Raw genomic sequence first — 71,426 nt, forward strand, 5'->3', positions numbered from 1 at the left:
CCCCACAGGAGGGGGAGGGTTAGGGTCTTCGATAACAACCACTAGATAGGAATCTTCATTCAACGACAATTATGACAACAACAGAAATTTATTGCAACAGAGGCCAGGGGCCACAAGTTGCCCCATCACCAGAATCAACCTGATCAGATGATCTTTCATCTCCTGAACGTTGATGATTCGTTTATCTACCAAGATGGGATCAGCCTTTAGCCATGGTAAATGATAATACTAGTAGGCAAGTTACTGAAAACCCTTATATATTGGGAGAAAAAGTTGGGCCTTGTTTGTTTATTTCGTTTGCAGTGCAATTCCATTTGCACTGATGTAAAAGAATAGGAGTGTAAATAATTTGAGTCCAATTTTGGGTTTTACTTTGTTTTGTTAGTAAAAGCCAAACCAGAAATAAATCAAAAGTTACAATTTCTTTTAATTATTTGCATTCACATACTTTAATTACATCTCGGGCACATCCTTGCCGTATATTAAGAACATCTACCGATGATGACGTTATGGGGGCGGAGATGTTAACTCGTTTTCGATTCCTCAATTCTAAACTGGCCTCATTTCGTCGTGGAAACATATTCCAAAGGATGGAGTTATTCAATGTTAGATGATTAGTTGCGGTTTAAGATATACCTTTAAATCATAATGGTTTCCATATAGAATATTAATGAATATTTTATTCAGTTAATGTGCTTTACCTTTGGATCTTTAGATTTCCTGTATATACTTTGTTCATTACTTATTTGTTTACTTTTGAGTGTGACTGTTTGAGTGGGTCGATTTGGAGTATCTAATTTTGTGTTAAAGAAATTGCCCATAGAAATGGGCTCCTCGTATGAAAAAAACAAGGAATGATGACAGCTCTAGTTATAGGGAAGCACACAGATCATATGAAAAATCCAAATCGATAAGGATCCACGAGATGTAAAGTCGATTGGATATGTAAAGCATAAATTTCAATTGATTAAATTATCTAGTTAATCAAATATATAAAACAAAAAATATTATAAATTGAAGAATAATCTTATATAGAGAGTTTAATTACGGTGTATTCACTGATATTGTTGTATAAGTTGTATGTAAATCAAAGTCATAACCAATTATGTTCGCGTTTTAGAATATGTACTTTCATGTGTAATAAGATGTACTAACCATCATATTCTATCAATCATATATTTTGTGGCACAGTGCAACGGATGCATCACAGATAATTTAAATCTCAAATCCAATTAAATTAAAATTAAATTAATAATTTTAACACTAAAAAACATTATTTTGTGTGTATGTATATATTCTAAAAATATAAGTCAATTTCTATCATACGTAGGGATGTTTTTTAAAATCCAAATCTTTACACACATGAAAATGCGACCTGAATGGGTTTTGAAATCCCAAAACCCATCCTCACACCCAACCATTTTTTAGGTATAAAAAATCCTTAAGGTAGGGTAGAAATTGCCATATTTAATCACACACATTGATGAATCAAGTGGTAAGAAATGATTTAAACATTCATCACTTAAGAATGAATATGTCATTGAACAAAAGATAGTGGAAAAAACATGGTTTATTTAGCCAATTCCAAATTCGGATTATTTGAACACTTTAGCTATTTAATGAGCTGTGGAACCAATAATGAGATTCCATGATAGTAAAATATGCAAGCCCCATATATTTAATACTGACATGAAACTTTATCATTGTTCCACAGCCCGCTAAATAGCTAAAGTGTTCAGCTAAATCTTGTTCGCCAACCCCCACATAATTGGAAAAAAGCTTATGTGGCCATGATCATAACACACATTAGTAAACAACCATACAATTCATGCATTTTTCTTTGTAAGAATGTAGTTCATGATTTCATTGCGCTTGGTTCCTTAACATTATATGTTGAAATACTAAATAATAACTTACCATTTAATAGGGGTACAAATGGATCGAACCATGATCCCATCTTTTATATATATATTACATTTTTGTATTTTTTATTTTTTATAAAAATTAATTCTATTTATGATGAAAATAGTCGAAAAAATTTTATTTTTGTTTTTCTTTATTTAGGTTGTTATATTTTCTTTTTCTTTTAATCATTTAACATTTTTTAAAATATCCAACATCCTTATCGGATTTGAATGATCGAACTTGAATATACACTGATCGGAATCCAATCCGATCCATTTTGCCGCTATTGAAAAAATAAACGAAGAAGTACGGACAGGCCCAATGCAGATCTCTGATTTTCACTATAAAGTTATAAACATTCAAAATCTCAAAAGCCCACATTCTATACACCCATACCCACCCATAAATTGGCATCAATTCCGAGTTGGTATCTACCTCAAATGTACTTTGAACCTACAAATTTGACCCTGAATTGAACCCTCATTCTCCCAAAATAATAAAGAGATAATAACGATTAAGCTCAATGTCATAATTTTTAGGCATAAAAAACAATTGAGGTAGGGCATTGGCATTTTAAATGTTTATAGCTACAGTGGAAATAAAAATTTGTATTGGACGTCTCGGTACTTCTCGGATGAAAAAAAAAAAAATGAATTTCTAACTGATTTACAAAAGTTTAGAAATTCTGTGAAATACTAGCTCATGCTAATTTACGGGCGGATATGTTGCTATAGGTGTAACTGCTTATAATTTGAATTATTGTAGATATGCAGTTCAAATCAGAGTTCTGAGTGGAGTTGGACTGTGACAAAGGGTTAAGACAACGAGAAATCATTAGAAAACTAAAGAATCAGTGTGGACAAAGGGTCTACGTGCAGACCTAGTCCCCAGGGGTTCTGGACCTATAGTCCTAAACCCTCTCGAACTTCAAGAAAACTTCTAGGAAACAAATCAATCAAAGGTTTTGTGCTCATTATTGGTGTTTCACACGATGATGTTGTGCGTGCATCACCCATCAACAGAAGATGTGTACAGCAGATATTAACTATTTAAAATTTATTTTTTTATTATAAAACGGCCGCTCGTCCGTAATTGTAATTATATTAAATAAATTAAATAAAGCGAAATTGGAGGGTCGGGATTATCTGATTTTTAGACTCTAAAGACACCCACAGATACAAACTACAAAGGCTCAAAACCACTGATATATAGGAGAAAATTCTACAGCTCATGAACTACACTTACTTTATTTAAATGGGATTTGAAGATATACTGTACCCTGAATTCCTGTCACTGTCGTGACCTCGTGGAAGGAATTAATGGAAGCCCACGTTAAAATCGTGATTGTAGATATTTTCCCATAAAGTTTGATTCTAGATTCACTGGTTTTGCCACAAGTGGGGCTATTTATTATGGTAACTCGTGATCCACCGGAATAGCTTTTGAACTTATCTCGGCACGTAGCTCACGATTTTCCCCTGAGTGGCTTTTGCCTATTGGGAATCTCGGCATTTGGCCTGCAAACGGATTGGATCATATATTGAATTCGGTAAAGGAAATATTAGATCCGATTCTATCTGACCGTCTGATCTAAGCCCCGTTTGGTTCGTGGAAATAGGAGTTTGGAATCGGATTTGAAATGAATTAATTTGATTATAACTGTTTGGACGAGCGGAATTGAAATCCTATTTCCATTTCTAATGGGAATGGTCATTCCCTCCCCTCGGGAATGAAATTCTGTTTAAATTTGAACAGAGGCATCACACATAGGGGTGATCATTTCAGCCTGGTTCGGCTAAGCTTGGCCTGGAAAAATCTGGGCTTGGGCCTAGGTTTTTTGTTAAGGCACGGCTTGGATTTGGGCCCACAAAATTTAGGGCCGGGCTTGGGCCTAATTTTTAGGCCTGATCCAGATATTTATAAATAATATATATCTTTATGTATATATGTTATTTAAAAATATTTGATAACTGATGTTTTATATATTAAATAGATATTACTAGAGGTTTTTAGGAGATTAAAGATTTTAATCCTACGGTCTTAGATCTTACCAAATTCTAATCTAGTATTTAATGAAATATATAAATTACTAAGCACTAATCTTTTTGGCTCTCTCTCTCTCACCAATTTCACAAAACCACCGCCACACCCAATCTCTCTCTCTCTCTCTCTCACTAAAAGATGAATCTTCTAGTGATGAAGACTCCATTGATGAAGATAAATTTGAATTTTAGAGTGGTTGCAAGTTTTGGTTAAAATTGAAACCATTTTCAATATTTTATTGCTTATTTATTTACATTAATTTGAACTGTTTTTCTTAGTTTGCTAGTATATTTTTTATTTCACTTTTTATTTGTAGGAATTGAATGGAAGATGGAGCCCTTTATAGAGATGTTTAAAGTTGTTTTGTGGATATTACATGACAATGGATGGTTATTTTTTTATAGATATTATAGGTTGTAGGTTGATTTTTTGTTGATAGAAGAATTGGTTTGTTAAAATTATCATTTTTAGCATACTAATGACCATTTGAAACTTATAAATTACAAGGTATAATTATTTAATTTCTTTTATGTTGGAAGATTTTATTTTGATATTAAGTTTAAAGTTTCTTACAGGTTAATATTAGACTTGTTCATGGCCTCGGGCCAAAATGCCCGACCTGCAATAAATTTGAGGCAATAGCCCGGTCCGGCCTATAAACTAAACCCAAAAATCCTAATATCTTAAGTAACCATTCTCATTCATCTATTTCCACTTTTCCAGCTAGCCGAACTGCCCTGCCTAGTGTCGAACCTCTCTTCTCTTCACATCCTCCTCACACTCTCAAGTAGTCGCAAAATTGACGAGCATTCATCGGCGCAACAACTTCGACAGACCGGTAGTGAGTTTTCTCTCTCTCTCTCTCGTTCCTCTTCTCACTTCTTCTCTTTCAAATCTCAAACACCGACGAGGTGGTGAACATAGGCATTGGTGGCGGCTATGAGTCCTCTCTCTCTCTTTCTCTTTCTCTCATATGCGAACTGGCTCCACTTTTCACTATCAAAATCGCATCTCACTACGAACTGAGCATCAGTGATAGAGGTGAATCCTCTCTCTCTCTCTCTCTCTCTCTCATAGACGGGAACTCAACACCAGCGAACACAATCACTGGCGGTGAGTTCTTTCCTCAGTTAGGTCGGGGTTCGGGCTTTTTATTAGGGCTAGGCTCGTGCCCATGTTATAGGCCCGTTGGTCAGGCCAAGCTTGAGCTCAAGCCTAACAAAATCATGTTTATGAAGAGTAAAAGTCCAACCCGGCCCGACCCATGAATAGATCTAGTTAATATAGTCTCTACGACAGTAAGTAAAAAAAGTACAATTATTAAATTTTAGAACTGAAATACAATAATTAGGCCTGAAATCTTGGCCCGGCCCGAGCTTATATTTTTAGGCCCTTAATACGGGCCAGGCCGGGCCGGGCCGAGCCTTATGAAGGGAAAGCCCGGCCCATCTCATGATCACCCCTAGACACTCACAACCCGTTCAGTCACATCTGGGTACGATTTGATTTATATGGGTATCTGATCCGTTTCACCCCTAGTAGTGGCCCGGGAATTAAAAGGTGCACGTGTGGGGTTCTACCTCACCCATGCTCCCCCATAGCGTGTTCTCCGGGCGCACGATTGCCCTAACATACGCATTAGCGCACGAGGCGTACTAAGCCCTTTCTTTCATGAAGGCAGAACCTGCTACCAATCTATACTATATAATATAAAGCATCCTCGTGGGCCCCACATGTTTTGAGGAGCTGTAGGTTCTCTAAACAGGAACAGACAGGCGTGCCAATCTCCACACGTGGGTATAACTTGGCCGTCCACGTGTATATTTTCTGGCGATTCCCTTTTTTTAATTATAAAAATCAATTAATATAAACAATAGAGAAAATCTATGATATGAAAAATATATGGTATAAAAAAAGTTTTTAACCAATCAAAATCCATCCATCAATTTTGATAAATCACATCATATTCATAACCACATTTATGATTCTGATTTATTGATAAGTTATTTTTCTTTTCCATATCATAAATAGTAAGATCGGGACATAAGATCTTTTGATTATATAATAAACCTTCTTTGATTCTTTTGTATTAACATAAAATTCCTTCTTGATTTGTAGCTGGCGAAGGTGGCATCCCGTAGGCCTTGCTTGCCTTTCAGCTCTTCTCTGTGTCTATTTTTTTTTTTACTTTTTAAAGTAATCAAAAGTCATCACTTTGTGAATTGTGAGTTTGTGCTGTTTAATTGTTGGCATCGATTTTGTACGACAGGTGTGTGGAGGAGAGCAAAACCGCGTCTAATGAGGACTTCATGTGTCAATGATCACGTTCTAGTTTCTACCTGACCTGACTGTTTTGTTGGAAATTAGAAAGTAGAATTAATAAACTAGAAACTTCATGGGATGGGAGAAGCCGGAAGCGTTCTAGAAACTGGGCCTTATGTGGATGGATGGATCGAAATTGGGCCTTCTGTCCATAGGCTATGTTTTGGGTCAGGAACTACAAAACCAAGACGAAGCCCATCCATTAATTCTAGCCCATCAAGGTCAGGAGAGATTAACAGAGTATTGGACATATAAGAATCAGGACAGGTGGACCTCTCTTGTCAACTCAATCCAGAATCAGATACTTAAAATTTGATGCACGACGAGTAATTTCTAATCTGTACTGTTGCAGCAGTCCCGCCCACAGCTTAAATGGAATGGAAAGGGAAATAGGTCACGTCGATTGAGTTGAATTGTCAATTGTGTGTGTGGTCTAACCAATAGGTTTGGTCATGCAGAAAATATAAATTGATTGAGTTTACGTAAGAAATTCCATTTTTTTATGTGGACCCAATCTCATTTTCTTAGACATTTTTCTTCTTAATAACCCAATAAATATATAGAGAAATCACACCACCCATATATTTAATTCCAAATATTTCTCCTTTTATTTTACCAACCCTTCTTTCCAATTTAATTAAATGGAAAAAATCAATACTAAAAAGTAGGTAATAAAAAGGTCAATTGACAAAAGACAATCAATTTTTTTTACAAGTTTTCGTTGGTTTTCTTTGATTTCCATCAAACACAGTCAAAAACTCCAGTCTTTTGATTAGATCCATCTTCTATAAACTATTTTAATTTGGTGACACTAAATAGACAAAAGACATTACAAACAGCTTTTATAGAGTCAATTGACATCACTTTTCTCCTGAAATGCAGTTATATAACTCCTATGCATTGGGTGAGCTTCCCTCTTATTAATGATTTTTTAGAAAAAATGTAGGGATGATTTGGTGCTGATCATATCAAGTCAAAGTTTAAAGCTATAAAACCATGTGCTTTGTTGTTTACTTGTACCATGTGCATAGTTATTATAGAAATACAACATGACATCGTCTTTTGACAATTTTGTTCCCAGCAAAGAAGAAGCTTATACTCTACTGGATGTATAAATTAGATAGAAGAAAAATTTGAGATTAGTTAGAGAGTTATTGTGTGTAGTATAAGTGTCCTTGTCAGACATGAGAAAGCAAATATATATAGTGAGACAAATAACCGCCCACAGAAGCAAAGATTCGAGGGCCCATTGTAGCTTGTCACAAGTCAATACTGTTTACAACAGTATTTGCCTATTTGGGATCGGTATATATCCCCCATCTCCCCTTAATAGGTCGAACATAGTAAAGCATGAGGATCTTTATAAGGGCGATGTGAGCTGAACTGAACTGAATGACTTAATGACTGAACCCAAGACCGGCCCATGAACAGGTCTAATTAAATGCCACAAAAGCCTTCAGGGACACTGCGTAAAAGCCCATCACCCAATAAGGTTATTCAGGTCTTGGGAGGGGTGAACTCGATATATGGTTCTTACCTTTAGACCGGAACTATGCTCCTACGCTTATTGACCTGAGATTTTACCTTTGCACCAAGCAATGATTTAGAGGCCATGGTAACGAGCATACACATAATGGTATTCCTCAACGATTTTCTTCAATCTCCAAGGTGGACCAACATTCTTAAGCAACTGATGATGAGCTTTGAGTCACCTTTGATGATGATATGGGAGTCTTGAAAGTTGATGAGGATGTTGACAGCTTTCCATGCAGCCCAACTTCATCAGCTAGATTGATAATAGAGAGACCAATATGTAGGTTTTAAGATAAAGAGCCATATCAAGATGGTCTCTAGCAATACAAGCAATGGAGCACCGATACTATCAGGTTAGGGTCAGGTCAACTTTATGAGCATTAGCAGCAATAAGGGGTGAGCATGGGCCGGTTCAGTTTGTTTACATGGTTTTTGGAACCGGAACCTACCTTGTGAAGGTCAGTTCTGGCCTTTGGTGGTTCTAGGGTCTACTCATGGAATTTGTACTTTCTTTACTTTCTCCCTTAATAAATATAACATATAGTTTAAAACTTATATTATCTTTATTGATTAAATTGGACAACTTAGGTAGTGTTTGAGAACACTTAAAAGAAATGGTTATTAAGTGGTTTTATGTGTTTGGTAAAAAAGTGGGGAAGAAGTACTTTTTAAAAAAAGCGACTTCAAGTTGGCTTTTTTAAGTACTTCTTGAAGAAGCACTTCTTCAAAAAATGGGACGAACCAGTCCCTAATAATTTTTTGTAATTCCTCAAATACCCCACGAGGGTTATACCTCCTCATTCTCCATTCATTTGAACATCAAACCCAGGTAGCGGTGAACTAGTTGCAGGTCCACCGACGACGATCGACAGTTAGGAAAAGTGCCCAGCAGACCTATCATTTGGCCACTTTCTTCTATTTTCTGATTTTTTTCTCATTTAATCATTTTTTTTTTGTTTTTTTTTTCTAACTTGAACTCCCTATTCTTTGTAGATCTACACTTGAACTGTCTGTTTTCTCACAGATGTACACTTGAACTAACCAGTGACAAGAGGTTAGTTTTTTCTGGGTTTTCGCAAATCTACACTTGAACCAGTCCCTAATAATTTCACAGATCTCATTGTTCCTGTTTTTTCTTCCTCAACCCTTAGTCTTGCCACAAAGATCAAACTCTGGGATCACAAATATGTTTTTTCTTCCTCAGTCATTGTTCCTATTCAACGCCGCCACTCACCATGGTTGCTGGTTTGAACCCGTCGATGCAACATCGATGATGAACAGGGAAAGGGAAAGAGTGAAGAATAAGGAGAAGAAGAAAAAAAAGAAGAAAGAGAGATGGTGTGGGAAAAAAAAAGAGAGATGAGAGATTGGAGGTGGAGATTGGAATGGATTCATTGCTGCCGTTGGTTCTGTGCCATGAGGAAGATGATGAACAATGGATTTTAAGGGGGTTTTGAAGAAAAGGAAGAAGTATGAGATGGCGAGGGAGGCCAGAGTATTTATTATTTATTAGGATTATTTATTATTATTATTGTTATTTATTTATTAGGATTATTTATAATTATTATTTAGTATTTATAATAATAATAATAATAATAATAATAATAATAATAATAATTATTATTATTATTATTATTATTATTTTTGGTTCACATGGCGATTCACATGTATGTCCACGTGGACTCTCAATTAAAATGTATAGCATAAGATGTGAAAAGCTTTGTGTCAATATAAGCACTTAGTGGTTGTTAAAATAATTACTTCTAAAAGGCAAAGTCGGTTCTACCAAGGCCGATCATTGGGTTGGTTCGGGTAGGGTAAACCCATAGGCCCTAAAATCATATTAGGTTTGGGTCAGTTCAAGGTTGATTCTAGGTAGAACCTACCCATTTGCTCACCCCTCATCATTAGGCTCCATTTGGAAGAATGAAAATAGAAATGCTGTCATTTTCATTAATAGTGAATATTTGTATTTACTTATAAGTGATTTATAGGGACCTCCTTGACGCTCACAGCTCTGCCATCAATTTGTCTATATTTCAAATAAGGGTGTCAATGGTATTCGATAATCCAATTGCGAATTTGATATTCAACATAATAAAATCGAATTCGGATAATTTGATTATCTAATCGGTCGAATTTGGATATCCTATTCTTACCAAATAGTTAATCAGATTCAAATTCGGTATGACTTGATTCAATTCAATAAATGCCTGAATTTGACCAATTATTTAATTCTTATGTATAATATATAAAATATTTTATATAATGTATATATAATAATTAAGTTATATAAATAATTTATATGTTTATATACTTTATATCAATAAAATATTTATTTTATATATTTATTAATTATCTAAAATAATTAATTAATCGAATTCAAATTCAGATATTAATTTTCAATATCCATCGAATATCGAACTTTTTAATCGGATTTGAATTTGGATATTACATGATCCAGTTCGAATTCGATCCGTTTACACTCTAATTTCAAATCCTCAATAATATCAACCTAATAACCCATAGATGGCCCGGCCCATCGTGGGCCTGGGCTATAAGCGCTTACTTTATAGGTGCTAAGCCCTACCCATTATCATTCCTAACTCTAATCCCATTTACTTGTAAAATGTTGGTGTGGTTGACATTTAATGAATAGGTTAATAATTTTTATTTATTCTATTTTGGTTGACATTTACCCATAACTCTAGTCTTAGGAACATCCAATTTTATCAAGATTATAAATGGTTCAGTAATTGAATCGATTAATTTGGTCTCGATCTGACAATTGACATCCAGCATAGATAGGTCCTTGTATTATGGGCAGAGCCAAATGCATGGTTACCTTTACCATAAGCTTGACCTGGAAACGAAACATCTAATTAATGGGGCCTTGGGATAAGAATTACATTCTTCTACCTTCACTCACAGAGAAGTAAAATCAATTGCATGACCATCTTACCATAGTTCATAAACTCGTATACTCTCATAAAGTTTTCATAGTAAGCAGTATTTCAATTGACCTATCTAATTCTGGCACCACTGATCCAATCCTCTCTCTCTCTCCTGATTCATATGTCCTTCAACGTTCAAATACAGTGACAAATGTCAAATAAAAAAATCCAAAAACAAAGGTTTTCCTTTGCTCTTCATCAGGCGTTGTTTCTTGTATCTAGCAATATCCTTCATCGCCATGTCCACATATACCTGTAAAAACAGATATTAATTAGTTCCAACATTTTCTTGTGTGTGTGTGTGAGAGAGAGATATACTTTCTTCTCTACAGCGGGGAGTTTGCTCCACATCTGGCTCAATATCTTGCTTGTTTCCTCAAAGGAAGACCTCCTGGCCGAACCCCATTTGGACATCACAAAGAAAGTATAAGACCTACAAGGCCTTACCGGAAGACTATGTCGTCTAAGCACCTTTCCTAACACTTGTCTTCTTTCTCTCCCTTCTCTCCTCAGTCTCGATCTCGTCGACATGCAAGACTTCTGACATTCACCATCTAAACCATGTTTCTTCACGCGTCGGAAATATGACACCGGAGATATCACACCGCTCCTAAGCCTGGTTACAATGTTTTGTTCTTTAGTAGTACTAGTACTATCACATTTTTCAGGGGCGGCTTCTTCACCCTGCAGATCCCGACCATCATTCACAAGATCAAACTCCATCCCATCCTGGTCTAAAACCTCATTGAAATCGGGAGTTCTCTCCAACTGGGTTGATGGGTTTGTCTCTGTATTGTGATCTTTCTCTTCATCATGACTTGTGTTAGGAGTTATGGATGAAAACAGACTCGAAATCGAAGATGTTCGGGTGTCACCCAGAATGTCAAATTTGCCTGAGAAGTGCAAGGAAAAGGCGTCGATGGCGGAGTGACTGGACTCTCTTCTGATTGCATGCTGGCCATTAATATTATTTAGAGAACACTGCGATAGTGGGATCTAATTTTCTTCAACAGAAAACAAGAACGAGCGAGTTTGAGCGAAACAGTAAGAGAGAGATCAGTATATATGCTTTGTACCAGGCAAGTTTAATGGTTGCGCCGTTTTGGCGTTGCAGTGTTAGCACCTTTTAGTGACAACAATGGCAGTTACGCTATTTAATTGAAATTGAAAATTGAAAATACAGTGAACCGGTTTGAGATTTTCCGGTCTTTTGGCTGGTTGCTAATTATTGCATCTAGATAGAGCGGGATTGCAACCGGATAGACCGGTCCATTTCCGGTTCGGTTTACCATGGGATAAGACTATAAGAGGCAGTGTCAACTGCCAGGTGCCAGCAAAGCAGCAAGCGCGCGTCTCTCTCTCTCTCTGCCATGGCTGCCAGCCGACTCTTCTTCTCTTCTTCTACTCTCCCCATCTCTTTATCTCCTCTTTCAACTTCACAGACTCAAAACAGGACCAACTTAACCTTCACCCACGCATTCTCAGAGCTTGCGCCCGCCACCGGGAAGCGAAGGAGACAGCTAGCACACGCCTCGGGAGGCGATCTCTTGGGAGATTTTGGCGCCAGAGACCCGTTCGCAGCGGAAATAGAGAGTAATTTTGCTGAGAAGGTTCTGGGGAACGTCGACACTGAGCATAAAATCCTTATTCCTAATGCTTCTTCTCTCTCTCTGGCTCAACAAGAATGCACCCCGGTCTCTCCTTACCAACCTCCGATTTCAGAGGACGACGCTCAGGCGTTTTTAAGAAAGGTCGTCTTCGAATACTCGTTTGATTTCTTCCTAAAACCTTTTTTAAAACTGTATATATTGGTTGCGAAATTTGGGTTCTCGCCAAATAAGCTGTTGGAGGAGCCAAATTTTTACTACCCATTTCGATTTTTTGATTTTATTAATAGATGGAGTATTGGTCTAATGCTTAGCTATGAATCTGCGATTTCTTTGTACTGCTCTTAGAGCTGTTTTTGCTTCTCTAGCTACTCGGAAGTCTCCAGTGTCTGTTCTAAAATCTTGTTGTCTTATTGCGCACACGACTATTTGGGTTTTAGGTTCATTAGGGATTCAACTTAGAATGGCATGTCTAGGCCTGAACCACATTTAATACGGAGCTATTTGAACTGGAAATACCTTAATACCGATTTTAAGTTTCATATCAGAAGCTACTAGAAGGAGCGAAATGCCCAAAGTTGTTATTCCTTTGAGAAAACTGCAACATCCCATTTTATTCCTTCTCTTCACAGGTATACAAATAACATAATGTCTTATTTAAATTTCTGATATTCATCTCACAAGCTATTAGTTAAGAACTGCTAACTCCCAATTCTGGTCTTCTCTCTCAAGGCTTTCAACCGAGTGCAAAATTCACATATCTCAGCTCCAATTTATTACCTCAAAATGTCCCAGTGCAAGTGTACAACATTGTGTCTCAGTGTCACCATCTTATTTAGTCTTTCTTCTTGTTTTTTAGGTAGTTGGTTGGAGATTGGTAGTTGATGAAGAAGGCCTTAAACTTCAGTGCTTATGGAAGTTGAGAGATTTCAAATGTGGGGTTGAACTCATCAATAGGATTTATAGGGTTGCGGAGACTACTGGGCATTATCCAAATCTTCACTTGGAACAGCCCAACCAAGTTAGGGCTAAGCTATGGACTGCTTCCATTGGTAAGCAAATATATCAATTGCAACCTCTGTTTTTTGTTTGCTATTTTGTTACCAATGCATTTTATCATCTAAGGTTGAACAGAAGAAAATTTTGATATCAGTTGTATTTTTATTTATTCTTTTTCTAGAATTTAATCCCAGGGATCTATAACCTTAAAAATAACAAATGGTTGAAGAAAACATAAGGGCAAAATTCATGATCTAGTTCCTACTCTAGGAAAAAAGAGTCTTTTAGTATATATGCATTTGTTGTATTTCTTTAGCTCTATTAGCATGGCTACAAACAATATTATATAATCACATGACTGATCACTTTTGGATGTTTTAGGTAGGCTTAGCTTTTATTTATTTGTTTTTTTTTTGACAAGGAAAAATAACATATAACCTGATTAACTACCATTTTGGACTTATAAATTTAGGTTATTGAAAATCATATAGGAACACAACTTGTGTAATGACCACAAGAATACCATATGAAAAAATGGTACTCCTTTTGCATTCCTTGTATTTGCAAAACTAAACATATCATGCATAGGAAAATAAGACTTAAAGAAGCCTTGTTCCATTTAATATTCCATAGAGTCCACCTTGTGAACCTTCTAGGCCAAGAAAATTTATTTTTCAGAAAAATGGGCATGCATAATTGAGAAATGCTCCTGCTAAGTGTGAGAACATTTGGAGGAAACAAACAAAAGTTCCTATTCCTGGCACCACCACATCAAGGATCTGCACTAATCTCATTGCTTGGATGAGTCATCTAGGCATTTACAAGAGGAGGTCCAGTTATATGTCTTGTTTGCTAATGTTGGTTTGGATTGCAATAGAGACTGAAGTACGTACAAAGTTAGAACTACAGAGGTATGCTTAGGAGTTAAAAGATTCGAGATAAGAAAACTTGTGGAATGCACTTTTAATAAGAATGTGAAATGAAACACAGTTTTAGGATTGATTTCTTGGACATGCCACAAAGTAACCATTTCTAATCTAGGGGAGAGGATATTACTTAATGGAACTAGAGCAGGTGAAACAAGGTGGAAACTTGCATTTGGAGTGTTTTATGACCAATAAAATTTTTCTTAGATGGTTTTAGGCCCAAACATTCTCCATAAGATAAGTGCTAGGCAAACAAGATGCAACATGTACATTGAATTGTCATGGTTGAAATGAGAATGTTTAAAAATAGGATGGTGAGACCAAGAAATGACATTAGCGATGATACACTTCTAGGAACTTTTTGGGGACAAACTTTCATTAGGAAAAGGGAGAATACCTAACAAAAAAAAGAAAAAGAAAAAAAGGATACATAAAATGGACTTGCATGCTGTAGAGAAATGTAGAAATTACAAGCTCCAATAGCAATGATGCCTCACTATTATAAGCCTGCCCCAGTGGCCCCTAACCTAGCAGGATCATCAGCTATGGAATTTTCCCTAGGAATCCATTCCAATACTTGAAGAATTCTCAAAGGAGAGCTCTCAGAAAATGGAAAGATGAAGGAAATTAGCCAAGATGGTTTTCTCCATGTGCACTTAGGACTTCTCCAATAAGGAGTGTTTTGCTGCAACTTGAAGGTTCTAAAACATTAAGATAAAGGACAAATAAAGATAAGGTTTAAGTTGTGAGAAAAGGCTCAAGTAGGACCCGGTTCAATATGAGTCTATTACTCTGGACCATTTTGGACCAGTTTAATTCAATGTCTACACCGTCCAGTTTGTTCAAAATGGTTTTAATTTAGATTGGTTCCAATCCAAATGTGGTCCATTGATGCCTATATTCTTATCTTCTATCAATGAACCGGATATTGGTTCAATCAGACCCATCCAGTATAAATCCACTACGGATAGACCAAGTTCAATCCAACCCAATAAATATTTTTGACCATTAAGTCTGGACTGGTCCACTTCAATATGTCTCATTGGTCCGTCCAGTCCATCCAAATTGATTTTGATTTGGATGGGGTCCAGTCCAAAACCAGTCCATTGGCACTCCTAGGCTCAAGGACCTATGGTTTGACAAAAGTTGTGGTGCTAAGAGAGAGTATATGATAGAATAAGATTCTTGTGAAGGATCCTAAATAATTGGGACAAGACTTAGTTGAGTTACCATTTGATTGTTGATAGCATTTTGTAGACCAAATTGCATTCTTTTCTGGATCTTTACTCTAATTGGAGTCTTAAATGTTTCCATTTTCAATGTTGTTTCCAAATTGCAGGTGGCCTGAGTATGAATGATTTTATAGTAGCTGCCAAGATAGATGAGATCAAAATCTTGGACCTTCTCCCCAAGAAAAGAGTTTGGGCATAGTTGTTTGTGCATTTGTGAAGAGACACGATATTTGACCTCCCATTTGGTTTTCTTCAGCAACACATGGATGGACAGTCTCATATTTTATGAAATGTTATGAGTCATATTTATGATTTCATGAATATGAAATTCTTTTTGTTGACGCAGTCATCAAATTAGCATTTGATTTGAACACATGTAGGTGGGAAAATTGTGTATAAATTCACTTAGAATGCCTTTTTTTTTCAGTATCCTCATTAAAATGATTAGCAAGTTATGTTGGTGAAGAAATTAAGACATCTTAATTTGTAACATATTTTAGGTCATGCCATTTAGGTTTTTGATCTAGCAAATTTTTTACACTCCATTGACAAATCAGATTCCCTGTTTGATTCTTGATCGCAAAACTCACAATTATGCTTCCTATAAAATTTAGGTCCTTAAAAGACGGAAAAGTTTAAGAGAAATTTTGAGATGGTGTATTTTTTTTTTACTTGAAAGGAAATTTTGTTTAGTCTATATCCTTCTAGCACCTATAAGGCGTGCTTGGATGAAGCAATGTGCAAGTTGTTAACAATAAAAAAAAAATTCAAAAGAAACCATTAATACGTAAAATGTGTAAATCTGATTTTAAAAGAAAATTAAATGTTTTAAAAAGCCTATTAGCTCAACTGGACGAAATTAAATGTCTAGAAGCAAGTTTGGTTGATTAATTTAGCTGCTTTAGCATACCATTTCAACCAACAAAAACCTCAGAAACAAAGAAAGTTGGAGTTAGTAGACTAACTTTGTTGTATGTAATAAAGATATATGCAGAAATATAAACTTTGAAGAAACACTTGCTTTGATTGGGTGCAAGCACATTGATGTGGATTTTGATCGTGTAAGTTGGTGTTGCTTGCATAGAGCGGAGGCTTACATTTCATTCTATTTTCTGTAGAGTGGAGTTCTTGTCCATTATTGTATTACCCTTGCATGTTCATCTCTCTCTGTATTCAGTATATTCATGTACTTTTATTTCAATTTTTTTTTTTTTTTGGGTGGGGGGGGGGGGGGGGAGCTATGACTACAAATTGAAGATGGAGGTGCTTACCACCACCCACAAATGCAAGCTAACAATCAGAAAGTGAGAAAACCTATAGATAATTGAAAGCTGAAGTACTGTAGCTAAAGCAGTAGAAGAGAGGAGAAGACCAAGAGATGCTGAGAATGTCGAACTGAACTAACCCAGTCGACAATACTATTATTTATATTAAAGTACAGTACAATGTTACATGAAATGACTGGGATGCCCCTGATTAGTGATGGGACACACAGACAACTTAAAACACTAAACAGACTTAGGCCCATTAACACATGCCCAGTACATAACAACTTAAACTCAAATACAGGCTAATAAGAACTCTTATCAGCCGAACCATCCATACATACAAAACCTTCAACCTAACACTCCCCCTAAGCTAAGCATGGATGTCAATCATGTTTAACTTGACAAGAAGGTCCATGAACTTTGCTGCAGCCAACCCTTTAGTCAATACATTTGCAATTTGCATCTCAGATGGAGTATAAGGAATGCAAAGTTCTCCCGGGACTATTCTCTCTCTAACCAAATGTCGATCAATCTCAATATGTTTTGTCTTGTCATGTTGCACAGGGTTATTTGCAATGTTGATGGCAGCCTTGTTGTCACAATACAGTCTGAGAGGACCCTCAGCTTTAATGCCAAGCTCATAAGAAGGGTCTTGAGCCATAGGAGTTCAGCAACCCCGTGAGCCATAGCTCGATGTTCTGCTTCCGCACTTGATCTAGCAATTACATTCTGCTTCTTACTGCGCCATGTGACCAGGTTCCATCCTACAAATGTGTAATATCCAGAAGTTGATTTTTTGTCTCCAACAGAACCAACCCAATCTACATCAGTATAAGCTTCAATTTCAATTCTATTGTTTTTCCTGAATAGAATTCCCTTCCCTGGGCAAGTCTTCAAGTATCTAAAAATCCTTTCAACTGCTTTCATATGAGGGACCTTTGGAGAGTGCATGAATTGATTGACAACATGTACAACATAAACAATATCTGGCCGAGTAAGAGATAAGTATATCAACTTCCCTACCAATTTTTGGTATCTCAATCTATCACAGTAGTCCTCCCCTACTGATTATTGTAGGCCATGATTCTATTCTATTGGAGTATCTACTGGCCCACACCCCATCATGCCTGTTTCCTCTAGGAGGTCAAGAACATACTTCCACTGACATAAGTAGATTTCTTCTCTTGACCTAGCAACTTCAATCCTAAGAAAATATCTCAAATGGCCAAAGTCTTTGATCTCAAATTCCGAAGCTAAAATCTCCTTCAGTCTTTTTATCTCTTCCAAGTCATTCCCGGTAATCACCATATCATCCACATAAACAATGAGTGCCGTAAGTTTGCTATCCCGTCTCTTTATGAACAATGTATGATTTGCACCGCTCTGAGTGTACCCCACTTTCTTCATGGCCCCACAAAGCCTCTCAAACCATGCACGAGGATACTGTTTCAACCCATATAATGCTTTCCTCAGTTTACACACCTTTCTACCAAAGTCATAGCCTGGTGGATGTTCTATAAATACCTCTTCATGAAGATCACCATTTAGGAAAGCATTCTTCACATCCAGTTGATGAAGTTCCTATGAAAAATTTGCTGCTAGTGACAATAGAACCCGAATTGTGTTGAGCTTTGCTATTGGGGCAAAGGTTTCTTTGTAGTCAATTCCTTCTTTTTGAGTAAACCCCTTTGCCACAAGTCTGGCCTTGTACCTTTCAATGGACTCGTCCTCCCTGTGCTTTACAGTAAACACCCACTTGCACCCAACAGTGCCCTTCCCCTCTAGCAGATCCACTAATTCCCAAGTTCTTGCTTTCATTAGGGCTTTCATCTTTTCATTCATAGCTTCTTTCAACCTTGGATCAGACATTGCCTCTGAGTACCTAGAAGGAACACGTACAGAGGAAAGAGCAGACACAAAGGAGTGATAGGTAAGAGATAAATGAGTAAGAAACAAAATCAGCAATGGGGTGAAGGGTGGTACAAGAACGGATAGGCTTACGGAGAGCAATAGGGAGATCCAAATCAGAAGTAAGTCAGAATTACCTTGGATTGCAGAGATAGATTGATCTGAGTCCAACTGGTTGCTGTCATGAGGTTGATGGCCCTTTTTCCTTCTGTTGTATGTGAGTATCTCTTTCTGTTTCCTACTGGAGCCTTCAGGGACATCTGCAGCATCAGGAGAAGTAATCGGCACAGTGGGAGCCTCACTAGGTTGACTCGGAATGCCACAACTAGGAGTAGCAGAAGAAGATGGAAGGCCTGAGGCAGATAGAGGAACAAAAAAAGAGGGAGAATGAGAATCCTCTTCCATCCCACTAGTCTCCCCTTGAAGAGGATTCTGAGAAGATTGAAAATAGGGTTGAGACTCAAAAAAGACCACATATCTGGTGACATACTTTCTCTTGGAGACAGGATCATAACACTTGTACCCCTTCTATGTAGGAGAGTACCCCAAAAATGTTCCCTTCGTAGCCTTAGGATCCAGCTTGGTCTTCTTTGGATCCTTCACATGTATGAAACATATACAGCCAAAGACCCGTGGAGGGAGAGGAAAGTCTGGAAGAGTGGGACACAAAACAGAGAAAGGGGTTTTCATACCCAATACCTTAGATGGCATCCGATTTATCAAATATGATGCAGTAAGTACAGCTTGAGACCAGTATTGCTTGGGAACTTTGTGCTGGAATAGTAAGGCTCGAGTTGTCTCCAATAGATGTCTATTCTTGTGCTCAACAACCCCATTTTGTTGAGGGGTATTAGCACAGGATGATTGATGTAACAGGCCAGCATCTTCCATGAATAAGTTCAAGGATTTTTCAAAATATTCAGCAGCAATATCTGACCGGAATTGCTTAATCTTCTTATCAAACTATGTTTCAATCATCTTGCAAAAAGCCATAGTTATCCGTGGTACTTCATCCCGTCCTTTTAACAGATAGATCTATGTGCATCGAGAATAGTGGTCAATAAAACTGATAAAGTTATGGAAGCCATCAATGGAAACAATGGGTGAAGGGCCCCAAACATCAGAATGAACCAAATCAAAAGGAGCTCGAATTTCATTAATGGAAATTGGATAAATAGTTTTACATTGTTTTGACATTTGACATACTTCACAAATTAAACTCTGACTTGAAATGCCCTTAAACAATTCGGGAAACAACATTTCTAATGAAGAGAAAGACAAATGACCTAGCCTAGCATGCCACAGATGCAACCTAGCTATTGACTCCACACTCTCCGGACTACTAGCAGCAGATACTTGTAAGGCTGAACCGATGTCTGCATCAAAATAGTAGAGGCCTCCATACTCATGACTGCTCCCAATCGTTCTCCTCGTCAATCTGTCCTGAAAGACACAATGAGTAGGAAAAAAGGTTATACTACAGTTCAAATTTTTGGTAAGTTTTGAAACAAACAAAAGATTTGAGGTAAGACTGGGAACATGTAGAACTGATCTAAGAGAGAGGTCTTTCCTTAGGTTAACCACCCACTTTCCATAGATGGTGGAAAAAGACCCGTCAGCAGCTCTCATTTTATCCTGACTAGACAACAAATGATATGAAGAGAATAAGGACATATGTGTCATGTGGTCAGTTGCACCTGAATCAATAACCCAAGAAGTAGAGTCAATAGAGTTAGTTGCACTAAAGACAGAGACTGTACCTGATCTGGCAAGAGACGTTGAAGCAAAAGAATTATTCCTTAGACGGGCTAATGCCCGACTAAGGACCTCTACCTCACTAGCAGTGAAGCCCAAAGCACCAGCTCCAGAGGAATCAACAACCTGCCCCATAGGAGAAGAAGACACTGTTGGGATATTCTGTGAGTTGTCACCATTGTTGTGGTGATAAGATTCCCACTTGCCGCATGACCCTTCTATTGTTTCTTGTCCTTTCTCAATGCAACTGGCTTCAGGTGAGGAAACAAGACCCAACACTTTTCTTTTACATGTCTCTCACCACCACAATGAGTGCACTTAAGGTGCTTCTTGTCTAGATGTTTGTTTCCCTTAGTGGAGACCAGGGCTGAATGTTCTCAAAATTGTTCAGTTGGTTGAGTTTGAGAGTCAACTTGCATCTCCTTTCTCCTGACTTCTTCATTCCTCACCAGATAATAAACATGGTGTAACTCGGACAATTCATCTCTCCCTAGAATTTGTGACCTTATACCCTCATACACTGGGTCTAGGCCGGCCAAGAACTTAAAGGCTCTACTCTCTTCAATCTGCTTATCATGTCTCTCCTTGTCCCTGGCATTTTCCTAATCCAATATCAGGTGATGGTCAAGTTCTTCCCAAAGGCCTTCCAGAGTTGCAAAGTATGTTGCAGTTGTATATCCCCTTGCCTTAAGGCCACAATGTCTTGATTCAATCTGTAAATTCTAGCATTGTTTTTCTTCTGTCCATAGGTCTTAGATACCTTTTCCCAAATCTTGGCTGCTGTATGAAAGTGATGAACAGTCCTGGCAACCCGAGGAGTCATAGAGGCAAGCAACCAGGACATAACTGTGGCATTCTCCTTGCGCCACACGGCATACTCTGCACTTCCAACCTCAGGTTCCTTCTTGTTCCCATCTAAGTAGCCTGTGAGATCACGGGAAATAATAAAAAGCATTGCAGAAACAGACCATTCCCTGAAGTTGTACTCATCCAGCAACATACTTGTAATCTGCAAGCTGTGCAGATTAGGGTTTTCCAGATTTGAAGACCTTGCAGCAGGTCTGTTGTCCCTAGAAGAAACCTCTCCAGATACCGAAGACATCTTGACTGCAGCCTCTGTGTGGATGGCACTGTTTAAGACTAGCCGAAGTGATCACAGTGCTGAAAGAGAGACTAGTTGCAGAGTTGAAACTAAGGGCCGAGACTGTCACAGTTCTGAAGCAGTTCAGTTACAGCAGCAAATGAGGTGTTCTGGGCTGGTAACCGACCTGAAACTAAGGGCTCTCCACCACTGTGCTATGCAGACTTCACTTGAGCTTCGAGTACTGCAATTGTAAAGAGAGTTCTCCCAACTGTGCTATGCAGACTTCACTTGAGCTTCGAGTACTGCAACTGTAGAGAGAGTTCTCCCCCTTACGGCTACTGCTAGGACTGCTGAAATCAGTCCTCAACTAGGTCTGTCCTATACAGACTTCTCTTTGTAGCCGAATAGCTACTATCTACTAGAAACAGTCTAGTAGGACATCAGCGTCTGGGTCTTACTTCCCTTGCGCCCTACAACCAAGGGAAACCCTAGGTTCAAACCTTGTTTTGTTCTCCTACAACCCTAGGGTTTCACGAAAGCAACCCAGAAAAAAAAAAAGAAAAGAAAGACAGCAAGAGAGAAGAGATGGCGTCGGCTGTAACCAGGAAGGTGCTTAATGCTCTGATACCATGAAAGCTGAAGTGCTGTAGTAGAAGAGAGGAGAAGACCAAGAGATGCCGAGAATGTCGAACTGAACTAACCCAGTCGACAGTTCTATTATTTATATTAAAGTACAGTACAACGTTACATGAAATGACTGGGATGCCCCTGATTAGTGATGGGACACCCAGACAACTTAAAACACTAAACGGACTTAGGCCCATTAACACAGGCCCAGTACATAACAACTTAAACTCAAATACAAGCTAATAAGAACTCTTATTATCAGCCAAACCATCCATACATACAAAACCTTCAACCTAACAATAATTTTTAACAATCAGAAATGACAGCATTCACAAATATTATATTCAAATTGCAAGAAATAGATCATTCAAAAAGCAAAACGAGAAAGAAACTAATGTGAATTTAGCAAAACTTTGAAATTTTAAATATTTTAAACTATATATTTTAATCCGTTGCGATAATGTTAATTAATTTGCCTCTTTGTCTCCAAAATCACACTCTGGATTATAATGTGGAGGACAAGTGGTTTTGGAGGAGGAATTCAGATGGTCTGTTTTCTGTTAAATTCCTGGCTGCTTTGATTGGAAGGAGGGGTAGCTCTGATTTCCCAGCTCGGCAAATATGGAATCCAAACAGTCCGACAAAAGCATGCTTCCTTGTTTGGACCATGGCTCTAAATAAGTCTTTCCAAGGAAAACCTGGTGAGAAGAGGCATTCAGAATTTCAGATCCCAGACTTGTCTTGTAGTTTATGTGGTTGCAGTATTGAATCCACTGGTCATTTGTGTATCCACTGCCCGTTTTCTGCTCATTTATGGAATCATCTCTTCAACATTGTGAAGATTAGTTGGGTGCCGAGGTCGGTTAAAGAGTTGTTAAACTGTTGGCAGATTAAGGGTTTGATAAAGAAAAGGAAGGTTCTCTGGAAGCTGATTCCATTTGTGGTTATCTGGTGCATCTGGACTGAGAGGAATAGAAGGGTATTTAATGATAAGTCTCTTAGTCCGGAGGATCTATCTTAGAAGTTGGTGCGCAAGTTGGTTTCGTGGCTGTCTGTGACTGCTGAATTTAGAAATTGTAATGTATCAGACGTGTTATTTTCTGTTTCTTGATAGCTCATGTAATTGCTGTTTTAGATCAGTCAGTCATATCTGGGACTGATCTCAGCCTCCTGTGTGTATCTTTTTCTTAATAAATATTACTTTACCTTTTCCAAAAAAAAAAAAAATTGCCTCTTTGTATTTTATAAGGTATTATGTTTTTTTACACAACTGAACTCAACTCAACAAAGCCATACTCAGATGCCACATTATCCTACAGAAAATAAGAAAATTAGCTTAATGGTAATATATAATAATTATCTACTGTAAATATCTCTTCTGTGTATATTTATTTTCTGCATTCAATTGTAAACTATTTATTTTCAAATCTTCTCTAAGTAAAAGAGTACATATTATTGCTATCTCTTGACAGTGTAGCTGGCCAGAGATAAGTGGAAGAGGAGAGAAGAGAAGAGAAGAAGAAAAGAAGAGAAGAGAGGAGAGAAGAGAGAAGGTTTGCAATGTAAAAGTACTGGCGGCGCCAGTGTTTATTTTACTATATATAGGACGACAGAAATAACAAGGGAAAAGACCCTTGTGCCCCTGAGTACAATTGTAAACTATTTATTTTCAAATCTTCTCTAAGTAAAAGAGTACATATTATTGCTATCTCTTGACAGTGTAGCTGGCCAGAGATAAGTGGAAGAGGAGAGAAGAGAAGAGAAGAAGAAAAGAAGAGAAGAGAGGAGAGAAAAGAGAAGGTTTGCAATGTAAAAGTACTGGCGGCGCCAGTGTTTATTTTACTATATATAGGACGACAGAAATAACACGGGAAAAGACCCTTGTGCCCCTGAGTACAATAACAGACATAACAGAAATAAAAAACGAAATAAAAAACACTTTAATTAGCCAAACAGGCCCTAACAACTGCAACTAAGTTATTTTAACATTATTTCAACACTATCTATTTTTTTGATCAAATTATTGCTAACTATTTCACTATTCCTTTTCTTACTTTTCTTTTGATCAACAAGTATGAATTGATGTTATGTATAAAGCTGATCTGAAGCTATGTCACATGGATACTAGTACGAGTCTTAGGATTTGACACAGGTATTTTCAAATTAGATTTAGGGACTCAGCTGCTATATTTAGTTTCAAGTTACATGTTTTTAACAAATAAAGGGATAATTGTTGGAAACAAAACAATTAAACTTAGAATTATAAATCAACACAAATGACAAAATGTATTTATCAAATATTACAAATTTACCATTCACATCCAAAGCTTTTCCATAAGAATTTGTTGTTTTATGGTCACATACTAAAAATGCGACACAGAGGATTCCCTTCAGTTGTTATGCCAGGTCAGTGTTACCATGTTTCTAACATGGGTACAGCGCTCATTTTGAACTTTGAAGTGCCCATGTAACATAAATAAAATGTTCCAGGCAGCATTGATTGCTATTGTTCAATGCTTTGGTTGTGATATGTCTCCTCTTCCCATGAACTACCTGGGTTTGCCCTTGGGTGGAAATCCAGAGATGGTTGGATTTTAGAATCTAGTAATTGATAGGTTCATGAAGAAACTTCTAGCTTGTATAGAAAAGTTATGTCTGTTTTGGGAGGGAAAATAACTTTGATAAAATCCATTCTTTAAATATGGTTGTGCTATTTCTTTAAGGTTCATATGTTGGTAGTTGAAAAGGTTGATAAAACCATTGGGGAATGGATGGAATGAAGGTTTGAATAGGAGGATTAGAATTACATTGGTTTTCTCTGAGAAATTTATCCACTTTTCTGAGACTTGTTCGATATGATCCTTTTGTGTGGGTCTAGCATAAAATCTTGGGGACCTTTGGTGGGGCGAATCCACTTCATCTCCCTGTTTCTCAAATTTGTAAAGTTGTAAGGTTTATTAAATATGGTTGATAATCATAGTTATTTATCAATGGATCTAGATCACTCCAATCCATTTAGGCTGAGGTATTGGAGGAACCTTATTGTATAATACTAGGAGACCTGTATGTAGTGGTTGAATAATGTTGGATTATTAGTACAAATTTTGTCAGATACTTTGTCCAGCTGTGTACCTGTTTCTAGGTAATGCAGACACTATGCCTCTCATGATTTATTGGGAAGATTATCTATGCTAGTCGCATCAAATTGAGAAATTTAATTGTAGTTGAGGCAGTTAGCCAGTTCTTGCAATCACTTTTTTCATCTCAATGTTTTTAAGAGATACAAAGGTATGCAAACACTTCATCTCAAGGTGACAGTTACGCAGGATGACTAGTACCCTGTTCATCTGGTAGATGTTCAAATAACAGGCTATTGGAGTTTGCCTTCTGAAATTCTGTGGGATAAAAAGCATAATTACAGTCAGATAGTTCAAGCTAAATCCTCTATGTGCCACTAGCACTTAATGCCACTACAAATTCAAAGTCAACACAAAGTGGACAAGACTGCAGGATGATCTTCATTGAGAATGTGTTCTGAGATGAAACAATTGCACTCTTGGGAAAACATTTTTGACTTTACTTGCAAGAGATTAATGATTGTTTTAGAATTACAGAATGAATATGGAATTTGCAAGCTGGCTGGATAAGTCTCTACTTGATATTATAGGTCTGTCCTTTTGGAGTCTCTTTTGGTGATGTTTTAAGCATACAATGGGGATTTCTTCTCTATGAAAGATTAGATAAAATCTAAAGGAATGGCTTTTGAAATTACGTCACTTTTCTTTTACCTATTTTTTCAGGTGTTAAAACCTGTTTATTTCTTTCTGGCTTGACTTGGCAACATTAGAAAAAGTAGTTATCTATCCAACAAGACAATATTTTTCAAATCAACACGTTTTGAGCCTTCCCATTTTCTTGTCCTATCCTGAAGTTGTTTTTCATTTTTCTAGTTTTAGTAGAACTAATAATGAGTATTTGGAATTACTTTAGGAGGTTAAATTCTTATTTGAGTGGTTCTATGGATTACCTCAAATCAGTTCTATTGTCTCTCCCCCTAGCAAGATAATCAGCAAAGGAATTTACAACTATAGGGATCCAATTAAATGGAGTGTCGAAGATCTAGCTTCCCTCATATTGTGGAGGTAAATCTGAGGGATTGATCTATCATCCCATAACCCTCTTATTGCAAGTTTTGAAATAACTGCATTATACAACCAGCCTTAGTGCATATATTGTAGAAATAGGCTCTCCATTAGTTGGGTCTGGACCAGGTCAGGTTAGACCCAGTCTTAACCAAATAAGAAAATAGAGTTCTGGTCCCAACCTAGACCACCAACCCTATTATTAAGTAGGTTTCTTGGGTCTGACCCAATAAAACTTGATAAAAATTGAGAAGCCTTTAGCTTGGTATTTGATGATAAATCTGCAATCTCTCTCTCTCTCTTTATATCTATATATATATATATATATATATATATATTTGATGTAGAGTGTGTACTCAGGTAGGCACTCTCTGAATGTTAGGTATTATCCTCCATCTGTATGGCCTATGGTTCATTGTTTGAACTTTGTACCTTGTAGGTTTAACTTATTGGATCTTGGAACTCTGTGACCTTATTTTATATACTAATCTTAGGTGTCTGTTTATTAGTTCAGAACAAACCCATATGGCCATATTAGCATTATTGCAATACTTGGTGGTTAGGACCTTTATAATTTAGATTTCTGTGGCATGCTCACCATGACTTGGTATGCTGTCTTTGTTCTAATGTATTCCCTTCATTATTATCCATTGCCATTTGTCACCATTGTTGTCTAATCAATCAGTCGACAAATCCCTATCCCAATATTATCTAATATCATCCTTGGAAAAAGATGATAAGGAAAGAAACGTGGTGGTACATTACTGGCCTGGATGAGTCGATCCACCTTGTCGCCCAGAACTGATACCAACATGTCATAATCTGTTTTCTCGATAGAAAACAAGAGAGAAATGAGGGTAAAGAAATAATCATTAGAGACGTACTCAATTATATGCAACAATGACATGAAATTACTGCATCTCATTTTCTTTTTAATCGGTCAATTATCATGGTGCTTAAGTTCTGGGTAAAAATTAAAGAAAAAAAAAAACATGGTTCGGACATCCCATTCCCAAAGACTAGGGTACCCAACAAAGGGATTGATTGTTCATGTCCTTCCTGTGTTGTCAAATCGACTTAAGATACACATCATGTCGAGAGTCTTTCATGCTAAGCAACGTGTTAAGATGATTAATCAAAATGATATTTTTCATTCAATAGAAAGCAAAGCAATCTGGTTGCTTTCACAGACATCTTCATCTGTCGGCAGCATGGATCATGTTCCTCCATTCCACTCTAGGCCCATGTGTTTTTAGAGTCCACAAAGAAGATAATCACAAGATGGAACACGGGAAGCCCATGGATTGATCAGTTTATCATGGAAACATTGTTTCCGATAAGAGGACAAGCTGTGAAAGTAATGTAGTGGGTCTTATTTGTCTGTTGAAATATGCAAGGCTATCCTGTTGTTCATCATGTCATAGTCGCTAAAGGTCTTCAACATATGAAATGAGATCATCTTTCGAGGGGTAAAGATAAATTTCTCTGGCACCACCTGTCATTTTTTGAGTGTCGTATGGGTCGATCATTTTGTTTTATCACAGAGTTTTATGTGGTTGGATTTCATGATTCCATCTAGAACCCACCCAAGATGTATTTCCCCTGGTTAAAAGTGTTAAACCAAATAAAGGTTGATTTCCTGCAATGTAATGTATTTCAATGGTCACATCTTATGACCCAAAATAGCAGGAAATATCAGATGTATGTGGTTGTTTTCTACTCTTCTAAAGACAGCTTTGTCATGTACAAGCTGAAGCTCTACTTAGTTGATTGATCTTCCACGTGCCTTGTGCAGATATACTGTTTGTAGACCCCCTTTCACTACCTGGAATTTGGAATTCTGTAAGCTTTTCTGTGGCAATTGTTTTGATGGTTCTACTGCTTTATGGCATGTGATGGGTTCTCCAGGTACTACGTATACACACTACAGATTACCTGTACTTCTCTGGAAGATGGTTCAAATTCAACACATGGTCTCATTATTTCAATACATGGATGACGATTCTTTTTAATTCAAATCAGCAATTCATAGGAGTTTGGCTATCTGTCATGTACAAATGTGCTTTCATGTTGCCTTTGATCCAGAATGTCCATAATATGATTATTGTTATTTGTTCTTCCTATTGTTTTTTATCTCTTGGCAAGGGCACTAAGAGAAGAATATATATGCATCAGCCAGTACCAGCTTGCTTGTTTCTTGTCTAACAGCGAGAGAGAGAGAGAGAGAGAGAGAGATAGAGAGAGAGGATCTCTCAACTGTGTCAGCAGTGGAGAGCTTTTAAGTGGTACCCACATGCAATCCAAATGCATAAAGTGTGCAGGAGGACGAATGGACGATGCTCATCTCCATTTTTCACCCATCTGGCAGAAGCATCTACGGATTCTCACAGTCTACAAATGATATAAACAAGGCATCTCTCATGTAGGCTAGAAGAAAGAAACAGAAGCATCTACTTCAACGGGAAGATGAACCTTTCGTCCTTTACTACCAACTCCCTACCACCTTTTTTTTTTTTTTCTAAGTATCTGTTTTAAATTTTTCATCTTTTGGGACTCAAGTTGCCGCCATTTCTACCTCTATATATGTTGTCAGTGTCAGGAATCGTGTTTCGTTCACTGTAATGAGGAGAAAAAAAAATATTCAACTTCTCATCGATTATTACGTCAGAGTACTCTATTTCGAGATCATTCCCACCCACTTACCAGAATAGTCCATTAAAAGATCCCTTTTTTTGGTTTTGTACCCAGGCTCAATTCCAAGCCATGGATACATCAAGTTTCCATGTGTTTGTATTCTCGTTTCAGAGAGAGAGAGAGAATCCAATGTATCAGGTTTGCTTAAAAATAAAGCAATCAAATAAACAAACTTGGCCACTCTCTGATTCAAAACCATCTATTTGGTTTCTAGCTTGAATTGTCAGTCCAGCCAATCGAGGATCTCTAATGGGCCAAGCAGATTCCCTGTGAACCATCATGAACTAAATTGTATGATAATCAAAGAAATACGATAAGCCCATGACCCATCTTCCCTTCCAGGCTTAAAGTCTTCAATTTTATTTTATTTTTAATAATTCATTTTTTCTTAATTTTTAGTATATGATTAATCAGATTAATTGCTTAACCTCAGTGTATGTCAGGTTCACAGCCCACTGATCATACCCTGGAGAGAGAGAGAGAGAGAGAGAGAGAGAGAGAGAGAGTGAGAGCATGTGCAATTCTCTGGGGTCCTTCCCCTGTCCCTACTGTGGGAGAGAGACCGAGTGATGTCTGATGATCTCAGTTACCAGTGATGACTAATGTGGACCAAGGAGGTGAAACTCTAATGGTGGTTGCACAAAAAAAAAAAAAAAAAAAAAACAAATAAAAAAGAGGGAATAAAAGAAGAGGGGAGATATAGAAAAAGATGTAGAATATCACCAGTTTGAACTTTAGCCCATGGATTAAGAGTCTCACAAACCCAAATGAATGGGGACAACATGGAACCCGGCCACCACTAGAGGAAAAGAATCTCATTTCTCATGGAAGAAATAAAGTTTCAGAGTAGGATTTTTAATCTTTCCTTAAGGCTAGCTGTATTTGGTTGCACATAATTGAAGCAATTCAATTGATTCCCTCGGAGACAATACTCAACAGAAAAATGATCGTATTCCTACTTTCTTATGTTTGAAAAACAAACCTGAATAACTGAGAAATCTATGTTGTCTGAGTTCAATTCCACTCCTTGCATGAAGGATAGGATAAAGGCATCCTTCCAAGCACTTTACTTTCGCTGTCTATGTTTGACATCCTGGGCTGTCAACAGCGCTGGTTCTCTTCTCCTGCATGACACATACTCTTAGTTCACTTAGCCATGTATCGAGCACCAGCACCGAGTCTCTGTGAGATAACGTGTCATGTGGGGGAGCCCTGCTGAAAGCTCAGGCTGTCCAGCTTGGACAGCCAAACTTCTCTCCTAACTATAAATTTGAAAAAAAAAAAAAAGAAAAAGAAAAAGAAAAAGCCAAGCATAAAAAGCTCAAAAGGAAGGCCCAAATGGGGTGGAGACAAAGTAATGCACAATGGGCTTGACAACCAATCACGAGCAGACACGTCAATGTTCTATACACATGGGCCCCACACAGGTCTAACTCTCACACCTTATGCATGATTTTATTCGTGATAGGTTGCCCAGCCTACTGTGCATGATTTTGTCTCCGGCCAATCAGGACTCAATAAGATAGGGAAGGAATGAACATAAACTCCTCGATCTCGATCTCTGTTCAAAAAATAACTGATGGAAAATTAAAGAGAATGTCATTTTCCTACAATTAGTATCTACTTTTTTTTTTTCAATAATGGTGAAATTTCATCAGGAGGGAGAGGTTCCTTAGAAAAGCAAATTATACAAGGTAATGGTCCTGATGGAGGCATGACACAAAAAGCCATGCGCATCAAACATAAGAACATAAAACCACTGCACTTCCTTTACACCTCAAAAGCAAAGCAGGAAGAAGAAAAAAAAATTAAAAAAGGATGTAATGCCACCTCCTTGCTGAAATGATCTTTGGTAAACGCCAAGAGCTTAAGAGTGAATGCCCACCGAATAAAAAGTACCTTCAATTTTGCTAATTTCTGTTGAGCTGCTTTTGCCTTCAAAAAAAAAAAAAAAAAAAAAAATCCTCATGCTACGTTCTTTCCAAAACTCCTACTTAAAACTCTCAGAGGCCACGCTTCAAACAGATCAAGGACATTCTTTTCTGGCATGACCCCGCTTCTGTTAGGTAATCATGGCATGACCCATTGACGTTTAAACAACTGCAGGAAGTAGTTCCAGCTGACTGCATCAGTATAATTGCAGTGGATAAGTAAATTTCTGACTGTTTCGTCGTCTTCCCCACAAAGATTGCGTCCATCAAATGATAACCCATCTCCTTCTACAGAAGATCAAGTGTCAAGAATACAATCCAAAGCTTGGGATTTCCAGTTTCCACAACCAACTCCAAATGGGGGATGGGATCGAATCCTATGCCTTCTTGTTTGTTATAAAGACCCAACTGAGAAATTCCCCGACTGCAACTGTTGGTGCACTCTGTACTGTAGTCGTCAATGGCTCTAGCATCATGAACACCCCTTGGATTCTGGTGTGATTGGGTGTCTCCAATAATGCCAGAAAGCATCTGCTGTGATGGTGGTCACAGCACTTTTCTTGCAACTGATCAACAATAAGACAGAGGACCCCCCTTAAATTTAAAATATTCAAAATATTCCAATTCCCAATCATATCGATTGAGGCAACCATGAAGTATTATCACCACTATCTTTTCTTTTTTCTTTTGGTTCTAATTCTACTTCATTCTTTCATAGTACTCCTTTTATAAAAGCATCTTGATTTGGAGGAAGATTCGGTTTTTTTTTTTTGGGTAAAGAAGTAAGGTTGAATAAAGTTGAATACCCATTACTCAATTAGTTTTCTTTTTTATTATTATTTTTTTTTTGAAAAAAAAAATGTTTCCAACAACCATTTAACATGCATTACAACCAAATACCAAAATAGATCAAATTTTGTAAAGCCAGTCATTTTCCTTTATTTTATATGCCACCAAACAGAGCCTCAGGTTCTTACAGAAAAGAAAAAAACACTGAATTATAAGCAATCTATTTGGCTGTCTAAACTGGACAATTTAAACAGACTGCTGTCAACAAGGCGCTTCTATACAGTCCCATATAATAATGGCAGTGCTGGATACATGGCTGAGTGAACTGGTGAACTAAAAAGCCACGTAGGGAAAGCCTTGTTGACAGCCCAGGCTGTGAAATATAAACAGTAGACAGCCAACACTCTCTTACAAGCTAACAAAAATGTAATCTATAAGCTATCTTTTCTTAGTGATTTTATCAGTTTTCCAAAAACTTTTACCTTTCAAAAAATTGTGACAGAATTAGCTAGTTGGTATCAATACGCATACCAAAGTTTAAAGGTGAGCATGTATTCATATGGGGCTATTTAGTTTCATTATCATTTATAACGTACAAGGTTAAGTATCAATACGTATCGACTTATATTGATCGATATGTATCGTTTTGGGAGCTTCCCGATATGCCCTTACAAGGGGTGTATCGGGGTTTTGACTGATTCAAGGGGTGGAGGAGCCTTAAACTGGCCCCCCTGAACCGGTTTTGAAAAGAAATAAAAAGGAAAGTATAAAACAAAGACCCAATATGCCCTGTCGGCGCATCAATATTTTGAACCTTGATAATGTATTTTTTGAAAAATGATAAAAAAAAGTCGTTGAGAAACATTTATTAGCACTTTTGAGGGCTATCTGATCTGAGAAATTGGATCGGATTCAGATCACCCCTATCTGATTTGAGAAGATCCGATCCAATATATGCTATATATTTATTTATATATATGTTATTTATTTATTTATAAATATATTATTTATATTGTATTTTGTAAAATTTCTATATTATTTATTTTTTATAAAAAATATGTATATATGATGAAAGTAATTTTAAAAAAATACTTGTATTTTTTGTTTTTATTTATTTAAATTGATATATTTTATTTTTTTAATAATTTATTAATTTTTAAAGAAAACAAATCGAATCAGATTAGGTCCAAATATTCGACATTCCAATGAGATTCAAATTCAAATCTATATCTATCATATCCGACCGGATCTTAGGATTGGATCGAATATGCAATTAAAAGTGTCGGATTGGATTCAGATATATCGTGATTTGAATCCAATCCAATCTGTTTGCACCCCTATAGGTGCCACATGTGTCAAACACTAAAACTGCCTGACCATTAGCATTTTTCTCCGTTTTCCCCCAATGGGATGACTCACATAAATCGAGAAAAATGTTTTTTTGATAAATAGCTTAACCAAGTAGGTGTTTCGCATTAATATTGTTTCTTCAAAAAATAGTGCCACATCAGCACCATGTCTGAAATCCATTTTTCCAGAAAATGGCCTATGTTGGGTTAGCCGTTTTTCTATAAACATTTTCTCAAACCATGTCTTGAAAATCAGGAAAGGTGTGGTCTAAGAAAACACCATTTTTTACCGTTGCTACTTGCTAGCAACGATATGCTTATATGGCATTGAAAAACACCTATTTGGCAGCAACAACAATGGTACCAAAAAGAAAACCTGAAAAAAAAATGTTTTTTTCAGAAAACATCATGCATATGCAACACCGTTTTCTGAGAAAACTCCTCTTAGGAAATGACATTAATTCCAAGCATCACCTAAATAGAATTTCAGACTCCAATTATCTAATAAATGGCATATGAAACCAAACACCATCATATTCATACATCAGAAACCTTGAATATAAGCTATCCTGAGATAATCCAATGTGGTCATGGGAATGGGTTGTTCTTCCGGTGCATGACATGTTACCATGGGTATGGGATAAAAAAAATATTTGCAACCAAATTTTTTTTTAACCAATAAGACAAGAATTCAAATCAATCCCCCCACAAGATAGCTTCCCACAACATTCCACAGCACATCCCCGCCGTGTATTAAAAACATCTCCCAATGATGAGTACTAGAAATAATAAGGCATCATCGCAAGTTGTTCCCAATACATGCAAGGATGTGCTATGAGACGTTGTGGGAAACTATCTTATGGGGGGCTGATTTCAACTCATAAGACAAAAAAGGGACTAAATAGGGCAAGTGTCATGCAGAAAAAGCTTCCAAACAGCTAAAGTTTCCTTGACGATAACTACCTAAAAATAATCAGATCTTAATTGATACAAACGACTAAGTGGTGTTCTACAAGGTGAATGTTTATTTATTTATTTTCTAAAACTGTCACATCAGCAAAAAAAATTTAAACACATTCTCCAATTATGTTTTTGTTCTGAGAAGCAAATACAAGCCAATTTTGTATCAGAAAAAAACAATCCAAGTTTTTTAAACCATCACAATAGTGGTTTGTAAAAAAAAAAAAAACGATTAAAGATATTATGTGATATATGAACCATGATACCAATCTCCAGATGAAACATGTTCCTCAAACTAGAAATTCAAAAAATTTGGATTACAGACTTTCAATTTTATGTTAGATAGAGAAGCTAGGAGTCAATACTCAGATTAGGGCTACAATTTGAATGGGCCTGACCCAAGGGCCCACGCCTTATGCTGTGTAAACTCTTTAATTACCTCACTTGCACCCCAAACTTGTACTCATGCCTCTCATAGTCATAGTGAGATTAGGGCTGCAATTTGGGCTGAATCAGGTTAAACATTTGTTAAAATTTGAATGGGCCAGGCCCAATTGTATAAATTCTTCAAGTTGGATTCTAAATTTGCACCCCTAAGTGAGATAAAAGCCTAATGCAATAATGCAATGCTTTTCATAGAAAATACTTTTTTTTCACCCCAATAATAAAACTGCATATTATAACTCCATAGTCCATCCTCACTTGTCCTGTCCTTGTTGACAAATAATATAGAAAGTTTGTTATCAATCATTTCCATGCAATCATAAAAATAAAATAAACAAAAAAAAGGAAAAAGGTTAGGTGGATATGAGGCACTAGTAGGGCAAGGACAACATGCATTTACTGATTATCTAGAGGGTCTATCATGAGGTGAGTGGATCTACAGTGTCATCCTCCCACCAGGTGACATAGAACTCTCATTACATTCTTCAAAGTTCAATAGTTTATGACAGGATGAAATGGCTTTTATTAAATAACTAACTTTTCTACTAAGGTTATCAAATGACCATCAATAGAAAAGTAAAAAAAAAAAAAAAAGTATGTGGAGTTTCCTATTTATAAAACTACCTTGATAGGTAGGCATAAATAAAAGCCTCAGCTAGCTTGTTGGTGTCTCTGGTTAGTTATTATTGTGGAGACTTGGATTGAATCATTATTAGGGATTGGGGGGTTTAGGGTTGGGAGAGGGTAATCCCACGTTGTACAGCCGAATAAATAAATAAATAAAATAAATTAGGTTAAGTAAAAAAATATTTCGGAGAAGTACGAACAGGCCTAATGCAGATTTCTGATTTTCACTATAAAGTTATAAACATTCGAAAGGTCAAAAACTCATATTCTATGCACCCATTCCTGCTCGTAAATTGGTATCAATTTCGAGCTGATAATTTATCATAAGTCACTTATATAATAATTAAGGTTATGTTTGATACCATTACCATTTTTGCCAATAACATTTTGGATTTACATACAGATAGTATTTGTAGTTGAAACAGGCATGCCTTAAAAAATGAGATCAGATTAGCTGAACCCAATCGTTGTGTAGGGGTGTCAATGGTATTTGAAAATCCAATTTCGAATGCGAGATTTGATATAACCGAATCAAATTCAGATAATTCGAATATCTAACCAGTCAAATTCAAATATCTTATTCATACCGAATAGTTTATCGGACCCGAATTTGGATATGACCTTATTCGATTAGATAAATATCCAAAATCGACTAATTATTTAATTATTATATATAATATATAAAATTTTTAAATAATTTATATAATTTATATACATAATAATTAAAGTATATAAATAATTTATATTTTTATATATTTTATATAAATAAAATATTTATTAATTATCTAAAATAATTAATTAGTCGAATTCGAATTGAATCGAACATTCGAATATTTAATTGGATTCGAATTTGAATATTAATTTTCAATATCCATCGAATATTAAATTTTTTAATCAGATTCGAATTTGGATATTACCTTATCCAATTCGATTAGATCCACTTACACCCATACTAGTAGGCGTGGAACCAATCTTATTGTCCCACACCATACATAAATTGCATATGGCCCACAACCACTCAATCTCTCACCTAGCATTTATGGGTGGTGTGGGACATTTTCATTGGTTCCACAACTGTTACACATTTATCGTCATTCAAGCAATCCAAATTACTTAAAAATGGTAAGTGTGGAGGCTGATTGTAAGAACCGTCAGGGCGAGAGGGTTGTGAAGTGCCTCTCATATGTGATGTGACAATACATATCTCTCACCAATTAAAACGTTTAAGATAAAAATGACAATATAATCAAACACAAACTAGGTTAATTTTTGATGAATAAACTGCACTGCCATAGATCTAGTGATAAACCAAACCCCACTTAATTAAATTAAAGCAGAACTGTATTGTATATCAAGTTGGGATCTGATAGGCACACTTAGGCAAAGTTTGGGAGTGTTTATTTGAAAAGTGCCCATTCTACTAAGCATTCATGAGTGTTTGGTGAAAGAAGCACCTATTTCAAATAAGGGTAGCATAGGTGTTTTCAAAATGATGCAACCGGAAAGGAAATGAGAACTTATTGAATAAACCCTTAAAAATAAGCCTAAAATCTCAATTCTTTAAATAAATGCATATTTCTCAGGAATAATCATTTATGTGGATTTATTTCCCAAACACAAATAAATGCTTATTTGTATAGTTTCGGCCTAAAATAAGTGTTTATTTTTTAAACACTTCCAAACTTAGTTTTAATGTAGATCTCATCTCCTAAATTTACCACTTTGTGGTAAGTTATACACCAACCAATCTGAATATGCACACTATTAAGTTGTGTTTCACCATTCCCACAAGCCATAATCCCACTTATATGCGTCCAACCTAACCTTTTTTTTTTTTTTTTTTTTATATAATTGGAAACGGTGCCTCCCAACCCACCTTTGCGATGACTTAAACACACTCGTGGGACAAGCGTTGCATACATTTACTGAGTGTGCTCACCAACTATGCCTATCTGAATTAGATCATAGTGTTCAAAATACAAATATATATAAGAGTAGATAGTGTTCAAACTTAGAGATCATAGGCTAAGGACGAAGAACTTTGTATTGAAGTCCATTGTCTTGATTTAGAGGCAGATTCCTTGTTACAGAGAGCCCCAACAAATTATCTTCTTTGGAGATTGAAACTGCAACTGCTACACAAGGGAATACCGCCATGACCTCTGTATTAGTCCCAGATGAATAATAATTTGGGTTTAGCTTTCTTATCCTATCGTAAGGAAGCTATTCCTTTTACCCACCATCATTTAAGCTTTATCCCAACTAATATGAGTGGGATATTCATCAAAAACTACTATGAAGTGGGTTAGATAAATACCATTTGCTTTAATGTAATATTGCAATGGCCGCTTTTCTTTACAGATAAGACTGTATTTGGCATTCCTTATTTTACTGTTGATAATATCAAAACTAATTATATCATCATCATGATCAGATGTTCTCAATATACGGCGAAAATGTGCCGTGGGACGTTGTGGGGCGCCCCCTTATAGGGCCCAGATCTGGACTTTGGTATGCCATGATTACGCATTTTGATTTCCTTTCAAGTGCTCTCTAGTTGTGGACATGTATTTCCACTTGGCTGAATCGAGCTTAATTTGATCTCCAACCCACAGCACACTACAGACGCATATTTGGAATATCTCTTTTGTCGTTCATTGGAAAATTTTATGTCCTGTGGGTATGAATGTTGAAACAGTTTACGGGTATCAAATAAAAAGTAGGCAGTGTTTGATTGTAATGTGAATTTATTTGCATTGCTACAAATGATTTTGGTGTAAATTACGAATTATTTTTATTTTAAAATTTATCTTATTTTGTTTGATTGCAATACAAATGAAATAAAATAAAGTAAGACTTGAAGCAAAATAAAGTAAAACCTAAAACAAAATTAAATTAAAATTTGTATTTTTTTCATTTGTACTAGTGCAAATAAAATTGCACTGCAAATCTGCAACCAAACACAACCTAAAACAAAAGTTACTAGAACTGGTCATTTATTTTGCATCCTTATGAGGTCTCTCTCTCGCTCTCTCTCTCAAAAAAGGCAATTTGGTAGCTAACTGGTTGAAAAAGAAGATGTTTATGCAATGACCTTGTATGTGTTTAGTATGTCTTCCCTTTATTCATTAAACGTTTCTACTTGATTTATTTGTTAAGTTGAGAAAAACAATAATGAAACTATTTATTGATAACTAGAGGTATAAATTGGGTCGTATTGCCTACAACTCGGCATGATTTTGGACCAATCCGGCCCGACACAACATGATAGCCCATGGGCCATGCCAGGCCCGACACGACGGTCTGTATCGTGCTGGGCTTGGGGTTTGAAGTCCACGAACTGGCATGACACAGCGTAATCAAGCAGGTCATGCCAGCATGCGGGCCACCCGACTAGGCACGACCCATATATACTATTTATATGTATACATAATATTTATATATTTTATATATTTATATATATAATATATAATATATTATACAAATTATAATTATATAATAATATATAGTATATAATATATTAATAAAATAAACAAAATTTTTCAATTTTATTATACTAATTTATTTAATTATTGTATATATAAGCAATTGTATACATCAAAATTCATATAAAATTAAAATTTTATGTTTTGCTTTCAATTTTTTTAAATAAATAGGAAAAATTAGCTTTGGTCCAGTCCATGGCCCAACTTGGGCCAAGGCTTGGCCCATGGGCAGCCCGGCCTGTGGCATGGATCGGGCCCATGCGGGCCTTGGCTGTGGGTCGACCCCTAAAATTTTCACCAGGGAGGGAGGAACGGCCCATGATAGCCCACGGACTAGCATGGCATGGCCCGCACCTTGCATGGGTCGCCTGTGGGCTATGCTATACCGGCATGACATAGTCCATTTTACACTTCGATTGACAATTATACACCATTAGGTATCACATCAGCAAAACAGTGAATAAACACCTACCCATTAGAAAAAGCGCTAAATTGAAGCTTCCCCAGTGATATTCGTGCACATAAATCAAGGCCTGATTTTATAAGTCTCTATGCATGCATACAAATCAACATGATGGACGTGATGCTGAAATAGTGTCTATGCGACAGCATTTATTGAATAAATGACGACAATTCCATAAACCGCCCTTACCTGTTTCAAATATATTTGATTTGCTTGCACTAATTCACAGATTTCAAAAATGCTCTCATAAACTACAAAGAAAGAGAGTCCAACTGAGAAAGGTTGCTTCTGTTTCTGAGTCGTCTCCAAAAAACAGCATATCATGAAGGCCCCGACCACCATGGACAAAGCCCCTCGAACATTCTTGAGAGCAATCAGTCTGGCGTTACTCACCATGTACAAAACAACAAAAGATTAATTTGTAGTAGAAATCTCAACACTTCACATGATCATTTGGACAATTATAAACCTCCAAATTGAATGAATGTAGTGGAAACTCTTAGGTCCGTTCGTTTATCGGTAAGTTATTTATCCGAATAAATGCAATTATCTGGTTAAGTTTTTTTTTTAGAAAATATTTACCTAAGTAAGTGTATTTATTCATGTTTTTTTATTTCTCAAGTAAAAAAGGAAATGCCAATTTTAACCATAAAAATCTATTATTAAAAGAGGCATTTTTGTCCTATTCAAGTGTTGGAAACTTTCCTCCTTGGTGGGAAAGTTATTTACCCAGTTAGGAAAGTTATTTCCCCCCTCTCAAAAACCAAAAAAATAAAAGAACGCCTTAGATTCCGGGAACTCCCACAACAACCAACCCCTCTAGGAGTGTGAAGTCAAGTGTTAAATAATAAAAAATAACATGTCTCTGGCAAAGTGCTATATATATATCATGGTTTTTAAAACTGAACATGTCAGGGGTCTGGTTATCGAGTCGAATGGTCAGCCCGTTTTGACAAAAAAAATGAAAAAAATGTCAAAACCATTCGAATGGTTAACCGCTCGAGTCAGCAGTTTGCTGACCAAAATCAATGGATTTTGGAGAAAATCCGGTTTTTGGGAAAAACAGAACCGGTCAGTTCCCAGTTTTTCTGGTCCAACCATCTGGTCCGGTCCGGTTTTGAAAACCATGATATATATAGGAGACTTAAAACTATCAAAACCAGGATTAGGAGGGGATCAGAATGCATCAACCAAATGCCTCTCAAAGAGGCTATATTGTTTGGATGAATTACAGGCTGTTAGGTGTGTTAATTGGACTGGATTTGGTCCGGTCTGATCTGGTCCAACGTAAGCCCATTACAAATGGACCAGGTCCAATCCAATTCACTGAATATTTTGGACTATTTTGGATTGGTCCAGTTCAATGTCTGGACGGTCCACTCTATTCAAATTTGTTTTAATTTCCATTGATTTTAATCCAAACCTGGTCCATTGACACCTATATTCCTATCTTCTATCAATGGACCATGTTTTGGCTCAATCCAACCCAATCCAATATAAATTTATTATAGATGGACCAGGTCCTATCAAATTCAATAAATACTTTAGACCATTAAATGTGGTCTGTTCCAATTCAATATGTCTTGTTGGTCCATCTAATTCGTCCAAATTGATTTCGATCCATCGACAAGGGGGGAGGGGGGAGGCTAAAGATCCATAATGCTGCTCAGACCCCATAACGTGTAAACCCAATGGTAAGTTCACATAATCTGTTACGGTTTAAGGCTTTATTTGGATACGCTCTTACATTTGAGATTCGGGCAGGAGCAAAAAATGTTTAGATCGTTAGGGGGAATTGTATTTTTGGGTTTAAAAAGCTTAAATCCTGAGATTTATTCTATCTCAACCAAAACTTATCCAAATTTAATCCAATTAAACATGGACCCATCCCTGTTATCTGGGTTACATTCCGACAAACACTTATTATTAATGAGATGTTGCTTTGCCGACTCACAAAAAATAAATATTTTATTCATGAAATATAATATTAAAATTCAAAAAGAGCTTTATAATCTAATTAATTATGATATGAAATTATATAACTGCTCCAATCCAATATATTAGATTTGACTTAGAACCCATGTATTAATCACAAGGATCAACTTGGGTTCCAGCCTCTACTAAAAGAAAAACAAATTTTCAAGACTCATACAAAATTTACTCATAATATAATGCTGAAAATTAAAAAAAAAATACAACTTTTGAATTTAATTAACTATGATATATACTATTCCAATCCAATCCAATCCAATCCAATCCAATCTGAATCTGATATAAGATTTGACTAAACCCAAATATTAATTAATCACAAGGATCATTATTGGGATCAAGTTCTAGCCTTCTAGGCGTTTTAGGTATACCGCTCTCAATCTCATCAACCCCCAGCCCCCACCTCCACTCCCCATCTCTGTCTTAATAATACCTTCACTAAATTGGGTTCACCTTGGCTGTTGGCTCTCCTTCAGACCTGACTCGATCGTCTCCATAATTGTTGGGGCCCTATCTTTGGGAAACGAGATACTTAGCCAGAAGGGGACCCCGCTGGCCCCCTGTTAATACCACCCAGTGCATCAGCAGTCAGCACAAAGCGTCAAAGGCCCCACAATTTTGTCCCTCTGTGATAAAATGGCAGCAACGAGCCTAATGGGTAGCATATCTAGTGCTCTGAAGGCATCGTACCAGGCACCCCATGCGCATTAAAGGCGAATTAATGAAGCTCTTCTGCAAGAGTTCTTTCCTCCAACTGTTGCTTTTGTCCCAACTGTTAAGTCCGGTGGGTCAAACCTAACCTGGTGCTTGGTTGGAGGGATAGAAGGAAGCCCACATGGTTCAATTCACCTAAGGATTGAAATACAACAATTAATCTCCAAATTAATGAGTTGGGTTTCATTTCCTAACAGGGGATTTAGTGAGAGGAATTTCAATTCAATTTTGCTTCCAAAACGTTGGAAACTTGCAAGGAGGAGGTCTTAAAGCCGAAAGCCAAGTGTGCATGCTTCCTAATTGCAACTGCCAAAAGCTAAGTCAATTCTCTATTATGTGTTTGATTTTATACCACAGAATAATATGACCTTTGGCTTTGCTTCATTATGATGTCCCAAGCATGGGAGGAAGGGTCCAATTGTGATCATAAAATGGCTCTAATCCTATAATGAAGAAGGTCTACCTGGTGGGATACATCATACATAAAAAGAAATGGCAAGTCCCATCTTGCATTCAATTTGTATACTGTGCAGTTATACTAAGTTAGGCCAGGTTTTATACACATTGGGTCCTACCCAACCCCCACCTAATGCAGATCCATCATGTGAATGGGACTAGAACAGTAGCAAGACTAAAGAAACAGGCCAAGGATGGGATAGGAATCTAGAGAGAGAGAGAGAGTAATAGTAGTAGATTCACTGTAACTAAATAAACCAGAAACAAGTTCACTTCTCCCAACCTAAACAACCAGGGGAATGGAAGACTTTCCTTCCCACAGTCCAGGCAAGTTAATTGGGTAGCCTGCCCTCTGCCTGATCGCCATCCCTACCATGTGCAAGTGTACCTTTTATGTTGTCAATGATCTAATGCATACAACTACAGTAGTTGCATTTTGGCAAACAGATGGTGGGCAATAAAGGTTGCTTGCTTTAGTGGGTTTGAAACCCACGAGTGTTATTACATCAAGACACTCTGTATGACTTGTTACACACCAAGCATCAACCCAAAGCTAATTAATTGCACACTCTGACTAGCATCCCCATGTGGGTAACCGCTTGCATCTCAATTCAATGTCTCACGTCAAGGCTTCCTGCATTGATCTTTGAATTGAAGCTGCAATTTTTAACTGGGGAAATGCATGGGGGAGAGAAACAGAAAACTAAGGCTTTAGGCTTACTTTAGCCACTTGGCAGGTTGTCTGCATTGAAGCTTTACTCCATGATTGGAAGATGTGAGGAGAATATGCGGAGCGTTTTCAGGCACAAGCCATGTCGCCATGTGGAGGAGCACAGCAATTCATGGACAATACAAAAACTCAAATTCCAACAAAGCTTCAGGCTATACAGCTCAATCAGACAGTGTAGTGTCATGTGAGGTCAGATATCATATTCCACCCCACCTAACTTTCCTTAATTATGTTCTGGAAGATGACAAATTAAAGCTCCAAACTTCCTTCCTTTTCCTTTTTCTTTCTTTTCCTTGAAAAAAAAAACAGAAGGATGAAATATTTGCTTTTGAGAATTTAGGTGATAGTGCAAAATCAAAAAAAGTATGGATGTTTTGAAAACATTTTGGAAAGGGGCTTAGAGAAACTTCTTCAAAAGAAAAATCTTTAAAAAATTAATTGAAACTTTAATGAAATAACTATTTATAATAATGCACCTATTATTAAAATATTAATATGATACCTATATCGATGTACTTAGATACGCTTAGATACATTGATTGATTCATAGGGTTTTTAAAATACTTAAAAGTTCTCATACTCTTTTTCCCAAACCTCTTATCACTATAAAATAAAATAAAAAAAGAAACGAAAAAAAAAACGGAGAAATATATGCAGTCCACTACATAATTCTGAAATTACAGTCTCCCATAAGCCCATAGTCTACCACTAGCGCCCCCCCAAACCGCATTTGTTACCTGTACAGTGGAATTAAGAATTCTAAGATGGGCTGAATAGTCATTCTCCAAAAATAAAGAAAAAGTAAAAGTGAGTATCAATCATATTGATACACACCAATACCCATGTTTGGATATTGGCAAATTGATATTTTAATCCATGCTTATTAGGAAAAATGATCTGTTATAAATTTTGTTTTTATTATTATTTTTTATTTTTTTGTTAACCAAATCTATTACAAATTGAAGGGTCTAAAAGAACTAGGAATTGGATGAAATTAATAAGAAATGAGTTAAGCATTAATGATGGATATGACAGTGAACAGGGGTATGACATGACAAAATAGGATTCATATGACGGGCCCCATATAGTTGGAATAAGGCTAAAATGATGATGATGATTTTTTTTCATAATAATGTAAGTATTCATAGATTATGCAGAACATTTACATGCTAATTGAGATAGAGAGAAATTGTTGATGAGGCCTATCCCATTTGCATCCAATTATGGTGAAAGCATCAATAGATTTCCTTTCATCAGACAAAGTGTCTCATCCTCATTAGAGACGTTCACTGGTCAAATCAAAATCGACCTAACTTCTCAAATTATAGAGTTTAGCATATAATAGTCCCTTGCTGCTCGCATAAAAAGTGAAAAAACAATCAGTCCAAACAGATATCGATCTTCATTATAGAGTTTAGCATATAATAGTCAACAAAGAAATGCCCTAGCTAGCTTCTTTCTTTCTCATCTGTTTTCAGCAAAGAAAAATGCTACAGCCTAGACTGAGCATGTGATTCTACCAACTTGTTTATAATCCAATTGAAGAAGAAAACTTAGGTTTAGTTTGGAAGGAGTACAAATACATACTTGTACTCCTTCCAAACTGAGCCTTAAGAAGATTTGAGCTCATTATCAGACAAATAAGCATCTGTTCCAAAAGTCAGAAAAGAGAACAAAGCATCACTTGCTATGCATAATTCTCATGCTCATAGTAGATCAAGGTTGCAATTGGAAATGCTTTTCCAATGTTTTTTTTTCTGCTTTTTGTGTCGAAAACGCCAAAAGCCAATCAAAAGAATCATTTGAAAAAAAAAAAAAACAAACAAACTCAAAATGGGCCTTTTGCATTAAAAAAAACAACTTGAAAAAGCGAAAAATTTCCTCTTAATTTTCTTTTCTACATTTGCAAGAAGCTATTTTCAATAAAAAAAGCTAATGGACAGTCAAACACTGAAAAAACCACTTTTTCAAAAAACCAGTTTTAAAAAGTGATTTTTTTATAAGCCCATTTAGGCCAAAAGGCACTCCCAAATGCGACCTAAATTATAGAATATCTTTCAGTTGTTTAATCGGTTAAGACATCTAACAAGAATCTACGATGCAAGTGTATGGGACAGAAGTATAAAGTTATGGTCCTTGATGGCACCCATCGAATGTATAGTCCTTTCTGTAGAATGTAGACTACTAGAAATATCATTTTCAGCCAACCCAAATGCGACCTAATCTCTCTCTCTCTCAGGTGGGACCCTTTGCACTCTATTTCCAAATGAGAATAGACATCACATCTATGGGAACATACATGTCCTTCAAATTTTGAAGGTGACAAATCACATGACTTTCATAAATAAGGAAACCGTATAATTAAAGTTTTCTTTTGACATAAAAAAAAATTCACTAATTAAACCCTCTTTATATTTTCAAGAAAATAATTCCATCTTTAATTTAGAAAATATATATTCTTATTCCATTCTATTTTCAAAATCAATTTGAATGAATTGAATAGATTAATAAGACATAATAAATTAAACCAATCCAAATCTAATGATCTAAAGTATTTATTGAATTGGATCAGACCAAATCCAATCCAATTGACACCCCTATAAATATCCCTGACCTCCCTTCTATCATCCGGCCATTAATTTCTACTCCATTAAATTCACTGTGATCAGTTAATTGAGCATGATTGTTTTTGGTGGTAAAACTTTCAACAATTTAACTTTTGATTTATGAGAGAGAGAGATTATTACAAGACTGAAGATTTTGGATGAGATGACAAGCTGATGTTCCGATCATATCTTTTCAGAACTCAATAACCAAGATATATCCTTGTCGAAATTGTCCACACAAAACAACAACAAACCTAATCATTCTTTCCTTTTTTTTTTTTTTTCTTTAGAGAGAGAACCTAATCAAATATTATTCATTTCGACTTTAACACTAAAAAAGATTGACGACAGATCAACACGTGCTACAAGACTAACTAGACATAATTAGTACAGTGATGTGTCCCTTGCAGAGAGAAAGAGGCATCCAATTTAACACGAGGAAGAGGAGGAGGAGGAGGAGGACTGAAAGAGAAGAGGAATGGGTGGTGTGTGAACGTGTGTCCAATTCTCTTAAATTCAACAACGTCTCAGACGTACACAAAGTCGAGCCGGAGGGTGTGTCGTAAACTGAGGTCAATCAATATGACAAAGCTAATGTTTCACTCCTCTGATCAGTCCATTCCCACGCAGAGAGTTAATGAGCATGGCCGGGATTGACTGACCCCTCCCCCTCTCTAAACGACAACCATTTTGGCTTTACACTTTACACACATGGACCATGTACAGAGCAAGAGAAAGAGAGTGAGAGATTCAATTCAAAATACCTGATAAATACACCACTTAAAAAAAAAAAAAAAGAAGAAGCTAATAGTGTTAAAGGAACAATGAACAAATATACGGTGATGAACAGACTGACATGGATTGTAACTGAACATATTTGCCAATTTAGTGGGTCCCCAATATGGTGAACAGTCTGGATCGACTACAAATCCCCCTCCAGTTCACCTAGCACAAATAAGGTTGGCCAAATCAAAATAGTAAGTCAAGGGTTTTTTTTTGTTTTTGTTTTTTTCTTTTATTCTTAGGGGTGTCCTCAAATAAGTTTTGAAAAGCCAATTGAGGGGTGGGCTGACTCAATTGATACGTTAACTAATGTGTTCCAATCATTGTTTTGAGAATTGGACCGGACCGATTGGTTAGACTGGTTGATTTGGGAACGGTCAGGTAATCAATTCTGTTTTAGTCAAAAATTATTGATTTGGTTAACAATCCATTGACTCAAACAATTGAACCATTGACCTGATAATGTTTTTTGATTATTTTTATTTTAATTGTTTTTTTAATCAGAACAAGTCATCGATTCAAACCGGATGATCGGATCGTTTGACCTGAAAATCGGTAGCTAAAACAGTTCTATGATTATGCATATTTTCCCAGGACGATTCAATGTTTCAATGGATATATATATATATATATATATATATATATATATATATATATATATATATATATATATATATATATATATATATATTTTTTTATTATACCATTCCCAGGTATTTTTCCCTTATTATAGATATTATATATCTTCCATGAAAAGGATAGTAACATGAGTACTATAAATAGATACAAATATAGTCCATAAGGTTACGTTTTTTTTATTTGCACTGGTACAAATGCATGACAGTGCAAATTAAAAAAAAAAATGCAAATTCTGGTTTAACTTTGTTTTGGGTTTTACTTTATTCTACTTCATATTTTAATTTACTTCATTTCTATTGCAGTCAAACAAAATAAGTTAAAATTTAAAAGAAAAATAAGTCAGAATTTACACTAAATCATTTACACTATCATAGTTTTGCATCAGTACAAATTTGTTTGCATTGCAACCAAATACAGCATAGGTATATTTCGAAGGAGTACAAATACAAAATATATACAGTGCAAACACATTCAAAATAATACAAAATACAAGGTTTTGTACTCTACATATTGCAACCAAACACAACATAGGTACATTTGGAAGGAGTACAAATACAAAATATGTACAGTGCAAATACATTCAAAATAATACAAAATACAAGGTTGTGTACTCTACATCAAGCTTCAAAGTATCGGAAATACAAGGTGTATCAGAAGGGTAATTTTAAGAGACATATCAAGATATGCTTTGGAAACGTACAAATACGGACGAAAAATCAAGATACGCATGGATACACTAGAAAATTCAAAAAATCTTTAAAATATATGAACAATAATAAAAATGATTTTTATGTGATTATAACTAATTTATTTAAACATAAAAAATTCATTCTTTAATGATTTATATGAAGTATTGGGACATAATTAGTAACCATTGAAAAATAAAAGAACTAAAATGTATGTATGTACATACTAATATTTATTAGTTAATATTTTTTGAAGTCATTTATTAGTAAATATTTATTATATATAGGTTTAGATGATATTTATTGTGTATACAAGTTAATATATTCCTTATTTTTTAATAAATAAATTTAACTTGTATCCATCTTATTATTATATAAATATTAATAATCAAATTTATAGCATTTGTTGGGAAACATCCACCAAGGCAAGAAATATTACTTTAAGTATAGAAAAAACATGTTGTAATAAGTAATTGAGATTGGCACAATGGTTAATTAATTAGTGTTGCAAGCAAATGACTTGGGTTCAAAACTTCTTACCTTTGGTTTGTTAACTTTAACAAGTTATTTGACTTAAATAACATTTAATGACATATTAAATGTTGTAATTAAAGGTAACTTAAATGAGTATTTAATTAAATTATATTACCATTTAGTGACGTCTCAGACTTTAAGGTTAATTAAAATTGATATTAATGAGAGAAAAGATAGAAATTAAATTTAAATTTAAAAAGGAGAAGAAAATTAAATTCGGCTGATACATAAGTGCAAATACATACAAATTAATACAAAATGGGTTAGAATTTTTAGGCCCCAAGTACACTTAGGGTAATTGATGCCAATTTACAGGCGGGCATTAATGTATAGAATAGGGGTTTTTAACATTTTAAATGTTTATAAATCTACATTGGACATGTAAGAAGCTATAGAATAGGATCTAAGTGGATGCTTTGTTTTGATATTGGTACATAATTGATCACCACATGAATGATTGAATGATTGAGATAAAGCTTTAAACGATTGTATCATCTCATTTAATTCCTATGGACAATTATAAGAGAGAGAGAGAGAGGTCTCTTGAAATTTCACATCTACCACAGAGTCCATGCATTCAATCCAAATTAGCAAAATCATAGTTTATAAGCTCTCTCACCCATTTAAACCTTGCTTGAATTACAGGAAAATAAAACAAAATCATTAATTTAATCTTGCTCTTTTTAGGAGGTAGAATTTAATTATGATTTGATCATTATAATTATGATTTTAAGAGGTAGATTTTCTCACGGCCGGATTATTAAAATTATTCAAAAATGGTTTCCCAATATAGAGATTGGCATTTTTCATTAATTAGATAAATGCCTTCCATTAAACAGTGCAGACGGGTATGTGGTAGTTCCATCAACTTGGCTATAAGTGGTGAGGAGGTCCCATCATTTATCGATACATTGCCCCTCTATCATACGTCATTTTGTCGCAACTAATGACGCATATGTACAAGAAGAACCCTTTGGTCCCAAAATGGCCTAGAAAAAAGATTATGGAGCTCTTTGCTTTATGTACTGTACTCTCTCCCTTATGAAAGTATTAGGTGTTGTTTGGAAATTTTTTTTAGGAAGAATTTTTGACAATCTAGAAATATATAATGAGCTTTTGGCTTTTTTGTTTTTAAAAATCCAAATTGTTTGATAAATATCTTAGGGCTTGTTTTTTAAGTCTTTTAGAGGAGATCTTCTGGTAGTTCTAATAATTAAAAGATATGTATTGAGCTTTTGCATGAAGATCTTAGCAGCTCGATACTAGTTTGGTAGTATTATGTCTTTCCATGTCTTTTCGTGCGGGAATAAAATGCAAAAGACACGAAAAGCTTTATTTGGAGCTTTCCAAAATCAGTCCAAAATGGATTTATCATGTCTTTCCGGTGCTCTGACTTTTGACAACTAGATCTTTTGTGAATCAAATGGATTACATGAGAAATTACATCTGCACATTTGATTGAAAAATTAGCTTTTCTCTTGCAAAATCCATTTTTGAACTTGTCCCCCATTGAAAAATTATAAGCTTTGCTTTTCGTTTTGCATTGTCAAGTGGTGAAAGACCAATTTTGATCTTCCAAACTTCGAAAACCCCAAAAGACCATGCAAAAAAACTTATCAAATGCCCCATTTAATTAGCCAGGCTTATATATTTAATCTCGTTACTGATCTTAAATAAAAAATATCAATACAATACGTTCAATATGATATCTTACTCGAAACATCAACGTAAAGAATCACGGATCGAGAGTATGATATTTTGAACCAATATCATTCATGTTTCTTGAGCTTTGACTCCCTGCTGCAACATTAGCTCATGCCCACTCTCTTCTGTCTTCGCCGTGGCGAGGAGCCACCCATCACGCTCTATGCTTCAACTTATTCAACTACTGTTGACCAAAAACAAGCAGTATCATTTGTCGACGACTAAAAAGTAAAGAGTATAGAAGAAATCAATTAGAAATAACGTTCGATTTCGATCCACAGGTCTCTCCCCACCTCACTCACCGTATTAAATTATTAATTTTGCAAAGAAATCTCCGTCAGAGAACTCATCTCCGTATTAAATGTTTTCCGGTAAACACTTTTCTTAACAAGTAAAATCGAGATTGAGAAATTGCATTCACACGGACACAGATCCCAATGGCATGACATGTTACTATTAAAGGAATGGAGTAAATTTCAGCATACAGGGTCGTGACATTGGCCGGTCCTGAATACGAGGCAATTCCTCATCTTTCTCTCTCTCTCTCACTTTTGACGAACAGCAGAAGAGAGAGAGAGAGAGAAAATAGGCTGCCGGTTAGAAATAGAATCAAACGATTTTGATAAGACTTGGCGAGACGTGTGGGGTTCTGATTAATGTCATCAGACTTTTTATTTCATTAGCCATCTACAAAGAGTGTTCGATCTATTCATTCAATGTGATGCAGGTTTGGATTTTGTGTTTATAACTTTGATAGTTTGTTATGGCTGCAGCCTGCGGGTGGTCCGTTGGGTCAAGTAGATAATGCTGAACAGTCTGAACTGAGAGCTATTTTGAAGGCTTGGAAGTTGGAACGGACGTATCACCGTTTTTTTATCACCGACAGACTGATCAAATAAAAAATTAAAGAAAAAATTTTATAGTTCTGTTTTGATAAGTGTTTTTCAGGAAGATCTTTCCACAGTGAAGAGACGTACTGAGTTTTTGAGATTTTATCTTTAAAACCAAAACTGTTTAACAAGTATTTTGATCAATCATAATTTAATTTTCAGGCTGTTAATCGAAAGATTTTATCTTTATGATTCTTTATTGTTTTGGCATTTTTCTTGTTTTTGTCTTTCATTATCAAAAAAAAATATCGATTTTTTATCTTTTAAATTTTGAAAAACCAAAAGACCACACAAAAAGATTTATCAAATACCCTTAAATTTATCTTTCAAACCTGTTATATCTAAAACCATAAAAAATATTTATAAGTTTGACCAAGTAAACAATTTTAAAATTAGATAATTCAACAATTTACCAAATTGGTTGGAAATTACATGATATTTTTTCCATTTATTACTTATAGTTGTAGCACATCACAGTAGGGGTGATCATTTGATTTAAAAACCAAATAGAAACCGAATTATAAGAAAACCGAAATAACTGAAACCAAATTTTTTTGTTTGGTTTTCGGTTATTTTGGTTAAAACCGAATATCATTAACATACATAAAATATTGTATATTATAACATAATCTATATTATGATACTGAATTTCATTATAGTATACTATATATAGTATATTATATTTTATATTTTATATATTATATTATATATTATATCATTATGTACCCTTGACTACCATCTGTCCTTTTGTCAACGTCTCCTCATCTTGTACGGTTCACAGTACCCAAATATTAAAGTACCCCAAGTGCATGCCTAGCATGTCAAATTGTCTATAGCTGTTTTTTTATATTTTTTTATTTAGGTAGATCATCACCCTTTCTATATATTACAGCAAGGTTACGTGGTTGGAATTAAATTATCAATTTAATAGTTCTAAACATATAATAATTTTTTTTTTTGGTAATAAACATATAACAAATGAGATCTTATAAAGAAAACTTGGAAAATCAAAGTTTTGGACCATCACCAACAACTTTTAAGGAGTGTCCTCTAGGCCCAGTTTGGGAAGAATGCAAAACCTTTTATATATATATATATATATATATATGGTCTGGTTTTGGTGCAATTTTTTTTTTCTTTTAACTAAGATGAAATAAATTTAATCTTCTTTGTCCTCAAGTACGTTTGACTAGCCAATTAGGGGTGCTCATCAAATAACGGTTAATTGGTATATATGTATATAATATATTATATTTTTTATTTATAAAAAATCAAGGATTAATTTAGTTTGAACATTTTATCTACAGTTCGGTTAACTGAACTGTGAGCACCCTTAAATTTGACTGTATATGACATCTCTCTCTAATTCACATTAAATATTATTGGCCTACTTATCAATCACAGGCATGCCAAATTGTACATATGAAAACTAATTGATTCTGTGACCTCTAGCACTTCGCAAAAATGTTGATTTAGTTTCTTAATAATTTTAACCTTTAGATACAGAGTTTTTCATCTTCTTCTTGGTCAATACTCCATCAATCAACCAATGTTAATAGTTTAGGTTCTCTCAACCAATAAGTTAGATTCAATGGATTCTTAATGAAAATTTGGGAAAGACTAAATGTAGAAACAAATAAATTCAATTGCTAAGGACATTGGAAATTTATTAAAACTAAGAGCAACTTCCTAATTACTATTCCAATCTCTTTGAATACTTGAATAGACTGATCTCTTTAACCAATTCAAAATTCCAAAATCAACTAAAAGCATACTACTATGGATGCAAGAATACAAGAACCAGAAGAAAACCATGATAAAAGAAATAATAGAAGAGAGAGAAACTAATATATTTACAAATTTACATACAAACTGATGGAGGATGATTTGGTCCGACCTCGTAGCTCAGGTACACGTAGATGTGACCTAGCTTAAACGGTGACTCAGCACAACGGATAAGAGCACAGCTCGGTGGGGCATCGAGCTCGGTGTGGCAGCTCAGCGAGTAAACTACTCGTCGGAGCCACCTTGCCTGCACTTCCTCCCCAGGGTCAAGGGAGTTCGGAGGTCCCGAGCTTAGGGCGCCTTAACCCCTTTTGAGACCCAAGCTCCTCCCAATGGACTTCGGGTCACCCCCAAGCCGGAACGCACTGATTCCTCTTCGAACGCCCCGAGGCAGAAAGACCTCGGGTTGGCTAGCTCGGCACAACCGGCAGCAGGCGGCCCGTCACTTAAGGGATAGCCCAGCTCAGGTTAATCTACAGGAGGGCAGCTCGGCATACCATAGGATGGCTTCCTGCCCGACTGTCGTACCTGAGAAGCCTACGAATTGCAGGCATGTCCCCTCGCCGCACCTGCCACCTTTAGGAAGGCGTCCCACGCCTGACAGACGCGTACCCTGCACGACGGCCCCGCATGACAGCCCCGCTCGTGCCACCTCAGCCCTACCTGTAGTGGCTGTGGCAGACTGACAATGGCGGTTATACCTACCCTGTCAGAAGTCAGAGGGCTGGGAGCAACAGAATTCTACTATAAGGAGCTCACCCTCGAGGAACAAGGTATCTTTGAATTACCAGCGCAACTTGCACTCTTAGCTTTCGCTTTCTTTCAGCTTCTTAAACACGATACTAACTTAAGCATCGAAGCATTCCCGCCGAAAACCCCCCCGAGAATTCTTCATCTCTCATTCAGTTTCAAATACCTCTCAGGAGCCACTTGAATGCCAGCTAGAAGTTACCGGATTGTGCTACATCACAAACATATATATAGCCCTCCTTTTTATTTTTATTTTTATAAGTTCCTTTAGTATCCTATTAGATTCTTTCTCCTAAACGCAGTTTTCAGGTTTTAATAGTGATCCTCCTAATATTTTAAGTTTACCCTCGTTAAAGCTAGGAAGTATTAATGCTCTATTTTGAGAAATATGCATATGCATATGTTTTACCTCCTTTCAATTAAGAAGTGCTTTGGGTACATTATGCCCTCATTAATGGTCAATAAGTTCTTGCTTTAAAAGACAAAGGGACACCTATGTACCATTTTCTATTTCAGCAAATAATATTATTAAGCCAAAAATAAACTTCTATGGCATTCCATCTCAAAATCCCAAACCAACTACTAGGAAGGAACCTTCATATAGTTATCACCATGGTTCAAATTATGTAACAAACGATATAATGGGGTTGAAAACTCATGCATTGAAATTTGTTTCAGATTTCAAGCTCTGAATCATGAATCATGGCATAATGGGAAAGGGTATATACACCATTGAATGTGGCCATTTGTCATAATTCCTTGTATTCAATATATTAGGGCATGAAAATAGAAACATATTGTATTGTGTGGTATGTATTGATACCTTGAACACTTTATTATCACAAGACTTGAACCCTAATGGCACTTTCTAACAATAAATAAGTATAAAGAGCCACATACATAACCATATATTCTATTTACATATAACATACATAAATCTTTAAATTAAAAATAAAAAAAAAGGTCCATCAATATGATCATATAATGGTTGAAGCCTCTAGTCCCCAAAACATATTCCTCTTATATTCGCTATAATCTGTAAAGGATTTCAACACAGCCTAAACAAAACATAGCATCAGTGTATTATCCCCATGCCACTTGCAAAAACCCATAATTCAACTTCTACAAACCCTATTAGCTATTGGCATGGTTTAATTTTTGTTGAAATGTCATAAAATTTCAGTTTGTTAAGTTACACTAATATGTTAAACCATATATTTCACCCATATTTATTTCAACAGATTTTTTAAAAGGGAACACCTCAGATAACTTGTATGGAAATATTTATATTTCATTCAAATTTCAGCTTTTAATGGGTTTTAATATATTTTTAACTTGAAATATTAATAATTTTATAATTACTTTTCAACAGCCAAAATAACAAAACTTAGGTTTAATGATTCAAATTTAATTTCTCAGAAATATTGGTTGGGCCTTTTAACCCTAATTACCGCTAATCACAGAGAACATATATAGCCAATTTTGTTATTGATATCTTGATAAGCGGCATCCATGGTACTTTCAACACGAGTGGTGATTTGATATGAGAGGGCTGGCCTGGTCCCCCCAACAAGGATAAACTCATGAAAAGAGGGATCAGGGCTCTCAATAAGCAAGAAAGAAACAAATTAAGCTAGGACCCTCTGGGGCCAACACAAAATCCCAAACACGCCCTACTCAAGTTAGGAAAAGTGGGTTTGATTTAATTGATTTCATAGTTGATGTCCCTATGACACCTTTCAAACACTGAATTTATTCCCTTGTGCCCTTAAAATCTTGTATATGAAAGTGGGATCCTAATCAAATATTATCCATTGCCTCAAGGCAGTTGGGCTCGTCCTGGTTGCAATAATAGATGGCTGAGCCAACATGACAACCATAGTGATGTGGCATAGGGAGAGAGAGAGAGAAAGAGAGGAGAGAGAGAAATGGGTCATGTCCAACATGTCCCCAACAATTGTCCAAGTGAGTCCAAATTGCTTAAATCCAACATGTCAGACATAACTGAAGCCGAATAGGACATGCGTCCTCAAAGCTGTGATCGATAGAATTGTCCTCCGGCCAAAGCCAACGTTAATCCAAGTAGGAATTAACATTGGACTTTCACTCACTCGCAAAAAGAGAGCGGTGGGGGACACACTTCTGTGCCCGGCGCGTCAGTTGTGGAATAAAACAAAGTGCTCTCTGCTCTCTGCCCCTATCGATTATCGATCTGCCCCCATTCAAGCTTAAGTTAATACCATTTTTTTTTTTAAGAATGGGAATGAATCATTTTGTCATACAATTGGTGAGTGTCATTACTCATTAACATAAGCATGGTTTGGCAATATGAAAATCAGTAGAAAAGAAAAACCCTTCAATTACCATGTCGGATTGGTCATTGGACTCTATAGAGTATAGATATCAGACTGTTATTGTAATTTGTGAATTGATAGTGACTTGTTTGGCCTCTGTATGCTAAATGAGGGTTATGGATTGGACGATTGTTGTGCATGGAAAGTAGATCACAACCCCTCTGCACCTCTATCTCTTGGTGGTACAAAAACCAAAGGCATATAGTTGGAAACAGAAATTGAACAGAACCCAACCCCACCTGACCTTTGTTTCTAACCTTTGAGAGAGAGAGAGATTCAACTAACTATCTCCAAACATTTTTTCCCTAGTGGCTCTTGTATACATGGTTGAGTAGATTTTCAGTTTTAGTCACTCTTGTTTAATTTAATGCCTGTTTGGGAGGGCTTTTGTGTTGAGTCTGTTGATGTTCCGAGCTGGGCCCATATGGGAATGTCAGAAGCTGTGGTTGGTAAAAATTTGAAAAGCCAACATGGGTTTCCTGAAAAGTGAAAACCCAAACCACTGCTCAAATATAAATCTACTCTGATTAACTTTTCCAGAACAACCGATAATATTCAACCACCATAGCTCAATTAACACAACACAACTCAAATGAAAAAACCCTCCCAAACGGGTTCTTACTTTAGAGTTTTGAGTTAAAGGCACATTCATCATTTGATTTGATTTGGGGATCTTAAATTCTTAATTGGCCGACATGCTTAAAGGGTTTTTAGGCCACCTCATACATCATTAGCTTAATTTGTACTTTCAGCCCAATAGGCAGTGTTTGGTTCCATGTTGTTTTCCAGTGATGGGCCACCCATCAAATCTGTGCATAAAAGGAACCTCTATGAGTCTATGGCCTGTGGGTATATATTTTCATTACTAGGGAGGAGCATTTAGCATTGAATAGAATTAAGCGTGCAGCTCTCTCCGTGCAATCCATCTTACTTCACATTCTGCTCAAGTGTGCGCAGCATCAATGACCCCTGCACACTGTGGTTGAGACGTTGAGTCAGGATTCTTCCTCATAAGTCATACCTTCAACAACAAATGCAACCGCATTTAGTTAACATGCAACCATCTTCTCTAAGAGATTGGATCTGCTCTCACACAGGGTGTCTCACACCGATTTTACATGCACATCCTACCATGTATTAGGAATATCTTTATACTTATAAGTTATTATTCAAAGGAAATATTCTCAATTCACGGTGGATGTACCTGTGAGGGGCCCATGTGTGAAGAGCAGATCCGGTTCCCTTCCCTAAGCCATTTCTGCCTTTAAAAGTAAAATGGTACTCAAATGGGTTCCTGCTTTGTCATGTGACCAGTTTAGATTTAATAAACTTTTGCCACGTGGCTACTTCTACATTTCTAATGTAATCCTTTTTTTTCCTTCATTGAATTTTAAAACTCTAATTTTTCCCTTTTGACTGCATTAATTTCTTCCTTTAATGCACATGATGATCCCATTGGTTCTTTTTTTGTGAGTTTTTTCTTTTAAAAATTTTTATAAATAATATAAAAAGAAAAAAAAAGAAAATGGGTTCTGTTCATCAACCGGATGATATTTTTTTTTCTTTATTCAATCAAGTTAATAAAAGAGTCTAAAGCTAAACACAACAAGACCAACCGCTTTGGTCACCCATACACACCTAGCACACAATAGCAAACCATAGTTTCCGTGTTCAATCAAAACTTGAACGTTTTGGTCTTTAACTCTAATCCAATTTGTCCTAAATTCCCTCCTTTTAATACGCATCTCTCTCTCTCTCTCTTTCTCCACCTTCACCATTCTCGGTTTGGCGCCTATTGAGGGCACGAAAACACTTCCCAGTTCCCAGACTCAAAATCCTTATTTAAGGTCCAGATATGCGTACCACGCACTCATCCATGCGGGTATGCGTATCACGCATCCATGCACCATGCAGGCACAGGCATGCACTCATGCCACATTGTCACTCTAGAGAGTAGAGACCCATCATACAATACAAAATAAATAAATAAAGTAATAAAAAGAAAATATACACATGGGAATTATATCAAATAAAAGAATTTATATATGAATTAAATTTCAAAAACCAAACTAAATTAAAAAAAAAAAAAGAAAAGAAAAGATGGCATCACCCATGTACATTACCCCAAGAGACCTCCAGGTTCTCCACCCAAAAGAAAAAAAAAAAAAAAAAAAACTCAAAATTTGAGTCTTGGTGGATTTTTTTTTTCAAAAAAGAAAAAGAAAAAAGAGAGCTCAGAGAGAGAAATCTCTGTACTTTATGTTTTTTTAATTATTTAAAATTAATCGATTTTTTTTACTTGCTTTTTTTTCTTGTTTACAATGTACTTCAGTGCTACTACGTCGGCTGGCATGGGCCTGGAACTGGGCCGTGGGCTTGGGCCTCACGAGAGGTAGACTTCAACGCTAGCGCTTCTGGGAGTGAAGCAGAGAGGACAGGCTTCGGCGGCAGCATCACAATCCGTACAGAGGCAGAAATGCCGACACGGCAACAGTACCACCGACGCGGGTCTTCTCCGACACGCTTTACACATTGGGCCGGACGATACGACTCGCTCCGGGTCAATGTAAGCTGACTCGGCATCTTCTGCGTGATGCGGATGCGCCTCACCGGAGCACCCGAGTCCATCTTCTCGGTTATCCGGCACACCGCTGCCCATCATAGCCTGCTGAATTTGAGCCTGTAGGGACGCTGCTGTGGCCTCTTGTTGCCTTGCCTTGGCTTGCCAAACCTGCGCCTCTACTCTAAGCTGCGCCACTCGCTCTTCCAGCTCGGCATGTCTCCGCACTGCTTTCTCCACCTCCGCATCCTTCTCCCTCAGTCTTCGCGCTGCAGATTCCTCCGCTGCGCCCAGTAGCGCACGGTAGTGCCTCTGTCGTCTCTCCGCTAATGTGCGCCTCAATTGGTCCCCCTAAACGAATAAACGATAAACCAACCATTTTCAGTTTTAGCGGAGCAACAAACACCAAAAACTAACAAATACCCATTGAAGAATATGAGAAAACAGTACCTGGGCTTGAAGGAATTGATCAATTTCGTCTCTCTGTTGCTTGACTTGAGCAGCGAGATCTTCTGTTAGAAAGGATGAGATAACCGAAGAGGGAAGAACAAGAGTCTGCTGTTGCTGCTGCTGTTGCTGTTGTTGTTGTTGATGGTGATGTTGATGTTGTTGTTGTTGGTCTCCGAAAGCCAGACGAAGGCCGGTAGAGACGACATTGGGTTGTTGGTTATGGAGTTGAGAGAGGTTCACCAGCGTCTGTGGAGTATGGGATTGCGGAGAGAATAGATTGATAGGTGCCCCAGCTGCCGCAACAGCGGCGAAAGCTTCTCTGCCTCTCTTGCGTGGGTTGGTGCCCACTGCAATGAACGATACAAGAGGCACATCTTAGAACTATGTTCACCTAGTTTAAGCACCTAAAATTGGCCTAATCCAGAGGGAGAAAAAGAAGGTGTAGAAATTAAATAAATAAATAAAGAAGACCCATCTCACCTCCATTGCTGAAGAACATATGAGACTGGTCGAGAAATCCTCCCGGTTGAGGTTGCAGAGAGTAATCACTTCCAAGCGCGTTATTTCGATCCTGCCCGGTTCTGCAAACAACAACCCATTAGAATAAGATGAAGATTGAGAAAGTAAAGGGAAGAGATGGTAGGCTGAATAGGTACTAGATAGAGAAAGATAGATGAATCAGAATTGATAGGGGTGAGGGGGAGAGGATGCAAACCTGTTCAGGAGCAAAATATTTGATGGGTATTGAGCTTGAACAGCCATTGTTGGTAATAAAGAGAAAGAGATGCAGAGAGAGACAGAGATATAAATTAAAGAGGGGAAAGGTGGCAGTGAAGGAGGACAGAGGAAGAGAATGGTGTATGGAGAGATGTGTTGGGACGGTCGGGGTTAATTAACGTGCACACACCAGGAGCATGAAACGAAGAGAGAGAGAGAGGCTCCCCTCAAACCAAGGCGGATTCTTCAATGAAGAGAAACGAGATAGATAGATGGATAGATAAAAGAGACTCCCCTTCCCCACTTTGTTTTCACCAACTTTCTTTTGTTTTCCTCCTTATTTTGCTTCCTTTGTTTCTCTCTCTCCCACACATTGAAAGAGAGAAAGAGAAAGAGATGCGATCTCAACGAATCAGTCCAAGAGAGACACCTTATTCTCCTCTCCTCCTTTGCTCAACTTCTCTCGCATGGTTGGCTTTCTATCGTTCTTTCCTTCTTTATTTTTTTCTTATTTTCTTTTTTTAAGGATATATAAGTAGAGGTACAGTGTCATGTGTGTTGTTGTCAACTTATCATTATTAAAATCTAGTTTATTAATTTTATAAATAATTTCCTGAATTGGTTAAGTTTTTTTAGTATGGAGAGAGGGAGAAAGAGAGAGAAAAGAGAGGTTGGGGTGTTGGTTTTTGTTGCTCTTGTTGGGTTTCGTAGGGTCTGCCAGTCTGCCACTAGGATTGTTTCAAGGAGATGAGGGAAAAAGAAAAACAAGAAAAAAGAAAGGAAAAGAAATGATTTTCTCTCCTTTTTTTTTTGTGTTTTAGCTTTTTAATTTAATTGGTTCTGTTAATGTTTTTACTTGGTTTTGAAGATTCAAACCTTCTACAGCTCTCTCTTTCCTTTTCCTTTTAATTCCTTATCTTAGCAAATAAAGAAAGAGTGGAGATTAGATTACCTCCGACCTAATTGCTTGGCTGTTAATTAAGCAGTTTCATTTTTTTCTCTCCTTTTAGGTTTTTTCCTTGATAAAATTCCCCACACAAGACCTTTTCAAAATGACTTATGTAGCCTCCCTACCCTGTATTCAAGGGCACATAGATAGAGAAGTTTTCTAATCATCAGTAGCCTTTACCCTCTATTCAAGGGCACATGGATGGAGAAAATTTCCAATTATCAACTGACTTTAGTTATAACAGCATCCCCTTTAATTGACTAAAATGTTGCACTCCCTCTAAAATGCAAAGCTTCCTCTGTCATTCTGTGTGTCCCATCCCAGCTGTGCCAATTCCTGACCCGAACTACCAACCCATTTGACCATGTCTGCTTGCATTAATGTCAGCCGGGTTTAGATTCCACTAAAAGAACCCACCCAATTGATCTGCCCTATTTTTTCTGGGTTTCTTTGAATGCTCTGAAATCAATTTAGATCACAGTTCAGATCCCAATAGTACCCTTATTTCAGGGTAGCAAAAGAACCCAAATTTTGAGCATTTGGACCCGTTTAATTTGCCTTAGTGATAGACCCAGAAAGCCATAACCAAGTATTCATGCAAATATCCCCTCCCCATTCCCCAAATCCTAAGGATGATAAGTTGGTACCATAAGAAGAAAAAGAAAAGGCCAAGGACCCATATTTGGTCTAGGGATGCTTTTGATAATTTGTGGTTTAGTTGTGTTAAGCATGTGTTATGTGCAAATAGAGGGAGTCGAAGTCAATTCATAAAAAGTTGAGTTAAAGTTAAGTTGGAATTGGTAATCTTCCCTCAAACCAAGAAGGATCTTATTTTAATAGAGATGACAGAGAAAGGAAGAAGCTACCAAAAAGAAAAGGAAAAATTAAAAAAGAAAGAGGTAGATAAGGAGGGTTTGTTTGGATAGCCATCACGCAATTTGTCTTTGCTTAGGACCCACGAGGGCGGCCTCCTCTTTTAAACTCTCGCTGCAGTCCTGCACGACAATACAACCCCCCCTACACACATACACCTCTCACCCAACTCAGATGTCATTGCTTTCCTCTGCTCTTTGACAGCGATTCCTCTTTCTTTCTCTCTCTCTCTCTAAATTATCAAATTATTTCTCATTAAAATAGAATGAATGCTCAGAGTTAAATTGTGAAAGGAGAGAATCAAGTTGTCTTGCATGGTTTGCCAATAATAGATCCTGAACAGTATCAAAAAATAAATAAATAAATATCAAATGAACCCTGAACAATGCCGTTGGGTTTCTTTTTTTCTTTTAATAATCTTGGGCTCTCCTCCTAGTCCTAGATGCCCTTGACCACATGCTCTCGGTTTTCCCAAACTAGCCTTGAAGTTAACTAGGTTTTAACTATTAGAGCATGAAACAAAGTCATAAACCTTGATGAATTACAGACATTATATATAGAAAGAACAGATAGAGATCCTCTAACATGTGGGCTACACTATTCTAATCACTATCTTGTCATTCCAGACCCCCAGATCTCTCTCTCTCTCTCTCTGGTTTGTAAATTAGGAATTAATTGACCATTCAGATTAGCCAATTTATGTTTCTTATGTCATTGGAAATGTGGCTCACTAATAAAATTGTGATATGGTTGTCGGCATCATCATCATCGTCATCATCTAAGCCTTATCCCACCTATTCAAGATTTGATTCACGAATCCTATTTATTTCAACTCATCATCCCGATCCAATCCATCTGTTCCAATCTACATAGGCCATGTTTTTCTTCTAAATTAATAGGGGATGGGCAGCTTGTCCCTTCCCCTGAAAAATGAAAAGTTTAATTTCAATTTAAAAGTATTTTTCTCCTTATTTTTAACTTTTCAGTATCCCACTTAAAGTTCTTCTAGTTGTAGTTAGAAAAATCAATTACCGCTTTATGCAAACCAAGTCTTGACCAAGTGCAATGAACTTGATCAAAAAGAGCTCGATTCAGCCACAAAAGACACCACAACCACAAATCAGGAACATCTCCCCATGAATGAAACTAAGATGTTCTTGATGTGTGACTGTAATATCTTGTGGGTAGCAGTTCCAGATTTGATCCAAAAGTATTAATTGAATCAATTAACTTGGTAATTAATGCTTAATTAGGTAGGTTATGAACACTATTGTGATTCTTTAAAAATGGGCTACCTTTATATTTCTCTCTTTAAAAAAATTTCTCAATGCTCATAGTAAGAGGAAGCATTTGGACAGTGATTAAGCTAATTTATACTCCTAATGTGAATCATCATCTCCAAGAAATCTCGGAAAATAAGGCGCATTTCCTTGGGTAGTAGACAATTAGACGCACCCACTTCACTCATCACCATTTCTTTAATCCTAAACCACCGATTCTCCATGTATTTCATTGACCCCTTCGATCCCCATTCATTTCCTTAGGTTTCTCTTTCTTTATTGTTCTTTTCTTTTTAGGTAATTCTTTTCCCTCCTTTAAAGGAGATGACAACATCCTCATTCCTCACCTCCACCACTCCTCTGCACAGTCTATCCACTACCTAAGGTTTCCCTCACACCAAAAGTAGTCTCCAACCATCAATAATCACAAGATAGGCAAGAAATTTCTTACCTTTTTCTGTTTTAGTCTTTCCTCCTTTTTATCACGCTTAATAGTATATTAACTAAAACCTAATCCTTTCATGAACATAATATGAGCTAGCAAACAAATGGGTGTGCTTGTAGGTGGACTATATCATGCTCTATTACCTAAATCAACTCTATCTCATCATCTCTCTAAGAGAGAGAGATCTAGAGAGAGAATGTAGAACATGTATGTATGAAATGCACTTGAGACACCTACAAAGCAAGAAATATTGAAAGATGCTTTTTAACTTTTTTAACATTATGGACAAGACTGGTCCAATAGAATTGACCATAGCTGTTGGTTTACTTGTTTGATTAGTTGAGAGAAAAATGGTAACTGTTTGATTTACTAACACTTCCTCCCAAAGTGGCGTATTTCCAAGGCAACTGATGGACCCAGATGAAGTACTCTCATAAATGTTCAGGAACATGGCTTACCTGCTTTTCTCTCATCACATTGATGTTATATGTCACCTACGTAGAGCCCTACTATGAAATACTACTACACGGGTTGTCTCTTGTGTGCATATCAAAGCTTAAAAGCTTGATCCCTGTGGAATCCAATGCGTAGAATGACTATGTAATCTGATGTTCCTCATGATCAAGTCGGCATGTTTATTTAGGGAGTTTATTACTTAAAAAAAAAAAAATTGACATCACAGAAGAGTCACAAGATGATCTTGTCTGCTACCTAAAAATGTACCTCCATTGATATTGATTTTGGAAAAAGAGGTGTTCCTTAATTGGGTCAAACAACAAGCTTCCCTCCATGATCCCACCTATTTTCAACAAAGTACTACTCCCTTTGAGCTTCAATATAACTTGTCATAAGAATTTTAGGTGATTTAGGGATCCCTAAAGATGAAATTAAATTTTGAGAAAGTATAAGAACTTCCCGACAACTTTCTATCATGCCAAACATATATGGGATTTCATAAAATGCCTTAAAGGATTTTCCCACAATTTTTTCAAATTCAATAATTTTCTCAAAAACCAAATGCAGCCAACTTGAGTAGCAAACCTAACCCCCCCCCCCCCCATTAATTTTGAAAAAAATCAACACTTTCATGAAAAATGCTTGTATAAATAGCATTATTGCCCCTATCCAATTTACTATCCCTTTGGCTTGTCTAATTTCTGTTCCTATGCTAACAAAAAAAAAAAAGGTACTTTTTCTTGTCCATCGATCTAACGATACAGCGCATTGACACGTGGAAAGCGTAAATTTTGAAAATTTAAATATTTTTAAAGTATAAGGAAATTATGAAGCATAGGAAAGGTAGAGATTTATTTATAATAAAGTCAGCAGATGGAAGGGTGAGACATGAGGCATGACTAATGAGCAAGCAACTAGTACTTGTTCTCTTCTTATAATGCCTGTCACAAGAAGTTTGCATAAAGCTTCATGAGGTTGGGTCTTGGAAATTTGGATTTGTGAATTGACAGAAAACAAACGTGAAAGTGTGGGATTTTTTGTATTTTGCTTCAAAAGAATTAAAGCCTTCTGCAAACTCCTTATTCATTGTGGTCACACCTTTGGAACCATCTAGGGACCCATTACCAGGCAGCTTCAGCCTCTTAAGACCTCATGTCCTGTATGTGTAGAATAATTGCAGCTTCATTTAGTATTGGTCCGACCATTGAGATTGTGATATTCCCAAGTGCTGGCTCGGATTGATCAGTTGCTGGGGGGCCATTTTTCAATATAGATGATCAGAACTATTAGAAGGGGAATCAGAATTCAGAAGGACCCACCACTCATTTCAATTTAACATTTTTTTCTTCTCTTCTTTGGAGGGTGTTGTATCATATATGAGCTCATTTCAAGAGTTACATATTTTTTTACCAATTTTTTTAAAAGAAAAAAGTCTCATACAGATGAAGAATAAATTGAAAAACCATGAAAGAAGAAGAAGATGTGATATCAGTGTTCAGTGGTCCCCTGATCTAATGGACTCTGGCCAGCTACCACAATATAAAATTAATAGTGGGGCCATCACATCAGTTTCTGTGGTTGCAATTTGGCCAAACAGTGGATTTAGCTATCTTAGGAGTGCAAACAATGCAAACTAAGCAAAAGCTTGTAAATTTGAGATTGAGACAATGATGTAAATACATGGCTAAATGGGGAATCTTCTAAATGGGTCGGGTCACCTACAAATCTGGACCCTGGTACACTATACATATCAATTGGGGTAACCCGAGTGATGACAAAAGAAGAAAAAGAAACTTATATTTTTTTTGAATTTTAAAATAGACAAACAAACAAACAAGCAGAAAAGAAAAAGGAAAATATGTTAATAACCCAATATTTTTAGTGGTTGAGCCACTCTTTTAATGGGTGGTCACGGGTTCAAACCTCTCTGGAATGGGTAGAGTTCCTCAACCTATTCTGGTGGGGCATGGATAGAGGTCCACCATCCCCATCGTTGGCAGTTTCCTTGTAAGCATATTCCGTTTAGAAAACAAGTGAGCAACTTGCCGGCTTAATTGCCTAGTAACTAACAGAAGAAAGAATAAAACCAAAATGTCGGCATATATATAATTAATTGTTTCCCCCCAAAAATATAATTTTATTTAATTATTTTTAATTAGTCCATTTGCCTAGCAAAAATGGGTATTGCCAAAATAAATATTACTGTCTATTTTTTTTGTATTAAAAATATAATTATTTAATTAGCCCATTTGCCTATCAAAAACTAAATAACATCACATTTTTAAAATCTATATCCATACCCATACCCGAACCAAAACAAACCGAATTCATACATGAATCCAACCAACCCAATTGTTAATTGATGGATTTTGTCAATTGAAAGTTTAACACCCAATTGTATTATTGAACGATCCGGTGCAGGGTAATCGGGTACACATCAACAGTTCAACACCTCTGCTAAATAAATGCACCGGTTGCTATCTACGCATTAGGCCGGAAAATTTATAGATATGGTTGTTTATTCAAGTGCAGGTAGAGACAGTAGAGTGTTTTTACAAGTCAATCAGTTGTTTAAGTATAAAAGCAATACAAAGGAAGTTGATATTGCAATTCTGAATCCTCATATAAGAAACAGCTTCTAAAGAAAGCGATGTTGGTTTTATACTTTTTTTATTGCTTTAATAGATGAATATATGAGATGAGATGAGTCTGAACTGAGAAATCCACTAGCCTCCATGGACCCATCACGCCAATGACCTCAGCCTCCCCACCCTCACGTTCTAACAACTAGAGCACGAGCCACGATTCCATGATCTCTCTCTCTCTCTCTCTCTCTCTCTCTCTCTCTCTCTCTCTCTCTCTCTCTCTCTCTCTCTCTCTCTCTCTCTCTCTCTCTCTCTCTCTCTCGGTGTTCACACTAGAGAAATGGGTGGGGGTGGGGGTTGCATCTACAGTTTTCTACATGAGATCAGCAGAATAAATCCATCTTCACACCGTCTTCTTAGCCTCTTGCAACCTTGTATTGGGAATATCTCTCTATAAAATAAAACACATCAGTATGGAGATATTGGCATGGTTGCCTGATAGAAGCCCAACTCTTTCTGCACGCACATAATTGCAGATTCATATATACCCCACAGAGCTTGTCTGGTGTCATCACCACCACCACCTGCTAGACCTTCTCCCATCACTAATCACCAACACCACCACCAACCCATATCTCCTTTACTTTGTTTACCTCCACAATTTCAACAAGCTAATCCATATACATACAAGAGATACTGATATTCCCTCTTTCTCTTTTTCCTCCAATGGGACCAGCTAGATATAGATGATGATATAGAGAGAAAAATTGGATTGAGGTGGAGAGGAGGCTAGGATGATTCCATCCTCCCTACTTGACTGTTGGGACAATCTTGACTCTATGCAACCATGAGAAAAGTTCCTCTTCTTTCTATGGTGCCAAGAGAATATAATAATTGCAAACGCTAGTACTCTTTCCTCTTTCTTTAATATTTTCTTCATCAGTTCCAGCTCTACTTAGTTACAACTGCAATCCGGATTCAAAGAATTTAAGAATTTCTCCAACTCTCCTTAGAGATGGTTGTGAGAGAGAAAAATATGTTCATGAGAAGGACCCTCCCTAATAGGGGGCCAAGTAATTTGTCTATCTGTGTGGTTGGTAGTTAAGACCCAAATAAATATAAACCAGTTTCTTTCTTTCTTTTTTTCTTCTACGTAGAAAAAAGATTTCAAAAGAAATAAGGCAAGCAACAACATTTGGTGTCCATATCTCTCAATTTTCTCTTCATCCTTGTTTTAATTTTGTGTCAGAAATACAAGAGTAATATTCGCCCGTCATTTTCCCCATTTTAGTCAATTCGGGCGATTCAGTGCTAGAATCGTCCAGGACTCCATAATTGTCCAACCCACCATCATCTATCATCTCTATCTGATGATCGAACAGGCCATTTGACATCAAGCTCAGGGACCCACCAAATTCTAAAAAGGCCCCTGGGACCAAAGCTTGGCATCTTATGATAAATTAACTCCGATTCGCCGGTGGCAAATAAATGGGCCCCACTTGATCAATAACCCCAATAAATACAGTAACCCTCTATTTTTTTTTTAATTAATTAAATTAACTTTTTTAGGGTTAATAATAGCTTTTGTGACCGTTGGAAGGGAGTAGGGTTGTAGCGTGGGCTGTGCCGTGGCCCAGCTCGGGGCTTGATGTGGCATTATATGTGGGCTGTGCTCTCCCTTTCACAGCTTTACTATTTTAGTTAGGTGATTGAGGCCTTAATTCGTGACCTGCCTTTTCAGGTGGCGCAGTACGCACGGGGAAACATCAGCACCTTAATAATTGTTTGAATTCCTATAGGAGCCGTGTGTGAAACTGTGAACGTGAAATCACTGAAATCTTCTCTCTCTCCCTCTCTTTCTCTCTTCTGGAGTGTGGATTCTGTTTCTCTCTGGATGATGAAATCTATTGGGTGTTCTTTTAGGGAAGCGGGACGCATTAATAACGTTCACGCGTCCACACACACGACTGACTGACCAAGCACTAAGAAACAATCAAACAATCACCTCTCTCTCCCTCCTCTCCCTCTCTTTCTCTCTCCATCTCTCTCAATCTCTTCTTTTCTTTTATTATTGGGTGGTAGAATCAAACGATAAATCTCACAAACTGGGGAAAAAAAATCTTGGCGTCTTTTCTTTGCTTTTTTCACTATGAGAACGGTGCTTGTGAAAAGTAAAAAAGTGAAAGTGAAAATTATACTCTCCATTGCCTTATATATAATACGTGAGATATTATTTCATTTTCCCCCTTTCTTCCATTGTTGTTGGTTTTATACCATTATGCTTGATGATGAAATCTATTTCTTTTTTCTTCACTCTCTTGATTTCCCCTAGTTTTCGTCCTTTTTGGATCTCTTGTTTGGAACTTTGGATTGATTTTTTCTTCCAAGGGGCTGATGAAATGATGATCATCAATTTATCTGAGTCATTTTCAAATGGGTTAAGTGTGACATGTTTGGTTTGGGTCATTTTCTTAAAAAGAACATTTGTTTTTAAGTATTGATGAATGTAATTAGATTAAGATTAAACAAATACACAGACAAAACCCTTGACTTTATTTTTTTCTAATTTCAATTGCCAAAGAGAAAGAAACAGAGATGGAGGGAGACCAACTTCTGGTAAACAATAATTTAGGTTGCAATAGAAAAATAAGGGATGATGGGAATAGATAAACCTAATTCCTGTTGAGATTGTCTTAGCTGGGCCTTAAGAAGAAGTGCAACAAGACAAAGCAAAAAAGTGACTATGTGTGATGCACACTATTCAGTGGGTCCCATCTTAGCTAAGGCCAAAAATCAATGTCATCAAATGATCCTGACCATCTGATCTATTGAATGAATTCTCTTGCACTGAGAGGAAGCAAAAAAAAAAAAAAGGGCGGGGTGAGGGGGGTAATAAATAATACATGGTCCACAGAGACAATATATGAAGAAATCCAATGGTTAACAACTATCCCATTAAATCAAATTTCCCTTTTTTGGTAGAATAAATCAACTTTCCTTACGTGGGTCTGTATCTGCCATATAGAGATGATCTCTTGGATGAGGACACATGGTAGTACAGTTTCTGCTTTATCCAAGTAAGTCAAGAAGACTGCTTCAAACAAAGAGTCCCCCACTCTATACACCAGTCTCATGTGATATCAACAATTTTAAGTAACTCTTGTTGAATTGTCACATATATGTTCAAGGAAGAATGGGGGAAAAGAGAGATACCTAATTTCCATTATTTGGTTCAAAATAATTTAAAGTGGGTTTCCTTAGGCATCACTTTCACGCTCTAATGAAAATGGTAAACGACACTTTTAACTGCCATAGAAAGCGTGAACCCTAAAACCCATTTGGGTCCTCCAATGAGACCAAGCAAATCAGAAAGGTGTTTGATATAAATCCCCAAAGGGAAAAGGAAGATAAAATGTGAGTGATTCTTATCTGCTGACTATTTTCTTTTTTGTGAATTGGGTCAATTCATGCATTCCCCCCTTACAATTTCTCCACCCCAACAGACATTATTAAGAATTCTATGGAATTCTCTCTTGGTGCAACCCTCAAGCAATGGTGTCAGGATTCCTTTCCTTTGCCTCCACGTTGCCTTGCCTCTTGCCCTCTCTTGATGCCATCATGCCCCCCTCATCTCCATAGCCTTAGCATATCCCAGATTCAAATCAAGCCCCCTTTCACCTAACGTAACTGCTTAAGAAACTAAAGATTAGAAAAAGGAAAATTGGTGAGAGATTGTGTACATGAGACAGACAGAGAGAGAAAAGGGGGGATTGGTTTACTTCAATATCAGTAGTGGGTATTCCCAATTTCTTACTTAAATAGATTCTCAGTGATCTAACTTTGTGATCAGGACTTAGTAAGATATTTTTCCAACCTCCCATCACATGCAGCTCTCTCTTTGTCATGCTTTGAATTGTGAACAGCCCACGTTCCTTGAGCAAAGGCTATCCCCTAATTTGTTCTCTTCGTGGGTTCTTCACACTTCTCCAAGTTATAACAGTTCACCCATGGAGGACACAACAACCCACCTCTTTTCCATCTCTCAATTCCATGATTAAGGCACAAGAAATGGCCTAGTTTATTAAAGGAATACTCTATGCTCACATGACATCTAACCCTAGGACCCAAATAATACTTTCTTTACTATGCAAATATGAAATCACACACATATCTACATGTGCCGTACACATGTGGCTTGTGGGCACATTGATACACACGTATCAGTACAAAAATATGGTACGCATCAATCAATGTTCTTATTCACCTTGCCTCTCTCTCTTCTGTCCTTCCAAAAAAATTGAAATCGGGTTGGGGTTGGACCCGGCAACAATGCAGACAAACCCGATAAGAATGCAAATTAAGATAGCATTTGCTGAATCGGCAGATCCGAAAGCAAGAAATTAGATCTGGCAAAAAGTTGTCCCAACCCGTGAACCTGATCCAATCTAATCCGAAAAAACAGGGACAGAGTCTCATATTTAGTTAACCGGATGCAAAAATGACCCGACCTAAAAAAATTGGGTTGGGTTGGGTTGGGTCGTGTGTTAACCTTTTAACCCGATTATCAAGTCTAATTGGGATTGTTTATGCATTGTTAGAAGTTTTTACTCTTTAATTTTTTTTCCATTTAATCTCTATTTTTTATTGTTTACTCTTTAAATTATTAAATGTTCACATTTTTTATCTTATATTTGAAATTTTAAGGTTAATTCTTTAAATTTTGATATTTTTCATGTAATTTTCCTTTATCTTTTTAAATTTTAATTATTTTTGGGATGACCCAAATTGACCCATGGGTCAACTCTAACCCGAATATTAAGGATTAGGGTCTAGCATTTGACAAACTAACCCAAAATTCAACCCGAAATACCTTGACCCAACTCGAACCCGACCCACCCAACCCAATTGCGAGGTATACAAGAAATTATGGTGGGCTGGAAAACCGGCCGGGTCATGATTCAGGCCCATGACTTTAACGGTCTCTCTTGACTTGTTAATACGCGTAGAAGTAATGGTACCCTTACCTAACAGACCAAAGTCAGGTGTAAATTGGCTCAAATTTGAGTCTCCTTCAAAGAAAATATTAGAGAGTCAATCCCGATTACCCGCATTAAGAAAATATTAGCGGGTCGAGAATTACCATCCTGGTTAAGCTCTATTCCATGACACGTCAGATGTGTTTTAATAATAAAAGCTGCCTAGTTGTGCCATATGCTCCATCCAACCTCCTCTCTCTTTCTCTCTCTCTCATATATATATAAGCTTAATCATGATGGATTAGACTTAATTAGCTTGTACTCATCTCCCCAAGCCAAAATCAAAAATCAAAAGGTGGGTTCTCTTTGTTGGAAAGCTAGTGCGGGTGGTCAACTTTTTCTCTTATTCTCTCAATGGCGGTTTGGGAGTAGTGATCAGAGATGAAGCCCAACCATATATCCTCTCCT

The 71,426-nt window shown here is 36.6% G+C and overlaps 2 protein-coding genes and 2 long non-coding RNA genes across 4 annotated transcripts; 2 read left to right on the plus strand and 2 right to left on the minus strand.

Moving 5' to 3' along the window:
* Nucleotides 1–12,088: 12,088 nt before the first annotated feature.
* LOC148880652 (Transcriptional coactivator/pterin dehydratase) lies at nucleotides 12,089–15,947 on the plus strand. Its single transcript, XM_088962626.1, has 3 exons — nucleotides 12,089–12,508; nucleotides 13,224–13,416; nucleotides 15,629–15,947. Exons 1-3 carry the CDS (start codon nucleotides 12,128–12,130, stop codon nucleotides 15,718–15,720), a joined length of 666 nt encoding a protein of 221 aa, XP_088818752.1. The 5' UTR covers nucleotides 12,089–12,127; the 3' UTR covers nucleotides 15,721–15,947.
* An 11,693-nt stretch (nucleotides 15,948–27,640) lies between these two features.
* Nucleotides 27,641–29,052, plus strand: LOC148880653 (uncharacterized). The gene is made up of 2 exons (XR_016106791.1): nucleotides 27,641–28,006; nucleotides 28,101–29,052. It is a non-coding gene; the product is annotated as an uncharacterized LOC148880653 (long non-coding RNA).
* A 12,148-nt stretch (nucleotides 29,053–41,200) lies between these two features.
* Nucleotides 41,201–43,273, minus strand: LOC148880654 (uncharacterized). The gene is made up of 2 exons (XR_016107034.1): nucleotides 42,928–43,273; nucleotides 41,201–41,885 (listed from the first exon to the last, which is right to left on the minus strand). It is a non-coding gene; the product is annotated as an uncharacterized LOC148880654 (long non-coding RNA).
* Nucleotides 43,274–57,687: 14,414 nt separating this feature from the next.
* On the minus strand, nucleotides 57,688–60,160 carry LOC148880655 (SBP (S-ribonuclease binding protein) family protein). The gene is made up of 4 exons (XM_088962627.1): nucleotides 59,393–60,160; nucleotides 59,158–59,258; nucleotides 58,678–59,024; nucleotides 57,688–58,578 (listed from the first exon to the last, which is right to left on the minus strand). The coding sequence occupies exons 1-4, from the start codon at nucleotides 59,437–59,439 to the stop codon at nucleotides 58,051–58,053; spliced, it is 1,023 nt and encodes a 340-aa protein (XP_088818753.1). The 5' UTR covers nucleotides 59,440–60,160; the 3' UTR covers nucleotides 57,688–58,050.
* Nucleotides 60,161–71,426: the final 11,266 nt, after the last annotated feature.

This window comes from Nelumbo lutea, chromosome 1 (assembly GCF_056320005.1).
Source record: "Nelumbo lutea isolate HS-2025 chromosome 1, American lotus-T2T, whole genome shotgun sequence".
NCBI lineage: Eukaryota > Viridiplantae > Streptophyta > Magnoliopsida > Proteales > Nelumbonaceae > Nelumbo > Nelumbo lutea.

Excerpts from the sequence above, each read along its gene's own strand:
- LOC148880652 (XM_088962626.1), top strand. The coding sequence starts at position 12,128 with ATGGCTGCCAGCCGACTCTTCTTCTCTTCTTCTACTCTCCCCATCTCT. Across the intron at positions 12,509-13,223 it reads CTCAGGCGTTTTTAAGAAAG|GTAGTTGGTTGGAGATTGGT; the intron begins GTCGTCTTCGAA and ends CTTGTTTTTTAG. Across the intron at positions 13,417-15,628 it reads GCTATGGACTGCTTCCATTG|GTGGCCTGAGTATGAATGAT; the intron begins GTAAGCAAATAT and ends TCCAAATTGCAG.
- LOC148880655 (XM_088962627.1), bottom strand. The coding sequence starts at position 59,439 with ATGGCTGTTCAAGCTCAATACCCATCAAATATTTTGCTCCTGAACAG. Across the intron at positions 59,025-59,157 it reads TATGTTCTTCAGCAATGGAG|TGGGCACCAACCCACGCAAG; the intron begins GTGAGATGGGTC and ends CGTTCATTGCAG. Across the intron at positions 58,579-58,677 it reads ATCAATTCCTTCAAGCCCAG|GGGGACCAATTGAGGCGCAC; the intron begins GTACTGTTTTCT and ends TTATTCGTTTAG.